At 37.7% G+C, this 72,089-nt stretch overlaps 1 protein-coding gene, 1 non-coding gene and 1 pseudogene across 4 annotated transcripts; all 3 read right to left on the bottom strand.

Annotated features, from left to right (window-relative positions):
- Window positions 1–791: 791 nt before the first annotated feature.
- On the bottom strand, window positions 792–9,837 carry LOC112719373 (UDP-glucose 4-epimerase GEPI48-like). Of its 3 annotated transcripts, XR_011872880.1 has the most exons (5): window positions 9,710–9,837; window positions 9,270–9,497; window positions 8,966–9,116; window positions 6,030–8,356; window positions 792–1,236 (listed from the first exon to the last, which is right to left on the bottom strand). XR_011872880.1 is itself a non-coding variant. In XM_072218027.1 (4 exons), exons 2-4 carry the CDS (start codon window positions 9,492–9,494, stop codon window positions 8,199–8,201), a joined length of 534 nt encoding a protein of 177 aa, XP_072074128.1. In that variant the 5' UTR covers window positions 9,495–9,497; window positions 9,710–9,837; the 3' UTR covers window positions 5,333–8,198. The 3 variants fall into 3 exon arrangements, 1 of the variants encoding a protein (XP_072074128.1); XM_072218027.1 differs by lacking the exon at window positions 792–1,236 and having other exon boundaries at window positions 5,333–8,356; XR_003161681.3 differs by lacking the exons at window positions 792–1,236; window positions 6,030–8,356; window positions 9,710–9,837 and having other exon boundaries at window positions 9,040–9,116; window positions 9,196–9,306.
- A 3,807-nt stretch (window positions 9,838–13,644) lies between these two features.
- On the bottom strand, window positions 13,645–61,337 carry LOC112725710 (fibrillin protein 5 homolog; annotated as a pseudogene).
- LOC112764658 (small nucleolar RNA R71) lies at window positions 23,849–23,956 on the bottom strand. Its single transcript, XR_003183276.1, has one exon. It is a non-coding gene; the product is annotated as a small nucleolar RNA R71 (small nucleolar RNA).
- Window positions 61,338–72,089: the final 10,752 nt, after the last annotated feature.

The following is a 72,089-nucleotide window of genomic DNA, read 5'->3' as shown; positions in this document are numbered from 1 at the left end:
TTTTTGGCATTGTTTTTAGGTAGTTTTTAGTAAGTTCAAGCTACTTTTAGGGATGTTTTCATTAGTTTTTATGTTAAATTCACATTTCTGGACTTTACTATGAGTTTGTGTGTTTTTTTGTGATTTCAGGTAATTTCTGGCTGAAATTGAGGGACTTGAGCAAAACTCTGATAGGAGGCTGACAAAGGACTGCTGATGCTGTTGGAATCTGACCTCCCTGCACTCGAAATGGATTTTCCGGAGCTACAGAACTCCAACTGGCGCGCTCTTAACGGCGTTGGAAAGTTGACATTCATAGATTTCCAGCAATATATAATAGTCCATACTTTATTCGAGAATTGACGACGTAAACTGGCGCTCAACGCCAGTTCCATGCTGCTGTCTGGAGTAAAACGCCAGAAACACGTCACGACCCGGAGTTGAACGCCCAAAACACGTTACAACTTGGCGTTCATCTCCAAAAGAAGCCCCAGCTATTGGATAGATCAAGCTCAGCCCAAACACACACCAAGTGGGCCCCGGAAGTGGATTTATGCATCAATTACTTACTCATGTAAACCCTAGTAGCTAGTCTAGTATAAATAGGATAATTTACTATTGTATTAGACATCTTTGGTCTCAGTTTTGTTTTATTCTTCATCTTAGGAGACTATTGATCACGTTTTGGGGGCTGGCCATTCGGCCATGCCTGAACCTTTCACTTATGTATTTTCAACGGTGGAGTTTCTACACACCATAGATTAAGGGTGTGGAGCTCTGCTGTACCTCAAGTTTTAATGCAATTACTACTATTTTCTATTCAATTCTCTTTATTCCTGTTCTAAGATATTCGTTGCACTTCAACTTGATGAATGTGATGATCCGTGACACTCATCATCATTCTCACCTATGAACGCGCGTGACTGACAACCACTTCCGTTCTACCTTAGACCGGGCGCATATCTCTTGGATTTCTTGATCAGAATCTTCGTGGTATAAGTTAGAATTGATGGCGGCATTCATGGAAATCCGGAAAGCCTAACCTTGTCTGTGGTATTCCGAGTAGGATTCTGGGATTGAATGACTGTGACGAGCTTCAAACTCCTGAAGGCTGGGCGTTAGTGACAGACGCAAAAGAATCAAGGGATTCTATTCCAACCTGATTGAGAACCGACAGATGATTAGCCGTGCTGTGACAGAGCATTTGGACCTTTTTCACTGAGAGGATGGGATGTAGCCATTGACAACGGTGATGCCCTACATACAGCTTGCCATGGAAAGGAGTAAGAAGGATTAAAGGAAGAAGTAGGAAAGTAGAAAAAGAAAGGGCACAGTATCTCCATATGCTTATCTGAAATTCCCACCATTAATTTACAAAAGTATTTCCATCCTATGTTATTTATCTTTATTTTCTGCTTATTATTTATTATTATTCAAAAATCCATAATCAATTATAATCCGCCTGACTGAGATTTACAAGATGACCATAGCTTGCTTCATACCAACAATCTCTGTGGGATCGATCCTTACTCATGTAAGGTTTATTACTTGGACGACCCAGTACACTTGCTGGTTAGTTGAACGGAGTTGTGTCCACACATAGCAAAGAGCCATTATAATTATTCCATACAACAACAAAGAATACAACATTGATGATCACAATTTCGTCTACCAATTATTGTGGTGGATGATGCTTGTTGGGAATTATTGGTGTTGATGAGTATTGATGGTGGGTTGGATTAAGTATAAGGTAAGTGAATTGGGATGAATATTTTATGAATTGTATGTATTGGTGTGTAATTATGATGTTGTTGAGGAAATTGATTATTGGTGTTGTTGATGAGAATTGATAGATAAAGTGGTGGTGTTGTGTGGAATGAATCCGAATGATAATAATGATAATTATATGTTTTGATGATGATTGATGATAATTGGGTATATAGCTTGTATATGGAATAATGTCATTGTAATTGGGATTAGTGAATGATTGAGGAATGGAAGTAATTTGGGTATTTTGGAAGTGATATGTATTGGAATCGTGATAGGAAAAGTTGGAAGAGAATGAGTGATTAAGGGTGGAAATGTTTGGGATATGGTTGAAAAATAATAGTACATGTGTAGTAGTGTTTTGGTGATGAATTATGGTTGTAAATGCTTGGTTTTGAATTGAGAGTTGGTTAAAGTTGAGGTTTTGAGGTTTTTGGGTAAAAACTGGTTTTTAGTGAACTTTGAAGGGTCATAACTTGTGCCTCAGTTTTCCAAAATTGTTAAAATTTGTTTATAATTAAAGTTCATCGAAAAATCTTCAAATTGATATAAAGTTTGTAAAACTTGGATTTTTGTAGAGGAAGTTATGATCATTCAAAGTTTGGTGTCAAAATCTGAAATTCTGCAAAGTTGCTGAATTTTGTGATTTTGGTATGTGCGCACACACAATCTTGTGTGCATGCACAACCCTGTAAATTTTTAAACCTATGCGCACACACAGCCTTGTGCGTACGCACAAGCAGGGAAAGGCCTGCTGGTGAGAGCGTTAGCACGACCTATGCATGCACATATCCAATGAAGTTTTACAATCTATGCGGACACACATCCTTATGCGCACGCATAAGTTGGAAATGTCAGTCTGTTGGGGCGCTAGCACGCCTTGTGTGAGTGAACAAAATTGTGAAAATTGGTACCTGTGTGTACACCCCTATGCGTACGCACACTTTCTAAAAATCTCTTTGGGCGTGCGCACGCACATCCCTGTGCATACGCACATGCCCTGTTTTTCAAATTAAGTTTTTGTTTTCAACTATTTCACCTTCCCAACAAGCTTGTAAACTTCTGTGACACCATTTAAAACTCTTGGGCTTATTTTTGGGCATCAAACAAGGGAAAGGTCCTAGGAGGTTTTGAGTTGGTAGTATTTGGAAAGTTAGAGAACGGAGGCTTAGATTTCTGGTATAATGAGAATGCGTTTGGTGGAGTAATAAGGAAGTAGGGTATATGAATTGAGAAACTGAAGAACCAATGAGTTCGGAATGGAATTAAAGACTGATGATGGTTATTTATAAACTTGATGGATATTGAAGGAAAGTGTGCCAGGCACTATATCCTTGGAATGTTGAGAATTGATAATTAAAAGTGATCTGAGATGTGGAATGGTGATGACTGGTGATGATTTGGGGTCAATGGACAGTGGTTGAGATGAGTGGAAGACTCGGAGATGTTGTTGAGAGTGTGCAGGGCATATATCCCTAGCGGAGCAGATTCCTCTGCTGCATGAGTAGATGTTGTTGAGAGTATGCAGGGCCTATATCCCTGACGTAGCAGATTTCTCTGCTGCATGAGTAGATATTGTTGAGAGTATGCAGGGCCTACATCCCTGGCGTAGCAGATTTTTTTGTTGCATGAACAGTTGTCGTTGTTTCCTTCTCTGCTGCATGAAGTGTGTGGGACCTATATCCCTGGCGTAGTAGACTCCCTACTACATGAGTGTGCAGGGCACTATATCTCTGGCGTAGCAGATTCACTGCTGCATGAGTGTGCAGGACACTATATCTCTGGCGTGGCAGAAAAGGCTACATCTGGGAGGATGTGTCGGGTTGGCATTTACAGACCGACAAGTGATATCACGAGCCAATAGGACAGGCATTCATCATATGCATCTTTTATATGCTTGTTTGCTTTGATTACTTGAGTTTGCCTAATTGTATAATATGCCTACTTGCTTCTTGAATTAATTGTGATATATGATTATTACATGTGTATTACTTGTTTGCATTAATTGTGATTGTCTGGTGCTGAAGAGGTTAGGCAGGTGGTGGCGATGGGATCGCACGGAGGTTAGGTTGGCGAAGGCTGTGGGATACAACGGTGTGATTAGTATTAGTTAGAATTCCCCCTAAGTTTAGATAACCCGGTTATGATTTAAGTGTTTTGTTTGTTTATTTTCGATGTGAAGTTCTAGGATTGCCTTCGGCGTCCTGGAGCCTTACATCTTACATATTGGGCACTGTTACCATACTGAGAACCTCCGATTCTCATTACATACTTTGTTGTTGTTTTTCAGACGCAGGTTACAAATCCACTTCGGTGAGATTGCGGATATGGTGACAGAGCGGAGGATGGTTCCTCCTTGGTTTATTTCTATTTTACTTTGCTATAGTTACTCTCACATCTCTTTGTATGTTTATCTTTATGGCGAGGCTTACTTGAGAGATAAGTTGTATAAGTTGTTTTAACTCCAAAACTCTGTATTTTTCTAATTGTAACTAGTCGACTTAAACTCCGGGAGCTGCGGCTAGTTCTCCATGATTATTATACTCTTATATCTATATATGTTCTTTTCTCTTGTATCTATATCTTGTATCTTGTGCGTTAGCTTCGTGTGAACGTTTCGCGCTTTTTGTAATTCTATTTTTTGAGCTTAATCCTTCATCGGGCTTCTAAAATATATTATTTCCTTCTATATAAATATGTATAAGCCTTAGAATTGTCGTAACCTTTGATTAACCTTTGCTTTACGGCTAGAGGTAAGGTTTAGTGTAATTAGGGTGTTACATAAAACATGCGAATTATATGAATAAGTGTGAGAATAATGAAAAAAATCCACTCAATTCAACATAAAATATACCACGAAATAGTGGTGCATCAAATCTTCCCATACTTAAACATTAGCATGTCCTCATGCTAAGCTCAAGAGAACCAAAAGAGTGAACATGAATGGTACAAATTATGAAATGCAACCTATCTATATGAATGCAACTAATGCAAAATGCTTTTACCTACTTGGTTAAAAATAAATAAAATTCTCCTAGAACAAATATGAACGGGATTCCACTAATTCAAATCATAAAATGAAGTATAAAAAGACTTGCAAGAAGAAATCTCGTGAAAGACGGGAACAAAGAATCGAGCATCGAACTCTCACCGGAAGTGTATACACTCTAATCACGTAAGTGTTTAAGGTTCGATTCTCTCAATTCTCTACTAATCTTGATTTCTAAGACTTGAACTTCTTCTACCAATCAACAAAAATTTAATGCACAAATACACATATCAAGAGGTATTTTAAGGATTGTAATGGGGTTAGGGCCAAGGTAGGATTGTATTTGGTCAAGTGGACTAAAATCTGAATCCTGATTAACCTAAACTTCCCACCTAACTTAAGACAATCCATGTAATCAACATACAAAATCTAACTACCCATTAACTATGTTTACCACAGATTCATGCATCCCAATTTTAAGTACAGTACACATGCAATGCTATCACCATTTACTTTGGGGTATTTTGTCACCTTTTATTATTTGCTCCTTTCTTTTTTTTCTTTTTCTCTTTATTTTTTCTTTATTTTTTTCTTTTCTTTTGTTTTTCTCAATGCATATGATTAAGGTATTGAATGCATGAACATATCCTCAACATTTTTTTTCACATTTTAATAAAAATACACAACACCCAATTTCCAAACCAAACGTTTCCAAACCCAATTTTTTCACACTTAATTCATGAGCACTCTCAGTAGTCTAAGTTAACTAAGGATTCAAATTAAGGATATGATTATTTTTCACTTAAAGTTAAAGTAAAGAACAAATAGGGTTAAAAGGCTCAACATTGGTTTGCAAAGGATAATGAAAAGGATAAGGCCATATGGGTATGTGAGTTATAGTGAAACAAGGCCTCAATCACATAAGTGCATGCATACATCAAACAATAGAAATATAGAATCAAGCAAGACAAAGATCACAATTTTAGAGAGAACAACACACACCAAAATAAAACATTGGTTGATAAAATACAACCAGTCAAATAGGTTCAAAATCTCACTGGTCTTGTATGTTCGAGCTCTAAACCATGTTCCAAAATAAAATTCTTCAAGCAAGTTCAAAAAGTTTTCATTCAAATTAGTGAAATGCTATAAAATAGTTTCTTGGAAAAGATTTATCACTTCAACCAAGTAGTACGTACATGCAAACAATTACTACGCATGCAATCTATTATGTAATGCAACAATTAACTAACAAAGAAAATTAAGAATTGGTGTTGAAAAGAAAGTAACTAACCCATGGAAGTCGGTATTGACCTCCCTACACTTAAAGATTGCACCATCATCAGTGCATGCAAAGATATGCAAGTGGACAGGTTGCTACAACTGATGCGCTTTCCTCAAAAGATGGTGCGGAGGACTTGTTTATTGCCTCCATTTAGAAGTTTTCTGTTTCCCTTCTTGATGGCCATCCTGAAAGAAGAGAAAAAGGAAGAAGAGTAACCCACAAATAAAGATATGTAAACAAATAAAATTTGGATGGGCTAATGCCAAATAATAATGAGGTTCTCAACTACATGGTAGCTACAACATGCAAGTGAGAAAGTAATATAGGCAAATGGCATATCAATAATTCAAAAATTGTAACAATGAGGGAGAAGGAGTGGGTCATGAAAGACAATATAAGGTCATATCAATGCGCAAAGAATACAAATGTCATAAAAGATTAGTACTGACCGATAAATAATATCACCCAACAATAGAAAATAAGTCACTAAGCGCCAAAACAATGGAAGAAAAATTCAACAGGTGATTAAGAAAATGCAACGCCAATAGAAAAATAGTAACTAAAAAAAGAAAATAAAAACATGCATAAAATTAAAATGCAATGAATTAAAGTATGCAAATGCAATAAGTAAAAGAAAATGAAAGAGAATAAGGATGAGAAGGGAGGAGAAATGAAGAAGAAGAAAATAAGAAAAGAAGAAGAAAGAATAAGAAAGTAGAGAAGAAAGAAGAAGAATGGAAAATAGAAAGCGACGCGTAAAAAATCACTTTTTCTTTTTCGTGTGGGAGAGAGAAGAGTGTATCTCCCAATGATGTGAGAAGAGAAGTGTTTAACTTTGCTATGGGAGCTACAAATCGGAGGCTCCGATTTGTTTTATTTTTTTCCCAAACAAACACAAATCGGACGGTCCGATCTGTGATTTCGAAAATAAAAAAAATTAATGTTGAAATCGGACCGTCCGATTTTTATTTTAAAAAATAAAAAAATAAAAAAATACAAAACGGACCATGCGATTTGTAGTTTTTTTTCAAACAAATCGGACCCTCCAATTTGTAGTTTATTTTTTTTCTTCAAACAAATCGGACCGTCCGATTTGAATAAAACACCATATAAAAAAACACCAAATTTTCTAATAACAATACATTACACATATATTTTACCAATATAAAAAAAATTAGCCGTAAAAAATTACTAAAAAAATTTAATGAGAAATTACCAAAAAAAAATTAATGAGAATATTAATGTTGTAGTTAGATTGAGGACAATAGACATTGCTCAGACAATATCTTTATACTTCATAACTACGTCCAAATGGTAACATCCCATGATAACATCGCTACTGTGACTATATACTTCTAAACTGATTTATATTGTACAAAGTGTTATGTATATATATAAAAATTTTTTAACGATACATTTTTCAAAAATTTTTCCCATGAATTCAATTACAAGCTAGCTCTGTAGAGACTGAATTTGAAAGAGATAATAAATGTGATTGAATTTAATATATTATCTATTGATCCATAGCTTTACTTTGTAAAATTTTCGATTCACCTTCATCCCATTATATTCTCGTCCTTCTCCATAAAATCTATAAGTTTTCTCTTCTTTTATTTTTATCATTTCAAATTTTTTCTGAGATTTCACTTGCCCTCCTCCTCACAGATCTTGAGATCCTTCTTCCCTTCCCACAATGTGAAAAAGCTAAAGATGTGTTGTCGAATCATTTAGTGAGCTTTATCAACGGAAGAATTAAGAAATGGTGAGAAAGAAAGATTTATTAGAGCACAATGAAAGATAAAGAGAAAAGAATAAGGGAGAAGAGGGAAATTGAGCTAAAGCTTAGAGTAGAATATTGACGCAATGAAAAAGGAAATTCACATTATCTGCACTATGTGTGTTAGTATTATATACAAGTGTTAACTAATTATAGTCTTACTGACAACCTGCCAGCTCATTGCCATCGTCATTACCTTTCTGAAAGGTATCACAAGCTGCAGCGTTATTCACAGGTTTTTCATTTATTTCAACAATGCATCAAGGATATTGGATATATATGCATGACAAGGCAATCAATGAAGCTACCAAGTTGCAGCGTTATTCACAGGTTTTTCATTTCCTGCATCTTATGAATGTGCCTTGTTTTTTGAGAGCCCAAACACCGAAGGGAGAAAATGATTAAATAAATGAGCATGCACCGCTCAGTGGCACCAAATTCAAGTTGAAAATTTCACAAGACAAAGAGAGTAACAAATTAACAACAGCATTTTCAAAAGCTTTGACCATCTCCAAAACCGATATCCCCTTTCCAGTTCCCAAGTTATAAATTTCACAACCTGTGAAAGCACGGTAAAAAATCTAACCAAAATCTACGATATCATTTCATTCATAAAAGGGGTAAGCACTGTTTTGGCAGGTTGAAAATCAAAACCGTCCCTCATTTAATTTTTTATTTAAAATCGTGCTTAACGTTTTTTTCATATTAAAATCGTCTTTTTATTTAAATTTTTAATTTTATTCCTAAACTACTCCTACTTTAAAAAAATTTTATAAAATTAAAAAAAAAATAAAACAACGCGTGTGTAGGGTGGAGGGAAAGGGGACGCAGGGTGGGGGAAAGGGGAGACGGGTGGGGGTGGGTGGGGGTGGGGGATGACGGCGGCGTTGGTGGTGGTGCTAGTGGTGGTGTTGGTGGTGCTGGTGGTGCTGGTGGAGGTAATTGTGTTAGTAGTGGTGAGCGTATTTTTGTCCAAAAAAAATAGAAATGACGATTTTAATAAAAAAAATGTTAATGACGATTCTAAATAAAAAATTAAATGAGGGACGGTTTCAATTTTCAGCCTCAACTTTAGGGACCAAAATAGTATTTACCTTTTCATAAAATAAAAATAAAATAGATAAATAAATAAAACTGGATTCTAGTAAATCGAAGATCAGTTCCCAACCATTGCTACTGGCAGAGTTTAACAAAGCCAATACACTTAATATAGAACCAGATGATGAACCACGAAAAGTAACTATTTTAGGATCCTCTAGTTTATTCAATGCGGCTATGTGGCCATCTGCTAAATCAACAACATGAATGTAATCGCGAACCTGAGAAAAAGATACGATCAATATGTAAGATCCTAGGAAGAAATCAATGGGCAGGAATGGAAATGCATGCCTAACAGACCTCAAGCAATGAGCTCTGCTCGCAATTTTCAAGGGAGAAGATTAGTAAAACAAGCCAAAGATAGTGAGACATACTCCAGTGCCATCGCTTGTTTTATAGTCAGTTCCAAAAATTGTCAGTGCAGGGCGTCTGCCGACAGCTACTAGCTGAACAAATGGCATGAGATTGTTTGGAATTCCACGAGGATCCTCACCAACATTTCCACTAGGATGTGCACCAACTGGGTTGAAGTGTCTCAACAATATTATTTTCCATCCATGATCTGATTGGTAGAGATCAAGGCAAATTTCTTCTATCATAAGCTGAAAGACAGAACTCTTATCAGATATCATTGCTCAATTCCAAGCCAACACTGCTATCAGTAATGTAAAGCAAATTACAAACATGTTTTGTACAAGACTCTAGCATAAGAGTTAAATTTAAATCAAAATCAATTTTTTTTCCCCAAGCTTCCCATATTTCCAGTATCACTACTAACAAATGCCTTAACACTTTCTGGGCCAGTTAGCTATACCTTGGTTCATCCGTATGGATTCGCTACTGACAAAGGGAACTCTTCTGTACATGGGACCTGCTTTGGCCAACCATATATAGTGGCTGAAGATGAGAACACAAGCCTGAACCATTTATGTTGGGTTGATTAAGAAATTAAGATACATGTATGAGTATATATATACAGGGAAGTGTAGGCAAGGATGGTGAGTTAGTTACTAACAGCCTCTGCCACCTCAGCACAACAGAAATGGAAGGTAATAACAAAAAAAGAAAATGTGCACAACTGATTTCACTAACTGACCAACTGAATTCTGAGCTCTTATCTTTTCTGCATAAGCTTCACGTGTCTTCATTGTTTCCTCTATCTGCCATCTGAATTGAGCTGGGAACATGACTCACTTGAATGGCTCTGCTTGTGACATAATCCCCGATGAAATGCAAGTCAATTTCAAAGTATTTTGTCTTTGAATGCAGGATAAGATTTACTGCTAAGAGCACAGCACTTTGATTATCCCAATATGCCATGGAGCTTCCTGAACAAGCGTCTGCCAACACTATATATTATGCTTCTGTACTCGATCTAGCTACTACTCCTTGTTTCTTTGAGTGCCAGGAGACCAGATTTCTTCCTACATATACACAGAATCCACCAATTGATTTCATAGATGGATCTTTGTGAAGCGGTGGCAGTCACTTGAGGCATATCCTGGCGCCAGCGCCGTCGCAATACCATGTCATAATACCATTCATTCCAAAAGCTTTAACTGATGGAAAAATGTAACATTAATGATTATATCTCTAATACTCCATAAACTTCCATTATACAAATTGTATAAATATTTCATTGGTTTCTCATACTTTCCCTAAAATTTAACAAAAGGTATTTTTATTTGTTAATTCATCAATGAGTTTAGGTAAATACTCTAATTAAGAATTTTATTTCTCTAAATTTTTTTTATATTTTCAAAACCGTGACTCTAACTAAGTATTATATGATCATTAGTTTTAAGCTTATTTCAATAAAATAGTTAATATAATTTTATGTTTTAAATTTGGTAATATGTATGCTTTCCATATACATTTAGTTTGTCGATGTACTAAACTATTTGTTTCACCATTTCTCTTGTAGTGCTAGCTATTTCAGCAGTATGACTCCAAAACTGTAAATACTCAAGGTAATAAAGCTTATTGTTAGTAGTTATTCAAAGTTATTTAATATTTTTGAAGTTATAATTTTAACCTATATTGCAATTTTCACAAGTTTTTTTTTTTATTTTTCTCTTAATAGTATTTTAAAATTGACAAATTTTTATAGAGTTTTTATTTTGTTCTTAATATTCTTATTTTATACAGAACATTGATTGGAAGACTGAGAAAGTGTCAGAAGAAATAAGAGATCAAAAAAATGTGGTAAAAATTTATGTTTAATCAAAGTAAATTTAATATTTAATAGAATATGTAACTAATGATAATTATATTAAAAAATTTAAATAAATTTTAAAAAATTATATTAAAATTATTGATATTTTTATTTTATTAGTTATATAATTGTTAAGACACATTACAATATAAAATTTTTTATTTTTATCTAATAACTCTTTACTATTTTAATTTTTTAAATTTTAAAATAAAAAATAAAAAATTAGTTTAATTGATTTATATTGTAATTGGTTCTCTAAATTTTTTTTACATACTTTTTCAGAGTCAGTTATTTTTATGAATAAGTTTGATTAGGTAACTATTTATTTTTTAGTGTGTGATTAATGTAATCAGATTTTTTTTTTTTCGTCATGGGTAAAAAACTAAAACCCTCGCCAAATCACCAATGACGTTATTATTACTATTGTTAATGTTAGCTATAGCTACATACCACAAACGTCTTCGGATTCTCTCTTCTTATTTCCCTTCCAATCAACCTACTATAAATTATTATCTCTAATTTTTTTTTTGTATGTTTTATGTTTGTTATCCTTTAACTCATGTACATGGATTTCAATTTGACGGGATCCCAATTAATTTTTTTTCCAATTTTTATATATACAATACCATTCGTTTCGGCTATCTCGGTGATATACTGGTTCTTGTCCCGTAGTGGAAAAAGAAGGTCGTTCATCTTCAATTTTTTTCTGAAAATTTTTTAAAATTTTTTTTATGTTTAAAGAATCTTTGAATGATCAAGAGATTAAGAATAAATTTAATGCGGGGAATGCTCCCACAAAGTTAGAAACGTGTCGTCATATTATTGGATGTGTTTAGTGAACCGATTTTTTATAAATTTTTTAATTAACCAAAATAAAACTAATTTTAATATTTAAAAATTCGGTCAGACGACTGGTCTAACCGGTTTAATCGAAAACTGACTTAAAAAATAGTCGAATCCACTTTCCAAACACATCCCTTCTCCCCTAACACCCACCCATTTCCCCTAGCACCCACCCCACCCCCCAATACGTGAATCATATATCACTATCACCTGAAGTCTGAACCCATAGCACCTTCCCAACTCACCCTATCAAAATCCTAAGTTCACCCTGCAACGGGTCTGCCGCGGTGCCGCCGCCGTCCGTGCTATCGGCGCCTCTGCTTCCTCTATTGTAGTTTGGCGTCCTCCTTCCCCCTGTCGCCGTCCTCTCTGGATTCTCTCGAACTTGGAGCAGCTCGCCGCTGTGTCACCACTCGCTGTCGTCTCGCCGGGCGCCGTCCATGTCGCCGTCGAAGGTTAGCGGCACTGCCTTCACTTCTTCGGTTCTTCTCTTCCTTTTATGTCCTGTTGTTGATTTTTGAATGTGGCCTTGTTGATTTTTGAATGTGAAACTATGACTGGGTTAATGGAAAATCAAATAATTGATTTTGTGCTGTTGCTCTTTTTTTAATTCCTGAAGCTTTTGTTGAAATTTTCTTGCTGCTGCTAAAAATAGAAATCAAATCATTACTGAAATTTTTGTTTAGCTTTATTGATTTAAGGTTTAGTGTGATTAGGGATTACTTGTTACTGATTTGTGACGATTGTTGCTGAATGCTAAAAATAAAAATCAAATCAAGTGTTGTTTGCCTGAATCTCTTGGTCTCAGTTTGTATGTCCATGAAGGGCTTCTTCTCCATGTTTTCCTTTTCGCATTCCAACATCCTTTGCCTCCTCACCGTCGCCATCGCTGCCACCTTGTCCTTTGGTTCTTGGTGTTTCGCCTCTTCCTGCACGAAACCTCTATATAAGTTAAGAATGTTCCGCAATGTAGACTCCAAATTTTAACTTTGTAGGGAGTACAAGGCTGTCCAAAAGATTTTACTCAGGGACCACTTATTCAAAACGCAGTTGAAGCATAAAAAAGTAAATAACTAAACAAAGCATGAAGCAAAGATCATAATAAACCACACTCAAAAGCCTTCAAATATAGGGAAAAAACAACACAGGAAAAAGAAAATCTATGAATAAACTATAACAACCAAGTCTTGTCCAGTAGATGTCTAAATGAGTCAGTTATGGCCCGATTTGATAAAACTTTAACTTTTCAAGATTTGTATTAGCTATGTTTGGTAAATTAAATAAAAGTAACTTTTAATATGCATAAGCTAAAAAAAATGCATTTGGTAAAATTACTTTACCATTAGTGAGTACTAATACTCGCAATGCAACAGTAATTATAATTAATATATCACAAATTTTCACCACTAGTTTCTATAAAAAAAAAAGGGGACAAAACACTTAAAAATGGATTAATAAAAATATACATGTCTAACTCAAACCTATCGAGTTATGTTAAGACGACATAACCTTTTTAAACTCATCTTTAACTCCTTATTCATTCACTAAAGGATGGATGAAGAGTGAACCCACCATCAAAGCAAGTTCCACACTCTATCTTATGATGATGTAGTGATGAGTCAAAGTATGAGTTTTTAAAAATTGTCACCCCAACATTTATCGTAAATAAGATACTACTTAACCTTAAGGATTACGACTTCTATCTTCAATTTTTTCCAGCACAAAGATATTACCCTTGTTGTCCCTTCCAATCCTCATGGTGTCATCAACATATCTATGAGAAAGATTGAAATAAGAAACAACAAGAATTTTTATCAATGATAGAATAAAAGACAGAGAAAAACAGCAAGTTTCACAGCCCTTTAGTTTGTCCATGATATGATCTTAGGATATGTGATTTCCAACCATCCCTCTGGATTGAAGATGCCCAATAGAAGATTATAGTTTTTCCGGAATACATGCATCAACTGTGAATGCAAGGAAGAAAGTAATTTGAACTTGGAAAAATCAGACAAATATTCAAATACAATTAATTAGGCTAGAGAAAAAAATGCAGTATCTAATAGCATTACCTGATCAGGAGTAATGGTGGAGCTTTCAAAGTTAATGTCAACCCTCTGTGAATTTCAAGTATTATCTAGGTAGTTACTCAGCAGCAATAGTTATAGATTACAGAGAGATAAATTAAGATTGGTCAAACAAGAAGGTAGAGCTTTAACTGTTGCTGAAGCAATCTTGAAAGAAGCCTCAATACTAAGCTGTCCTGACAACAAACTCAACCCCTTTGCACTGAACTCGACCACGTTAACTGCTTTGCTCTCCATTTTAGAATCAAATGACCAATGCTCAAACTCAGTAGATAAAAGTTACAAAGATGAAATACTGGAAACACAGTTTGCATCTTCTAATGTCAAAAGTTATATACAATCTCTCTACTCAAAATTTTGTAGTTTGTACCTTGGCTATGTTAATGGTTCAAAAAAACTCATCCAATGAGATAAAGTCTCTGAGGCCTAACTTGGTTCTCTTTGATCTCAGAATTGTGATTGTGCTATAAACAAGCCTCCAACACCCAGCCACCTTCCATGTAATAGAAATTATTGATAGGGATAGATCATAAATTGCAATCACAATCAGATATCAGATAATTTAGGCAGAGTTGAAGTTACCTTGTCTAGTTCTAGAGTTGGCTCTGGAGTTGGATTCTGAGATTCTAGATGCTGCACCAAACTCTCAATTTCAAATTTCTTGGCAGATGGGAATCCAAAAATCCCCCTGTTGATTCCTTGAAACATATTTTTTAGTGCAATTGATTTCAAACATATCACATACCCTTTCTTCATGGTTAAACAATGCTAAAATCTTATAATGAAAAAGAAAATGAAAAAGTAGATTCAATATTGTTGAAATGGGATACCTTCCGCTGCCTGGTAAAGCTCCCTTTTCAATACAGCAAGTGTGTCATTGATGCAGCGAAAATTGGTGAATTAAAAATTATGAAAATGTGTACGTTGTTAGTATAGTTCTTAATTCACCGGAAATCCACTTATCAATTTAAAAATATGTTACAGAAATTCAAATTTTAAATAGTGAGAGTATGAATCCTAGGTCGTCTCCCAACGAGTTGCAGAAAGGTGTGCTATTTTATTAATCAGATGTTTTCAAAAAGGTTTGAGTTGAATGACAGGAAATTAAATTGATGAGTTTGAACAATGTAAATAAAAGCCTTGACTGGGAGTTGATTAGTTGAAGTCCCTATTATAGTTGGAATGCTCTCAAGATTAATTGATAATTAAAGGTTATTCTGTTTGGTTATCCTTTACTAGGCAAAGGAAAGTCAAACACGTTGGAATGCTATGTCTGTTCACAAATTGCAACCCACTTAATTAAAAGGGATTGGTGTTAGTGACTAGAAGGCAATCCAACAGTAAACCCAATTACAATCTTTCTTTCAAGCCTTCCAACTCAATTGGTTCCTTTCAATCAACTCCCCATCAAGTTAGGGAACTACTCACTCATTGTAAATAATAAATCCATAACATATGAAAGGGAATCAAAAGAAGACATGATTATTGGAAGGTAAAATGGATTAAAATGAAAGAAACAATTCTTGTATTAAATAATCATAAAAGTATTCCAATGACAAAATTGAACAAGGCAAAGAATATGGAAGAAATAAACCAAGTTAAGAGAACGAACTAGAATGACAAAATCTTGATGAGGAAATAACTCTTCTCAATATCCCAATGCAAAAGTAGTAGAAATATAATATCCTAAAAGTATAAATTGTGTAGAGAGAAAACCTATAGAAGGAGTAAAAAAAAAACTAGATCTCAAAACTTAAAACTGTGTAGAATGAATGTTATTTTTTGTTTCTGCATGTTCTCTGGCTCTAGTCTGCTGTTCTGGGCCGAGAACTGGGTCAAAACAGGGCCCAAAACCGCTCCTAGCAAAATCTGCAGATTATGCAGATCGCGCATGTCACGCGATCGCATCGTCCACGCGGACGCGTCATTCGCGTTTTTCCGTGCCACGCGTTCGCGTCGTCCACGCCTCCACGTCACTTGTGCTTTTCCTTTCCGCGCAATCGCATGAGCCATGTGGCCGCGTCACTGCGATTTCTCCTCTTCCGCGCGAACGCGTGAGCCATACGGCCGCGTCACCTCTCGCTGGTTGTCTCTTCAATTTCTTGTGTTCCTTCCATTGTTGCTGGCTTCCCTTCCAATCTCCAACTCATCCATGCCCTATAAAGCCTGAAACACTTAACACACAGATCACGGCATCGAATGGGATAAAGGAAAACTAAAATGCATAATAAAAAGTCTCTAGGAAGCAGTTTTCAACCATGTAATAATTTCAGGAAGGAAATATAAATGCATGCTAAATTAATGAATAAGTGGGTAAGGATCATGATAAAACCACATAATTATACACAATGTAAACCATAAAATAGTGGTTTATCAACCTCCCCACACTTAAACATTAGCATGTCCTCATGCTTAATTGAAGGAGATAAGACAATGAGTATGAACATGTAGAAATTCATGCAATGCAATACAACCTATATATATACAAATGCAACTATATGATTCTTGCCCACTTGATCAAAAGTAAACAAGCTCTTCAAAACAATTACAAATCAAATTCCATTAATTCTATCACTATACAGTAAAACAGATAAAAGTGCAAGAAGATAACTCGTGAAAGCAGGGAACATAAAAATTTAAGTATAGAACCCTCACTGATGATGTATGTACGCTCTAATCTCTCTAGTGTATAGGGTGATCACTCTATCCTTCTCTAATCATGCTTTCTAATTTTTGTTTTTCTCCTAACCAATCAACAACAGTTAATATGCTAATGCAAACATCATGAGGTCTTTTTAAGGTTGTAATGGGGCCAAGGTAAGGATAGGGATATATATATATGGTTAAGTGAGCTTATAAATTGAATCTTTAATTAACCCAGCTTTAACCCAACCTATATATTTTATACAACTTTAGAATTCATACCTAGCTACCCAGAATTCCCTTTTACCTTCCATACTCATGTATCAAATATTTTTTTATGTGTGCATTGATCCTTGAATTTTTAATTTCACATTGGGGTAATTTTGTCCCCTTATTCATTAAACATAGCTTATCAATGCACATAGATTTGCAATTCTTATAGCTTCACATGAGTAGGTACCCAAATTCCCATTATATTATCATGATACATTCCCTTTATAATTTTTTTGTTCCCACATATTCCCATACTTAACTAGCATACACAATTCTATCTTAAGCTAACCAAAGATTCAATTTGGGATATACAGTTGTTTTTCCGCTTAAGGCTAGTAATGTGGTAATATACAGAACAAATGGGATTTTAAGGCTCAAAGTGGTTAACAAAGGTAATTAAAAAGGGTAGGCTTAATTTGGATAAGTGAGTTTAAACAAATAATGGCCTCAATCACATGCAAGCATATAAACATAATAACTATTGGACATATAGGATGAGACAAAATATAGATTACAATCATAGAGAAGTAAACACAAAAGAATAAAATAATCATGGTTAAATAATGTAACCATGCATAAAGGCTCAAATTTTCACAGGTTGTGTGTTCTTTAGCTCAAAAATTATGTTTCAAATACAACTTCAAACAGATTTATCCTAAAAAAATTAGGATAAGAATTAGTGAAATTTGTTCTAAAGATATTTTTTTAGAAGAAACTTATTGTCTTTTCAATCAAGTAGAACATGCATGCAACTAACCTATTCTAAGAAAAAGAAAATCTAACTAAAATATTCTAATTTATTGGTGCTAGGGAAGAGAATTTACCTCCAGAAGTCAGGTACTGACAGACCTCCCCACACTTAAGGCTTTGCACCGTTGATAAACCCCATTTTTAGGGTTTATCTTGTATTGAATTTAGAGTATTTTGATAATCTTTTATCACATTTAGCCTATGAATTAGCATGGTTTTGTTATCTCTCCCATATTTATGCTTAAGTATAAAAACATGCTTTTTAAGCCTTATTTTGATGAATTCTAATTTCTCCTTGATTCCATAAGATGCCTTGATGTGTTTGCTAGTAATTCCAGGATTGAAATAGGCTAGGCATGGATCAAAGGAAGCAAGGAAGGAAGCATACAAGTGGAGAGAAGCATAAAAAGTCAAAGAAGCAAAGTCAGCCAAGCACGCGCCCGCGCACAAGGCGCCCGCGCGCAGATTACAGAATCGACCAGGGACGCGCACGCGTATCGTGCGCGCACGCGTCGATGACCGCACATGACTTCATTAATGCAACACGTGCCTGGCGATTTGAGATGGTTTCTGAACCCATTTTTGGCGCCAATTGCTAAGGGAAAGGAATAAAAGGAAGAAGGATTAAGGGGAAGGCAACAATGAATCAATCTAGCATATAGCATAATTAGGATTAGTTTAGAGTTAGCTTTAGAGAGAGAAGCTCTCACTTCTCTCTAGAATTAGGATTAGGATTAGGTTTAGGTTAATCTCTCCTCTTAGATCTAGGTTTAATTCATGTTTTGATTCACTTTTCCTTTATCAATTCTTAATCTTCTCCTCTTCCTCTTTCTAGTTATGTGCTTTAATAATTGTAATTCTTCATTTTGTTGTGGATAGATTGTTATTCCTTTGTTCTCTTTCAATAATGCAATTTGAGGTAATTCATGATAATTGTGATTTCCTTGATTGTTGTTGTTAATTCCTTGCAATAATTGTTGTTAGATTCTATTCTTGTTGTCAATTTTCTTTGCTTTTCTTTTGTACCTTCCAAGTGTTTGATGAAATGCTTGGTTGGATTTTAGTGTAGGTTTTGTTCCTCTTGGCCTAGGTAGAGTAATTAGTGACTCTTGAGTTATCTAATTTCTTTGTTGATTGATAATTAGAAGTTGCTAATTAATTTGAATGCCTCTAAAGCTAGTCTTTCCTTTAGGAGTTGATTAGGACTTGAGGAATCAAATTGATTCATCCACTTGACTTTCCTCCATGGTTAGAGGTTAACTAAGTGGGAGCAATGGACAATTTGCCATCACAATTGAGGAGGACAACTAGGATAGGACTTCTAGTTTTCATATCTTGCCAAGAGCTTTGCTAGTTGTTAATTTATTTTCTTTGCCATTTATATTTCTTGTCTAAAATCTTAAAAACCCCAAATATAACTCACAACCAATAACAAGACACTTCATTACAATTCCTAGGGAGAACGACCCGAGGTCCAATACTTCGGTTTATAAATTTTAGGGGTTTGTACTAGTGACAAACAACTTTTTGTATGAAAGGATTATTGTTTAGTTTAGAAACTATACTTTACAACGAGATTTCATTAGTGAAATTCTAAACCACTAATGCACTATGAAGAAGAGACATTCTATGATGCATATTACTCCAATGGTTATGGTGAATCACCTTATGACTTTCAAGAACCACCACCATATGCCTATGAACCATACCCTCAACATAAACCTCAACCATACTCACAAGCCTTTCCACACCAAGCACCTTCCTATAATCCATATCCATCATATGACCAATCATCCATACCATACTTTTATGACCATTTTGAGCAAGAGCCCTTAGAACCACCACAACCCTATCAAGATTACTCCCAAGAACCACCTCAATACACACAACCTCCACAACCTTACCAAGAAGAACCACCTTCCCATTATGAACCCTCTCTCCAAAATAATGAACCTTCCTACTCACCCCAAGCCCCAATGGACGATCCTCTCACTTTGTTACTTCAAGGACAAGAGGCCATGAAGCGGGATACACTTGAGTTTGTGACCAATTTGACCAAGGTGGTGCACACTTTAGCTCACCAATGTTTGAATACTCAAGATACTTCCATGACCACATGTAAAAAGTCAAAAGAAGAGCAACGCACGAAGGAGAAATTGGAAAATTCGGTGGAGAAGGAGGAGTCGAATTTTGTGTTAGAACAATTGGAGGAGCCTATGATCATTGAAGAAAAGGAAGAAGTGGTTGAAGATTTAGGAGATGTTGAAAGTCCATGGGAATCTAGCATCATGGAGAACTCTTCCAAGAAGCTTGATGATGAGCGGATAATCTGTACACTTTTTGGCATTGTTTTTAGTATGTTTTTAGTATGTTTTACTTAGTTTTTAGTATATTTTAATTAGTTTTTAGTTAAAATTCACTTTTCTAGACTTTACTATGAGTTTGTGTGTTTTTCTATGATTTTAGGTATTTTCTGGCTGACATTGAGGGACCTGAGCAAAAATCTGATTCAGAGGCTGAAAAGGACTGCAGATGCTGTTAGATTCTGACCTCCCTGCACTCGAAGTGGATTTTCTGGAGCTACAGAAGCCCAATTGGCGCGCTCTCAACGGCGTTGAAAATTAGACATCCTGGGCTTTCCAGCAATATATAATAGTCCATACTTTGCCCGTGATTTGGTGGCCCAAACCGGCGTTCCAAATCAGCTCAAAATTGCCCGGCGTTAAACGCCGGAACTGGCACAAGAATGGGAGTTAAACGCCCAAACTGGCACAAAAGCTGGCGTTTAACTCCAAGAGAAGTCTCTATACGAAAATGCTTCAATTCTCAGCCCAAGCACACACCAAGTGGGCCCGGAAGTGGATTTTTATGTCATTTACTCATCTTTGTAAACCTTAGGCTACTAGTTCTTTATAAATAAGACCTTTTGCTATTGTATTCTCATCTTGGTAGCTATCTTTATTCTTATGCTATCTTAGATCATTGGGAGGCTGGCCTCACGGCCATGCCTAGACCTTGTTCTTATGTATTTTCAATGGTGGAGTTTCTACACACCATAGATTAAGGTGTGGAGCTCTGCTGTACCTCGAGTATTAATGCAATTACTATTGTTCTTCTATTCAATTCAGCCTATTCTTGTTCTAAGATATGCATTTGCACCCAAGAACATGATGAATGTGATGATTATGTGACACTCATCATCATTCTCACTTATGAACGAGTGCCTGACAACCACTTCTGTTCTACAAACAAATAAGGCTTGAATGTTTATCTCTTGGATCCCTTAATTGGAATCTTCGTGGTATAAGCTAGAATTGATGGCGGCATTCAAGAGAATCCGGAAGGTCTAAACCTTGTCTGTGGTATTCTGAGTAGGATTCAATGATTGAATGACTGTGACGAGCTTCAAACTCGCGATTGTGGGCGTTAGTGACAGACGCAAAAGAATCACTGGATTCTATTCCGACATGATCGAGAACCGACAGCTGAATAGTCGTGCCGTGACAGGGTGCGTTGAACATTTTCACTGAGAGGATGGGAGGTAGCCACTGACAACGGTGAAACCCTACATACAGCTTGCCATGGAAAGGAGTAAGAAGGATTGGATAAAGACAGTAGAAAAGCAAAGAGACGGAAGGGACAAAGCATCTCCATACGCTTATCTGAAATTCTCACCAATGAATTACATAAGTATCTCTATCTTTATCTTCATGTTTTATTCATACATTATCCATAACCATTTGAGTTTGCCTGACTAAGATTTACAAGGTGACCATAGCTTGCTTCATACCAACAATCTCTGTGGGATCGACCCTTACTCGCGTAAGGTTTATTACTTGGACGACCCAGTACACTTGTTGGTTAGTTGTGCAAAGTTGTGATAAAAGAGTTGAGATTACAATTGTGCGTACCATGTTGATGGCGCCATTGATGATCACAATTTCGTGCACCAAGTTTTTGGCGCCGTTGCCGGGGATTGTTCGAGTTTTCGGCAAGCTTTTGGTCCGGTAACATCAGTGCCAAATTTCTGATCCGGCAACAGCACCAAGTTTTTGGCGCCGTTGCTGGGGATTGTTCGAGTTTGGACAACTGACGGTTCATCTTGTTGCTTAGATTAGGCATTTTTCTTCAGAGTTCTTAAGAATGAATTCTAGTGTTTCAAGGTGATGTTCTTATCATCACCAAAGCTGATTGATCTTCATCAATTTAGCTCTTGAATGTAATGTCCTGCTGAAGCTTGACTAGCCATGTCTAATTCCTTTAGACTGAAGCTTTAGACTAACATTGCATGATTCCTGGAATTCTCATTAAGAATTTTGATATCTTTATTTTCTTTTTCCACTTAATTTTCGAAAAATCCAAAAAAAAATTTACAAAATCATAAAAAAAACCAAAAATATTTTATGTTTCTTTTTTAGTCTAGTGTTTCATTTTAAGTTTGGTGTCAATTGCATGTTTTTGTTCTTCTTGCATTCATTCATGTGTCTTAAGTGATCTTCAAGATGTTCTTGATGATTTCATTACTCTGATCTTTAAATTCTCTTGACTTGAGTGTTTGTGTTTCTCATATGCATTCTCATTTTTTTAGTGTCAGTAGTATACAAACTGCTAAGTTTGGTGTCTTGCATGCATTGTTATTTGATTTTAGTTGCATTTTGATTATTCCTCATTATTAAAAAATCCAAAAATATTTTTAATTTGTGTCTTTTCAAGTCAAAAATACAGAGAATTGAAGATTCAGAACCTGCAACAGAGAAATTACACAGAAAAAGCTGGGCGTTCAAAACGCCCAGTGAGGAAGACAAACTGGCGTTTAAACGCCAGCCAGGGTGCCTGGCTGGGCGTTTAACGTCCAAAAGGGTAGTGCTCTGGGTGTTAAATGCCAAAATGTGCACCATTCTAGGCGTTTAACGCCAGGATGGCACAAGAGGGAAGATTCTGTTTTCAATGCAAATTTTTTCAAGTTTTCAAAATTTTTCAAAATCAAATCTTTTTCAAATCAAATCTTTTCAATCAAATCTTTTTCAAAATCAATTTCTTTCCATTTTCAAAAATACTTGCTATCAATTAATGATTTGATTCAACATTTCAAGTATGTTGCCTTTTCTGTTGAGAAAGGTTTAAATGTTTGAATCATATCTTTTCTTGTTAGCCAAGTCATTAATTTTTCAAATCAAATCTTTTTAAATTGTTTTTCAAATCATATTTTCTCAATCACATCTTTTTAAAACCATAACTTTTCAATCATATCTTCCTAATCACATCTTTTTCAAAATAGTTTTCAATCATATCTTTTTAATTTCTAATTTCAAAATCTTTTTTCAAAAATCACTTGATTTCTTTTCCACCCTTGGTTTTCGAAAATCAATTAGTATTTTTCAAAATGTTTTTCATTTATTTTCGAAAATTTCTTCCCCTCTTCTCACATCCTTCTATTTATGGACTAACACTCATCCTCAATGCATAATTCGAACTCCATCTTTCATTGATAAGTTCGAATTTTCTACCTCTTCCTTCCATTTTTCTTTTCCTCTGACACCTTAAGGAATCTCTATACTGTGACATAGAGGATTCCATATTTTCTTGTTTTCTTCTCTTTCATATGAGAAGGAGCAAGGACAAAAGCATTCTTGTTGAGGTTGACCCTGAACCTGAAAGGACCTTGAAGCAAAAGCTAAGAGAAGCAAAGGCACAACTCTCTGTAGAGGACCTAACAGAAATCTTCAAAGAAGAAGACATGGCAGCCGAAAACAACAACAATGCCAACAATGCAAGGAAGGTGCTGGGTGACTTTACTGCACCTACTCTCGACTTCTATGGGAGAAGCATCTCTATCCCTGCCATTGGAGCAAACAACTTTGAGCTTAAGCCTCAATTAGTTTCTCTAATGCAACAGAATTGCAAGTTCCATAGACTTCCATTGGAAGATCCTCATCAGTTTTTAGCTGAATTCTTGCAAATCTGTGACACTGTCAAGACTAACGGGGTTGACCCTGAGGTCTACAGAGTTATGCTATTCCCTTTTGCTGTAAGAGACAGAGCTAGGATATGGCTGGACTCACAACCTAAAGAAAGCCTGAACTCTTGGGAAAAGCTAGTCAATGCCTTCTTGGCAAAGTTCTTTCCACCTCAAAAATTGAGTAAGCTTAGAGTGGAAGTCCAAACCTTCAGACAGAAGGAAGGAGAATCCCTCTATGAAGCTTGGGAAAGATACAAACAATTAATCAGAAAGTGTCCTTCTGACATGCTTTCTGAATGGAGCATCATAGGTATCTTCTATGATGGTCTGTCTGAACTATCCAAGATGTCCTTGGATAGCTCTGCTGGAGGATCTCTTCATCTGAAGAAGACGCCTGCAGAAGCTCAAGAGCTGATTGAAATGGTTGCAAATAACCAATTCATGTACACTTTTGAAAAGAATCCTGTGAACAATGGGACGAATCAGAAGAAAGGAGTTCTTGAGATTGATACTCTGAATGGCATATTGGCTCAGAACAAAATATTGACCCAGCAAGTCAATATGATTTCTCAAAGTCTGTCTGGAATGCAAAATGCACCAGGCAGTACTAAGGAAGCTTCATCTGAAGAAGAAGCTTATGATCCTGAGAACCCTTCAATGGAAGAGGTGAATTACATGGGAGAACCCTATGGAAACACCTATAATCCTTCATGGAGAAATCACCCAAATCTCTCATGGAAGGATCAACAGAGACCTCAACAAGGTTTCAACAACAATAATGGTGGAAGAAACAGGTTTAGCAATAGCAAGCCTTTTCCATCATCTTCTCAGCAACAGACAGAGAATTCTAAGCAGAACCACTCTGACTTAGCAACCATGGTCTCTGATCTAATCAAAACCACTCAAAGTTTCATGACTGAAACAAGGTCCTCCATTAGAAATTTGGAGGCACAAGTGGGACAGCTGAGTAAGAAAATTACTGAATTCCCTCCTAGTACTCTTCCAAGCAATACAGAAGAAAATCCGAAAGGAGAGTGCAAGGCCATCAACATGGCCGAATTTGGAGAGGAGGGAGAGGCAGTGAACGCCACTGAGGAAGACCTCGATGGACGTCCACTGGCCTCCAATGAGTTTCCTAATGAGGAACCATGGGAATCTGAGGCTCATAATGAGACCATAGAGATTCCATTGGATTTACTTCTACCATTCATGAGCTCTGATGAGTATTCTTCCTCTGAAGAGGATGAGTATGTCACTGAAGAACAAGTTGCTAAATACCTTGGAGCAATCATGAAGCTAAATGACAAGTTATTTGGTAATGAGACTTGGGAGGATGAACCCCCTTTGCTCACCAAAGAACTGGATGACTTGTCTAGGCAGAGATTACCTCAAAAGAGACAAGATCCTGGGAAGTTTTCAATACCTTGTACCATATGCACCATGACCTTCAAGAAGGCCTTGTGTGACCTGTAACACCCTACCATACAGAGTCTTATGCTTAAGTCATAATTCAGAGATGGCAAGGTATTATGACCTCTAAAATAAAAATTTAGTACATATAGTAGTATGAATGATTGATTATAACTAGGAGCCTTTGTAGAAAAAGGGGTAAACAAAAAATCCATCGCAACTCTAGAGCGCAACACTCCGATCGACAACATAACGAATAAGGATAAACCAACGCGAGATTATATATATACAACGGAGTGTCAAAAACAGGAATATCAAGACTCAAGATCCGGCTGCGAAGATAACCGGTCCGAGCATAGCAATATATACATATGATAAAATAAGGAAAACCCCAAAGGAAACCCAAAGGGACACAAATACATAAAACATATTCTCCAAAATTCTCCCATAAGAGGAGTCATCACGGTTTGTATTATTTAATGGAGATAAAAGTATCTAAACAAAACATAGCCCCGAGAACAAAGGATCTTCGCAAATCTAGAAGTCTCCAGCATGCATCAGCGAGACACCTCACGTCCTGCATCTGAAAACCATAAAATCCGCATGGGTGAGAACCAGAGGTCCCCAGCATGGTAACAGCTTCCACATATATAATACATAATAATGGAGGAAAGCCGAAGGCAATCCTAGAACTTCCTCCAAATAATATCAAAGCTTATAAACAAACTAAACCATAAGGGCATCTGACTAACGATACTTCAGTCTAACTAATACTTCCCTTTCCAATTCCTTCAGACCTCCCAACCACCAGCAGGAGTATAATATAGCAAACACAGTTATATCAAGCAAGAAATATACAACTAGGAACAAGTAAGGCATTTAGACAATTAGCAAGTAATATGCAGTCAAATAGGCAATCTCAAACAATTCATATAGTATGCATATGATGAATGCCTGTCCCTAGTGGCTGATGATATCATCTGTCGGTTATAGAGCCAACCCGACAAGTCCTGGTAGCTAACCATTGGACTGTCCCTCTGTCACGCATCCCCAACTCGAGTTATACTCATCATAAACTTGATCATAATCATGATCTATATCCATCACCTTCACTGGTGAATATTTACGGGGGCGAGCTCATCCGGGTCTTTCACAGTGCCCGGCCACACTTATGACATAGGGTCAAAAGAGTATCAAGTCTCAACCTGGAGCACGTGGTGGCTAGCCACTGCTACTACCCAGGGAAACTCGTATCTCCGATAGTGGAAGTGCAAATCACAATTATCAATAATTCAGCATAAACATGCATGAATTCTCATCCATGGATCAACATCCATATCAGCCATTCCGGCTCACGGTTAAATCCATAACCGGCCAATATTCATAGCATACACAGCTATTCCGGCTCACGGTTCAATCCAGAATCAGCCAATATATAAACAATTACGGCCCTTCGGCCAATGGCATAACCAGCACTTCCACCACCATCCTCCGCATCTCACATAATCATGCTTGATCCTCAATGATCATTCATTTTTCCCTTGCTTCACTCACAAGTTACCTCATTTTCTAGCCCCTTTTTAATAGCTAGGCATGTCATATTGATTTAAGATATGAGTGGTGAGATCGGAGGCTTAGAAGTATGAAATTTGGCTTTTAAAACTCAAAAATCAACTTTGGGATGAAAACAGGTCCACGCGTACGCGCACTCCACGCGCACGCGCGGATGGCCTCAAAAACTTCCTCGACGCGCAAGCGTCATGCACGCTAACGCGTGGATTAAAAATTTTCCAATCGACACGCACGCGTCAACCACGCGTACGCGTGGGTGTTCTCGTGCCCCAGGCACAACACTAGCACAGTTCGGGCATAACTCTCTGGAAAATGGCTGGGTATTGGGTGCAGCACCATCGGCGCGCCCGCGCACATCACGCGCACGCATGGATGGCATTTTCGGGAAGAACGGCGCGCACGCGCCAAGTGCGCCCACGCGCAAGGGGTCATTCTGCTAAAAATTTTCTAAGTTAAAAGCTGCAGAATTCACCAATTTGAACCCCAATCTTCCAACGGACATAACTTTCTCATTTTAAATCGTTTTTCACCCGTTCTTCGAACGGCATGAACATCCCGGATCCAATTTCATTTCTAAATAGGTTTGGCACAAAACAGAGATTCGTAGTCCAAGTTATGTCCCACCAAAGTATGCCCAAAAACCATATTTTTTCATAAAAACCACAAAGTGCCATTTGCAAACAAGCCATTTCCAACTCTTTTCAAAATCAATCAAAACATGCCATTTTCATCCCTTTTCTTTTGAAATCAATCAAAATATATCAATTTCAATATCAAGCCTCCTCAACTCACACATTGGGATTTTACCACAATACACAAAATCACTATCTCATCATTCTAACCCACTTCACCCAAGTGGCTCAAACTCAAATATATTGACATATCATATACTCTTACTCATGCCAATTCTCAACAACACCAATTCCAATAAATCATCATTGTACACAACCAATATCATACTCACCATCAACATGGTTCAACCCACAATTCAACCATAACCAATCATCAAGCATATATCACAACATGCATATTTCTCATACATCATACTACCAAGGCATCAATAATCATCATCACATATATGACCACATCATATATCTCAATCATTCAACAACATCAACCATTCAATTCCTATCTTAGGGCCTCTAGCCTAAGTATTTCCTACCACATTACATATTAGATATGGAAAACCGAAACCATACCTTAGCTGTTTTTCCCAAGCTCTACCGGAGCACTTCCAAATCACTTATCCAAAAACTCTCAAGGCCTCAACACCTCCAAGAACAGATTTTTCACCATCAAATCCCTTATTCAAGCTTTTCAAAATCACCAATCAAGCTCCAATATCCACACATACACAACCTAAGCCACAACCATCATACCCATACACAACATCTCAAAACCCAAACATCATAAAACAACAAAATTACACTAGGATTGAGAATCTTACCACACCCAAGGTCCAAGGAGACAAGATTAACCTTCTCCTTCAAGAGAGTTGGGTCCTATAACATCAAAGAACCCAAAATCTCAACATTTCACCCATGAAACTCGAAAATAAGGGCTGGAATTTCGAACAGCAACATGTGGCTTACCTCAAGATTAATTGTATGGGTTTTGTAGAGCTCTCCGTGGTGAACGCGTGGCCGCAAACGGAGCGGCAATCGGAGCTCTAGATCAAAAGTTATGGTGGTTTGAAGATCAAGTGAGAGATAGAAGTTTGAGAGAGTGTTCTTCCCCCATTCCCTTTACTTTCAGCGTGTTTTTGAGTGTTGTGAGGAGAGAGAGTGCTGAAAACTAGGATTTTGGTCTAGTTATGTTGGGCCAAGGGCCCACTTTGGGTCTAATTGGCCCGATTTGGCCCGTTCGGTCCAATCTTGGTCCGAATTCTATGAAATTGGTACCAAAATTCTTGTCTCGGCCTCCTCTATCACATTTAGCCATAAAAATCACATTTTGGGCTTTCTAGAATAAATTCTCATTTATGGGTTAAGTAGCCGTTAATTAACCGGGTTTTACATGACCTAGGCTCAAGCATAAACCTCATGCCTCTCTCTGTAATGGAGAAGTTAGGGATCTTTGAGGTGCAAGCTGCAAAAATCTCACTAGAGATGGCAGACAATTCAAGAAAACAAGCTTATGGACTTGTAGAGGATGTTCTGGTAAAAGTTGAAGACCATTACATCCCTGCTGATTTCATAGTCCTAGAGACTGGGAAGTGCATGGATGAATCCATCATCCTTGGCAGACCCTTCCTAGCCACAGCAAAGGCTGAGATTGATGTGGACAGAGGAGAATTGATCATTCAAGTGAATGAAGAATCCCTTGTGTTTAAAGCTCAAGGATATCCTTCTGTAACCATGGAGTGGAAGCATGAAGAGCTTCTCTCAAAACAGAGCCAGACAGAGCCCCCACAGTCAAACTCTAAGTTTGGTGTTGGGAGGCCACAACCAACTTCTAAGTTTGGTGTTGAACCCCCACATTCAAACTCTAAGTTTGGTGTTGGGAGGTGCCAACATTGCTCTGAGCATTTGTGAGGCTCCATGAGAGCCCTCTGTCAAGCTACTGACATTAAAGAAGCGCTTGTTAGGAGGCAACCCAATGTTATATTTTTATTTTCCTTTGTTATTTTATGTTTTCTGTAGGTTGATGATCATGAGAAGTCACAAAATCAATTTAAAAAGCAAAGACAGAAAGAAAAACAGGAAGAAAAATAGCACACCCTGGAGGAGAACTTGCTGGCATTTAAACACCAGTGAAGCTAGCAAATGGGCGTTTAACGCGCAGTCTGGCACCATTCTGGGCGTTTAACGCCAGAAAGGGGCACCAGACTGGCGTTAAACGCCAGTAAGGGGTAAGAAGTTGGCGTTAAACGCCAGAAATGGGCACCAGCCCGGCGTTTAACGCCAGAATTGGCACAAAGGGCATTTTTTCTTGCCACTTGGTGCACGGATGACTTTTCCTTGACACCTCAGGATCTGTGGACCCCACAGGATCCCCACCTACCCCACCACCCTCTCTCTTCTTCTTCACCCATTCACCAATCACCTCAAACACCTCTTCCCCAAAAAACCCCTCACCTATCAAATCCCATCTTTCTCTTCACCACTCACATCCATCCTTCATAAAACCCCACCTACCTCACCATTCAAATTCAAACCACTTTCCCTCCCAAACCCACCCATACATGACCGAACCCTACCCCTCTCTCCACTCTTATATAAACCCATCTTCAATCCTTCATTTTCACACAACCTAAACACTACTTCTCCCCCTTTGGCCGAACCACAAAGCCATCTCCTTCTCCTTCATTTCTTCTTCTTCTACTCTCTTCTTTCTTCTTTTGCTCGAGGACGAGCAAACCTTTTAAGTTTGATGTGGTAAAAGCATTGCTTTTTGTTTTTCCATAACCATTTATGGCATCCAAGGCCGGAGAAACCTCTAGAAAGAGAAAAGGGAAGGCAAAAGCTTCCACATCCGAGTCATGGGAGATGGAAAGATTCATCTCAAGGGTGCATCAAGACCACTTCTATGGAGTTGTGGCCTTGAAGAAGGTGATCCCCGAGGTCCCTTTTAAACTCAAAAAGAGTGAATATCCGGAGATACGACATGAGATTCGAAGAAGAGGTTGGGAAGTTCTTACCAACCCCATTCAACAAGTCGGAATCTTAATGGTTCAAGAGTTCTATGCCAATACATGGATCACCAAGAACCATGATCAAAGTGTGAACCCGGACCCAAAGAATTGGCTTACAATGGTTCGGGGGAAATACTTAGATTTTAGTCCGGAAAATGTAAGATTGGCATTCAACTTGCCCATAATGCAAGGAGATGAACACCCTTACACTAGAAGGGTCAACTTTGATCAAAGGTTGGACCAAGTCCTCACAGTCATTTGTGAAGAGGGCGCCCAATAGAAGAGAGATTCAAGAGAAAAGCCGGTTCAATTGAGAAGGCATGACCTCAAGCATGTGGCTAGGGGATGGTTGGAGTTTATCCAACGCTCAATCATTCCCACTAGCAACCGGTCCGAAGTTACTATAGACCGGGCTATCATGATTCATAGCATCATGATTGGAGAAGAAATAGAAGTTCATGAGGTTATATCCCAAGAACTTTATAAGGTGGCGGACAAGTCCTCTACCTTGGCAAGGTTAGCCTTTCCTCATCTCATTTGTCACCTCTGTTATTCAGTTGGAATTGACATAGAGGGAGACATCCCCATTGATGAGGACAAGCCCATCACTAAGAAAAGGATGGAGCAAACAAGGGACCCCTCTCATCATGAAATCCCTGAGATGCCTCAAGGGATGCACTTTCCTCCACAAAACTATTGGGAGCAAATCAATACCTCCCTAGGAGAGTTAAGTTCCAACATGGGACAACTAAAGGTGGAGCACCAAGAACATTCCATCCTCCTCCATGAAATTAGAGAAGATCAAAGAATCATGAGAGAGGAGCAACAAAGGCAAGGAAGAGACATTGAGGAGCTCAAGCACTCCATAAGATCTTCAAGAGGAAGAACAAGCCGCCATCACTAAGGTGGACCCGTTCTTTAATCTCCTTGTTCTTTATTTTTCTGTTTTTTTCGAAAATTATGCTTATGTTTATCTATGTTTGTGTCTTGTGATCATTAGTGTCTTAGTGACTATGCCTTAAAGTTATGAATGTCCTATGAATCCATCACCTTTCTTAAATGAAAAATGTTCTTAATTGAAAAAGAGAAGAATTGCATGAATTCTGAATTTTATAACAGATTAATTATTGTGGTGGCAATACTTTTGTTTTCTGAATGTATGCTTGAATAGTGCATATGTCTTTTGAATTTGTGGTTCATAAATGTTGGCTCTTGAAAGAATGATGAAAAAGGAGACATGTTACTGAGGATCTGAAAAATCATAAAAATGATTCTTGAAGCAAGAAAAAGCAGTGACTATTCCATAAAAAAAACGAAAAAAAAGAGAGAAAAAGGATGAAATAAAGTTGTGATCCAAGGCAAAAAGAGTGTGCTTAAGAACCCTGGACACCTCTAATTGGGGACTCTAGCAAAGCTAAGTCACAATCTGAAAAGGTTCACCCAGTTATGTGTCTGTGGCATGTATGTATCCGGTGGTAATACTGGAAGACAAAGTGCTTTGGGCCACGGCCAAGACTCAATAAGTAGCTGTGTTCAAGAATTATCATACTTAACTAGGAGAATCAATAACACTATCTGGATTCTGAGTTCCTATAGAAGCCAATCATTCTGAATTCCAAAGGATAGAGTGAGATGCCAAAACTGTTCAGAGGTAAAAAGCTAAAAGCCCCGCTCATCTAATTAATACTAATCTTCATAGATGTTTTTGGAATTCATTGTATATTCTCTTCTTTTATCTTATTTGATTTTCAGTTGCTTGAGGACAAGCAACAATTTAAGTTTGGTGTTGTGATGAGCGGATAATTTGTACGCTTTTTGGCATTGTTTTTAGTATGTTTTAGTTAGTTTTTAGTATATTTTTATTAGTTTTTAGTTAAAATTTATTTTTCTGGACTTTACTATGAGTTCGTGTATTTTTCTGTGATTTCAGGTATTTTCTAGCTGAAATTGAGGGACCTGAGCAAAAATCTGATTCAGAGGCTGAAAAGGACTACAGATGCTGTTGGATTCTGACCTCCCTGCACTCGAAGTGGATTTCTGGAGCTACAGAAGCCCAAATGGCGCGCTCTCAACGGCGTTGGAAAGTAGACATCCTGGGCTTTTCGGCAATATATAATAGTTCATACTTTGCTCGAGATTTGATTGCCCAAACCGGTGTTCCAAATCAGCTCAAAACTGCCCAGCGTTAAACGCCGGAACTGGCACAAGAATGGGAGTTAAACGCCCAAACTGGCACAAAAGCTGGCGTTTAACTCCAAGAGAAGTCTCTACACGAAAATGCTTCAATGCTCAGCCCAAGCACACACCAAGTGGGCCCGGAAGTGGATTTTTATGTCATTTACTCATCTTTGTAAACCTTAGGCTACTAGTTCTTTATAAATAAGACCTTTTGCTATTGTATTCTCATCTTGGTAGCTATCTTTATTCTTATGCTATCTTAGATCATTGGGAGGCTGGCCTCACGGCCATGCCTAGACCTTGTTCTTATGTATTTTCAATGGTGGAGTTTCTACACACCATAGATTAAGGTGTGGAGCTCTGCTGTACCTCGAGTATTAATGCAATTACTATTGTTCTTCTATTCAATTCAGCCTATTCTTGTTCTAAGATATTCATTTGCACCCAAGAACATGATGAATGTGATGATCACAATTTCGTGCACCACTTGATATTGGTGTTGAGGAGGGTGCGCAACCTCCAAAGCATATCACCGTTGGAGACTTGGAAGAAACTTATCAAGAAATGGATCCAATCATGGATGAATTTCTCTCTACAATGGAATCCTCTCCCATTGGACATGAAGTTGAAATTATAAGCGAGTGTGCACAACCTCCCGAGGAAAACGTTGGCATGGTGTACATTGAAATTGAAGAATATGAAGAGGTTGATCAAGAGATGGATTCATTCATCAATGAATTCCTATCGAAAATTGAATCACCTCCCATTAGGCAAGAAATCAAAGTTCTTGAAGACAACACCAAGCCAAGTGAAAAAAGGGAAACGGTTGAAATTGAAGAAGCTCGCAAAGAGGTGGAAATACACAAAGAAGAGCACAAGGAAGTAGACCTTGCATTGTCTAAGTGTGGGGAGGTCACCCTTCCCAAGTCACCATCCAACACAACATTCAAGTGGGTTAAACTCTCATCCTTAAGCTTCACTTTCTCACTTGAATATGGTTTAATTGAATATGATGGTCAACTTAGAGCTCTTTGTGGAGTTAGGAATAGGAGAGAGTTGTGTAGTGGTTAGAATTTTGGTATAAAAATCATAAAGGCCAAGACTCTAAGGTATAGGAATGACGATGGAACGGAAATCACCGTATATGGGTCTAGAAGGAAGCATTGGTGGAATAAAGAGAATTCTATGTGTCAATCACCCTTATGTCAACCACCCGTACGACAAAATCATGAAACTCAACTAACGGATGAGTGTGAAGATAAGATATGGGATCCCGGTTCGCTATGTGAAGACCAATTATGGGGACTCATATCTTGGGTAGAACTTTGCCCAAGCTTGATGAAAATGGTTGGAAATTCTGTCAACCAATTGAGGAGCAAAGATCCTTGGAGATTCAAGGATGAGTACAAACATAAGCCACCATGACAATAAGCTCCTCAAAATGTCCAACTTAAGGACTTAAACTAAAAGTGCTAGGTGGAAGACACCCCACCATAGTAAACTCTTTCCACTCTCTTTTAAATTTGCTTAATAAGTGATTGAGTTACCATTATAGGTAGATGTTTCACATAAATTTGTTTGTACAACTTAATTGTTAGCTTAGTCACATGTATGTTGTGTTTAGTAGTAGATGAATAATATCAAATTGCATTTTTGTGAATTGTATGATGGTTGATTGAATAAAGAGTTGTGAGCAGTATGGGGAGCACCCAGCATAATTTTTCTGAAAGAAAGAAAGAAAAAAAAAGGGGTGGACGCGCGCGCACGATGTACGCGCACGCGTCCATGAGCGGATGCATCATCACCCACATCCCCGAGAGTTGGGCCTCTCTTGGGCAAACACTATGCCCTGAGCCCAACACAACCCACGCTGACGCGCACTACGTGCGTGCGCGCAGATTATGAGAACATGAAAGTTCACGCGGACGCGCACCTGCCGCGCCCGCGTCGATCTGCTGCTGCAAATTTTTTGAGCCAAGCCCCAGCGAGTTATGCCGGATCTAGGCCAACTTTAAGCCCCCAGCCCAACTCGATTTGCGCAGACGCACACTTGCCGCGTGCGCGCCCATATGCCCAGAGAGGAATAGATGTGAGCGCACGCATCACGCTAGCACGCCTTAGCAAAAAAATATCAATGTACGCGGACGCGCACTGGCCACGCGCGCGTCCTTTACATGCTGCCGCCACTCTAGGCTTTTGCCCCGAGAGTTGGGCGCGCGTCATGCCCACTCTAAGCCTCAGGCCCAACCCCGTGTACGCGTGCGTGCTTTGTACGCGCACGCGCCCTTGCATAGTTGCCCATCCACGCTTGAGCGCACTGCACGCTCACGCGTGAATCCCCAATTTTCATCAATATACGCGGACGCGCAAGGTGCGCGCTCGCGTTGATTCAAAAAAGGGGATAACCCTAATACGCGAAGAGCGTTGCGCAGTCATGCACTCTCTTCTCCTTCCTAACTTCCATTCTTCTTCTTCTCCCCCATAACCGCCGCGGCAGCAGCGTCGCCACCGCACGACCAACCGCCGCCCTTCACCATCAATTCTCTCTCTCTTCTCCACTCACTCTCTCCTCTTCCCTTCGGTCAAACACCCAACCACCGTAGCCACCATCTCCACCTCCATTCCATCATCACCGCTGGCGACGAAGCACTCGGCGGTCCCTCCCTCTCTTCCCTTATTTCACATTCCCCTCTCACTCTCCTTCTCTCACCATCGCCGGACTTCTTTTACTCAGTCTCTCATTCTTCCGAACGCCACCTCCGCCGCTGCTCTTCTGCCATAACCGCCACCATCCACGACGGCGCAAATCCCTGATTCTGCTGCCCCTGCCCCTATCCTAGTTCCCCTTACCATTATCAGTTCTTCCCAGCTCCCAGGTTCCTGCTCAATTTCTGTTTTTCTTTTTAATTGTTTATTTCTGTTAGTTACTGTAATTGTCTGTTAGTTAGTTTGAATTCAAATGTTGCATGTTAGGATTAGTTAGAAATAATTGCGGTTAGGTAGCTAGGACTGGATAGAGGATTCTAGGCCTGATAAGTGCTCCGTTTGTGTTCATATTCTGTTTGCTGACTTGTGTGATAAGTGCCAATTTTGAGTTGCCCTGTGTGCCATCTGTGTTGCCTGGATGCTACATTATCGCTGCTGTGATTAATTGATATTGTAATCATGTTGTTTGTGCCATTTTGCTATCCGGGAACGTCCAATTTTAAGCTGAAATGCTGCCCAATTTTCAAGGAATCTAATTTCATTTTGGTCTCTATTACGAATTTGGGCTACCTTTCGTTATTTTCAACTTCCGGAATTTGCATTATACATTGTGACCATGATTTGTATGTGTGCAATGTTCATCTCTCATCTTACTACTAATTTTCAACTCCATTTTTTCTAACTCATTGACTTCCTTACTTCCCAACTTGCATTTTAACCCTTTTAACCATTCTTTTGAGTCTTGATGATGAACATGCTTATTCTTTAGGACTTGTGCTCGTTGTTTGAAACTTTGAATTATTGGATTATGGCTATGTTTTATGTTCTTAATTGTTGGCCATATTTCAAGTTCAACTCACATCATGTTTGCTTGTCATCTATTTTACATCCTGAATATGCTTTCCTCGCTTTGTGCTACATGCTTTATTGCTTATATTCTATCATATTTTTCAAGATGTCGGATAAAGGAAAAGCCATAGCCACTGCCTCCAAGAAAAGAAAACACTCTACACCCTCTATTCCCTCCATCTACAAGAATTATGCTAAGAATCCGTTAAATGACGAAGAAAAAAAATCAGTTGCTACCTTCTACTGACCCAACCAAGTTTCCCAATCTTTACTGTGAACTTCGCTTCCAAAAATATCGAACAACGAAGCTGAATACTGAGAAGAAATTGCTCCTACCCAATGATGTGAGACGAGCCATTACTAGTCGCATCCTAGAGTTGGGTATGGACTTTGTTGACAAAGATTTAGGGGATATTAACATCTCTTGGGTGAAGGAATTTTATTGCAACTTCTTCCGTCCCACTTTGGATTCGGTTCAGTTGAGGGGTAGAGAGGTTATGATCACTGAGACTGTGATAGAAGAGGCATTACAGTGTCGGCACATTACTGATGACATGTGTGCCCATCAGCAGGCCGAGTTGGCCATACACAGCATGCCCTTTGATTATGAGGCGCTTAGGCGCGTGATTGGGTTACCGGATGCTACTTGGGTCATGGATGCAACCAACACCAAGCCTAAGGGGATGTTATTTGCTCAGTTGACTAGAGAGGCCAAGACTTGGCAGATGATCTTTACCCACTATGTCTTGCCTACCACTCACTTCTCTGAGATCCCCATGGAGATGCTTCTGCTGATTGGGTGTGTCATGGAGGGGAAGGATGTCTATTTTCCTCGCCTTATCCGACAGTGCATGTGGCGGGCGCATATTCGTGGCCTACTTCCATTTCCTACTTTGGTCACGAGTATGGCGGCCCTAGCTGAGGTCCCCTGGCTAGATGATGATGTGATACCACCACCCCCTGATACAGATGACAGGGAGGTTACTATTCCTTAGGGTGGTTGGGTGCACGAGAGGCCCTCAGCTAGACGCCGTTCTAGGGCTAGAGCAGTAGTGGGGACACCTTCACCATCAGCCCCTACAGCAGCCCCATCTTCCTCTACAGCAGCAGCTCCATCTTCATCTACAATTCCTCCTTCAGCACCTGAGCCTACTTACCTACTGGTCCAACGTCTATTTCGGTTTTTCGAGCGTGAGAGACTCCATGTCAGACGCCGACTGGATCGGATGGACCAAGCGCTCACTTCTCTAGGTGTTGTGTTACCTCCACTTCCCGACTCTCCGGCCTCCGATGAGCCGGATCATCAGGAGGAGGATGCGGAGGTACCGACTCAGCAGGATGCCCCAGACACCACAGAGACACCACAGCCACAGCCACAGCCAGAGCCTACCGTTGTACCTTCCACTGATCCTCCGGTTTAGCATCGAGGACGATGCTTGATCTTAAGTGTGGGGAGGGAACCGGTGAACATTTTGGCCACTTTCCTAGTTATCTTATTTTGCATATCTTTTGTATATATTTTGATGCATTTTGAGTTTATTTTAGATACCTTTACTGCTTATTTTGGATTTTAGACATTTTGATGCTTTTGGATATTTTTAGATGTTTTGGATGATAGATTCCATACTTTTAGTTGGATTTTTCTTTATACATTTTGCATATTTTTCTTTTTAGTTTGTGGTTGTGATTAGAAATCATACTTTGAATTGCAAACACTTAGTCACCCTTTTTGCATAAGAAATTGGTTTTAAGCGGAAAAGGAAAGGGTAAACTAAGGAAATTTTTGCATTTTTCAATCACAACAATGCCTAGTCAAATATTGAGATTTTTCAAAAAATTTAAATATAGGGCATTAACCCAATTGATTGAAAGAAAATTTTTGGTGAAACTTGCTTGAATTCATACTTTGTGAAGCATGTATTGAATTAAGAACACAAGCTTGTGAGACTTGAGCCTATTGATGTGGTTACATTTTATAACCACTTATTTTCCATTCTTGTGTGAAATTGTTCTCTATTCATGATTGTGATCCTTGATTTGTTTGATTCTATATGTCCATTTATTTCTTGTATTCATGCATTTGTATGATTGAGGCCATCATTTCATTAGCCCACTTACCCAAATAGCCTACCTTTTACTCTCCATTGTTAGCCAATTTTGAGCCTACGCTTAACCAACTTATTCTCAATTTAGCACATTACAAGCCCAAGGCGGAAAACCAATGAAAGTCCCTTGTTTGGATCCTTGATTAGCCTAGGCTAGTGAGAGTGTTTATTATTCAAAGTTGGTGAGGCTTGGGAACATTGGATGGCATAAAAAGGGTAGTGCACTTTCATGTTTAGGAATTGGGTACATACTCATGTATTGATTAAATGTATAGACCTTATGCATTGATGTTCTTGTATATAGTTTGAAAGAAAAAGAGAAATGAAAAGAAAAAGAAATAAAAGTGAAAATGAGAAAAACAAAAGAAACGAAAAGAAAAGAAAAAAATGTATATAGAAAGAAAAAAAGAAAAATGAAAAGAAAAGAAAAATAATAAAAGGGGACAAAATGCCCCAAAGTGAAGTTCAACAAAAGGGAATCAATGCATAGGTGTTATGAATCAAGAAATAGAATGCATGAATATGTAAGAAGGAAAAAAAGTGAAGAATGGGTAGTTAGAATAGTTTGAATTTGTATAGGTCACTATATAGTAAGGTGGGAAAGTCTATACTAATCAAAGATCTAAACTCTAGTCCACTTAACCATAAATGATCCTACCTTGACCCTAACCCCATTACAACCTAAATGAAAGACCTCATGATGAATGTATGCATGCATTGAATAAGTGTTGATTGTTAGAAGAAAATCAAATTTTGGAAAACATGATTAGAAGAGAATTGAGTGAATTAACCCTTAAACACTTGAGTGAATAGAGCGGATACACATCCGGTAAAGGTTCAAAAGTTCAATTACATGTATTCACCCGTATTATCTATATTCTTGCAAGCTTGAATTTCTTTTTGATAATTCAATACAATTGTGGTTTGGACTTAACTCCTATTGCCCTAACTATTGTGCTTACACATGTTCTCTTGGGAATTGATTTGTTTGAACTAAGCATTTGTATTTACTTTAAGTAGTTGCATTTAGATAGGACTCATATAGTTTAGTTGCATTCAATAAATGTCACACCCCTTAGTTCCTTCTTATTTTAGCATGAGGACATGCTAAGGTCTAAGTGTGGGGAGGTTGATAAACCCCATTTTTAGGGTTTATCTTGTATTGAATTTAGAGTATTTTGATAACCTTTTGTCACATTTAGCCTATGAATTAGCATGGTTTTGTTATCTCTCCCATATTTATGCTTAAGTGTAAAAACATGCTTTTTAAGCCTTATTTTGATGAATTCTAATTTCTCCTTGATTCCATAAGATGCCTTGATGTGTTTGCTAGTAATTCCATGATTGAAATAGGCTAAGCATGGATCAAAGGAAGCAAGGAAGGAAGCATACAAGTGGAGAGAAGCATAAAAAGTCAAAGAAGCAAAGTCAGCCAAGCACGCGCACGCACACAAGGCGCCCGCGCGCACATTGCAGAATCGACCAGGGACGCGCACGCGTACCGTGCGCGCACGCGTCGATGACCGCGCATGACTTCATTAATGCAACACGTGCCTGGCGATTTGAGAGGGTTTCTGAACCCATTTTTGGCGCCAATTGCTAAGGGAAAGGAATAAAAGGAAGAAGGATTAAGGGGAAGGCAACAATGAATCAATCTAGCATATAGCATAACTAGGATTAGTTTAGAGTTAGCTTTAGAGAGAGAAGCTCTCACTTCTCTCTAGAATTAGGATTAGGATTAGGTTTAGGTTAATCTCTCTTCTTAGATCTAGGTTTAATTCATGTTTTGATTCACTTTTCCTTTACCAATTCTTAATCTTCTCCTCTTCCTCTTTCTAGTTATGTGCTTTAATAATTGTAATTCTTCATTTTGTTGTGGATAGATTGTTGTTCCTTTGTTCTCTTTCAATAATGCAATTTGAGGTAATTCATGATAATTGTGATTTCCTTGATTGTTGTTGTTAATTCCTTGTAATAATTGTTATTAGATTCTATTCTTGTTGTCAATTTTCTTTGCTTTTCTTTTGTACCTTCCAAGTGTTTGATGAAATGCTTGGTTGGATTTTAGTGTAGGTTTTGTTCCTCTTGGCCTAGGTAGAGTAATTAGTGACTCTTGAGTTATCTAATTTCTTTGTTGATTGATAATTAGAAGTTGCTAATTGATTTGAATGCCTCTAAAGCTAGTCTTTCCTTTAGGAGTTGATTAGGACTTGAGGAATCAAATTGATTCATCCACTTGACTTTCCTCCATGGTTAGAGGTTAACTAAGTGGGAGCAATGGACAATTTGCCATCACAATTGAGGAGGACAACTAGGATAGGACTTCTAGTTTCCATATCTTGCCAAGAGCTTTGCTAGTTGTTAGTTTATTTTCTTTGCCATTTATATTTCTTGTCTAAAATCTTAAAAACCCCAAATATAACTCACAACCAATAACAAGACACTTCATTACAATTCCTAGGGAGAACGACCGGAGGTCCAATACTTCGGTTTATAAATTTTAGGGGTTTGTACTAGTGACAAACAACTTTTTGTATGAAAGGATTATTGTTTGGTTTAGAAACTATACTTTACAACGAGATTTCATTAGTGAAATTCTAAACCGTCAAAAATCCAATCATCAACCGTCCTCGGTGCCATCTGTCAGGAATAATGGTGGGCTGGTGGCAGTGTCTCCACAGTCGGGGCTGTCAAGGCTCCCTGTGCTGGTGAAGGACGTGGAGTCCGGGGTGACGGAGCCTCTGTAATCTCCTCGAAGCAGCTCCCTGAGGTGTTTGAATCGGCGTTGGTTGCGGCGCTCACGGAGCTTTGCTTTCTTTTCATGTTGGTCCAACCGCTTCAGAATCCGATGTAGCAGTTGACTGGTAGATGGTGGAGGAGCTGCAGCATCCTCTGTGGACTGGCTAGTAGTGGCAAGTTGTAGCCTGAGATATCTCCTGTGAGAAACATATTGATCATCCCGTGGGAGAATGGCTTTGGTGTCCCCAGCTCTATAGGATACTCCGGCTGCTGAGATGAGATCAGAGACCAATGCGGGAAAAGGTAGGTTACCCGCAATCTGCACATGTTCCATAGCATTCCAGATATGTCGCGGTAAATTAAGAGGCTGGTCTGTGAGGATACACCATAGTAGAACGGCCATGTCTGCGGTAAAGGAGGACTCATGAGTACTCGGAAAGACGTAATGGGACATGATCTATGCCCATACGTGAGCCTCTAAAGTAAGAGCGGAAGCCGAGATTCCCTTAGGACGGGAACGATGGTATCCGAAGATCCATTTACTTCCAGGGCGAGCAATAACTCTGAGAACAGCGTCCCAGTCAAAAGTGTATGTCTGGCGCTTGGTTGCGGCTTTCTAAAAAGCGTCCAATCCTTCTGGAGCAGGTGGGAGATCTAAGGCTTGCTGTATGGCTTCTTCTGTAATGGGGACTTGCTTCTGGCGTAAATAGATGGACTACAAAGTTGGCAGGTGGAAGTTGGAGTAGAACTCAACAACCTAAGAAAGGTTAACCTATCGTGGCTGTCTCAGTAAAAATCCCCAATGTCGATGTGCAATTTGTGGCTCAACAAATTCAGCAATATGAGGCGGAAGGAGAAGAAGGTGTTCGTTGTTGTAATTTCGAGCTGCCAGAATAGGAAACATCTGCTCACAGTAGCGATTTGGGAATCGTGCAGTGTCCTTGGCTGGGAAGGCTCGTTCCTTTTCATCAACCTTGATAATCCTTTTAATTCTCTTTGTTGAGGGCTTGACTGTAGTTGAAGAAGGTTCTGCCACTAATGCTCTATTCGTTCCTTTCCTTGCTGTGGGTTTAGGGGTAGCTTTCTCTTTGCCTTTCTTGGTGGCCATTCTGAAAAAGGGAAGAGAAAGTAAGTTAGATCCAAAGAAACAAAGCAAGAAAGGAGATGGAGTGGGTAATAAACAGTGCACGGTGAAGATGAATGAAATAAACACATGGTCTAGACAACATGTGAAAAGATCAAGAAAGGAAATAGGATAGGTGCACAAAAAGGGAAGTAGATGCAAGATGCTTATTGGCATGCCGGCAAGGGCATGAGTAGCATAGATCAAGCATCACTTCGTAACAAATTAACAATTTGTATTGGCAATTAAAATGGATTAATAAAATAGTAAGGGAGTTTTGTGAAAAACATGCATGGAGTAGTAGAATAGGATAATGTAGAAAAGTGCATGATGCCATATGGGCCTTTTCAGAAACACATAGCATGGATGGTAAATAAGGCATAGAAAGTATTAAAGTAAACATGCAAGCAATCCTGTTTTGAGAATAAGATATAAGTGCCAAACAAATTACAATAATCCACAAGTAAATAATGAGGAATAATGGCTCAAATAAATATGCTAGCACCATGTAAAAAGGAAATAAGAAGAAAGAAAATAATGATACAGAAAAGAAAAAGAAAAGAAAAGAAAATAACATCTAAAATAAGAATAATGATAAAAATGGAAGAAGGGAAGAAAGAAAAGAAAACCTTGTTAATGGAGGTGAGAGAAAGAGAGAGTGAGGGGTGGGGTAGAAGGGAGAAGGGAGAAGGGGTAAATAAGGAGGGAAAAGAAAAATTAGGATTTGGAGGAGAGAAAGATAAGATAATTTGGCATTTTTGGTGAAGCTGTGCGGCACAAACGACGCGGCTGTGTGGGGCACGCGTTCGCGTGATTGTGCTGTAAGGTAGGTGACGCGGTCGCGTCAGTCACGCGGTCGCGTGACCCATATTGTGCTTCTAGCACGAGTACAGCCTCGCGGCTGCACAACTCTCTGTTCAAATAGATAAATTTGCCAAAATTGGGGTGACGCGATCGCGTGGGGCATGCGATCATGTGAGTGGGCTTTTTAGAGGAATGTGACGCGGTCGCGTGGGTCACGCAGCCGCGTGGGTAGAATTGTGCATTCAGCACCAATCCAGCACCACTCCAGCACAATAATTGGTTGTGCACCCTTTTACGTCGAAATCCAGGGCACGTGGCGCGTGGTGCATGCGATCGCATGGAAGGCCAGGAATCCCATGTGACACGGACGCGTCAGTGACGCGGTCGCGTGGGATGATTTGTGCCATTGGCACGCCTCCAGCCACGCTCCGGCGTGACTCTCTGTACGCTTTTTATTTTCTCACCTCTTCCTGCGACGCGGACGCGTCGCTGATGCAGTCGCGTCGCGCAGCTCTCTTTTTTTTTATAAAATGCAAATGCAGATGCATGAAGGTGCTAATAAAGAGAAGAGTTATTGACTAGGAAAAACTAAAGATAGAAAGAAAAGAACGATCATACCATGGTGGGTTGTCTCCCACCTAGCACTTTGCTTTAACGTCCGTAAGTTGGACGCTCCAATAGCTCAATCTTCTGGCCTGTGGGGATCTTCCAAGAGGAAGATCTCAAGCTCCTTATTTTTCTGCAGCTTATCTCCATGGTACAGCTTCAGACGCTGTCCATTAACTTTAATAAGTTCAGAGTGTGAAGGGTGGCTTAGCTGATAAACTCCGTATGGTTTGGCCTTCTCTACCCTGTATGGACCTTCCCATCTCGATCTAAACTTGCCTGGCATGAGTCTTAGTCGAGATTTGTAAAGGAGGACTAAATCCCCAGGTTGGAACTCTTTCCTCCTAATGTGCTGATCATGCACAGCCTTCATCTTTTCCTTGTATATTCTTGAGTTCTCATAAGCTTCTAGGCGAAGGCTCTCCAGTTCTTGCAGTTGCAACTTCCTTTCAGCTCCAGCTTGCTCAATTCCCATGTTGCACTCCTTGACTGCCTAAAAGGCTCTGTGCTCTACTTCAATTGGGAGATGACAAGCTTTTCCATAAACTAAGCGGAAAGGGCTCATTCCAATGGGTGTTTTGTATGATGTCCTGTATGCCCATAGTGCATCTTGCAGTCTGGTGCTCCAGTCTTTTCTGTGAGGTTTGACTATCTTCTGCAAGATATGCTTTATCTCTCTGTTTGACACCTCGGCTTGTCCATTGGTCTGAGGATGGTATGCTGTTGCGATCTTATGAATTATCACATACTTCTTCATCAATCCTGTTAGTCTCCTGTTACAGAAATGGGTGCCTTGATCGCTCACGATTGCTCGTGGTGATCCAAAGCGGCAAATAATATGGTTTCTCACAAAGAAAACAACAGTGTTAGCATCATCAGTGCGGGTGGGAATTGCTTCCACCCACTTGGAAACATAATCCACAGCTAATAATATATAAAATTGACCATTAGAATTTGGGAACGGACCCATGAAGTCAATGCTCCAAACATCAAAAATTTCACAAAAAAGCATAAATTGTTGAGGCATCTCATCCTTCCTGGATATATTACCAAATTTTTGGCATGGAAGACAATATCTACAAAACTCAGCAGCGTCTCTAAAAAGAGTAGGCCACCAGAATCCACAGTCTAAGATCTTTCTAGCTGTTCTTTGAGGGCCAAAATGTCCTCCACTCTCAGATGAGTGACAGGCCTCTAAAATGGACTGGAATTCTGATTGAGGTACACAACGTCTAATTACCTGATCAGCACCACATCTTCACAAATATGGGCCATCCCATATATAATATTTAGACTCGCTTTTCAGCTTGTCCCTTTGATGCTTAGAAAAATGTGGAGGAAATGTGCGGCTAACTAGATAATTAGCTACAGGTGCATACCAAGGTGCTACCTCAAATACTGCTTGCAGGTTATCAAATGGAAAATTATCATCTATAGGAGTAGAATCATCCTTAATGTGCTCAAGCCGACTTAAGTGGTCTGCCACTAGATTCTGATTACCACTCCTATCCTTTATTTCTAAATCAAATTATTGTAAAAGCAATATCCAATGTATGAGCTGTGGTTTGGACTCCTTTTTAGCTAATAGGTACTTCAAAGCTGCATGGTCCGAATACACTACTACTCTAGTACCAAGTAGATAAGCTCAGAATTTATCCAGAGCAAAAATAATAGCAAGAAGCTCTTTCTCATTAGTAGTATAATTAGACTGGGCAGCGTCTAAAGTTTTAGATGCATAAGCAATAACAAAAGGATCCGTACCTTCACGCTGGGCCAGCGCTGCTCCTACTGCATAGTTGGAAGCATCGCACATGATTTCAAATGGCTGGCTCCAGTTTGGTCCTCTCACAATGGGAGCTTGAGTCAGGTTGGTCTTCAGCTTATCGAACACTTGTTTACAATTCTCACTAAACTCGAATTCAATATCCTTCTGCAGCAATCTGGATAAGGGAAGTGCTACCTTACTGAAGTCCTTAATAAATCTCCTGTAAAAACCTGCATGGCCAAGGAACGAACGGACTTCCCTCACAGAGGAGGGTAAGGTAAACTGGAAATAACATTCACCTTTGCTGGGTCTATAGAAATACCAGTATTAGATATAACATGTCCTAATACAATCCCTTGTTTAACCATAAAATGACATTTTTTTAAATTTAATACAAGGTTTGTGTTGACACATCTATCTAGTACTCTAGATAATCCATCTAAGCAAAGGCTAAAAGAATCACCATAAACGCTAAAATCATCCATAAAAACTTCCATACAGTCCTCAATGAGATCAGAAAAAAGACTCATCATGCATCTCTGAAAAGTAGCTGGTGCATTGCACAAGCCAAAGGGCATTCTCTTGTAAGCATAAGTCCCAAAAGGACATGTAAAAGTAGTCTTTTCCTGATCCTCAGGAGCTATGTGAATCTGAAAATAACCTGTGTAACCATCTAAAAAGCAATAATGTGATTTACCTGACAGGCGATCCAGCACTTGATCAATGAATGGAAGAGGGTAGTGATCCTTGCGAGTAGCTTGGTTGAGACGCCTGTAATCAATGCAGACTCTCCACGCATTCTGTACTCTGGTCGCTATGAGCTCTCCATGCTCGTTCTTCATTATAGTGACTCCAGACTTCTTGGGCACCACTTGTACTGGGCTAACCCATTCACTGTCTGAAATATGATAAATGATACCTGCTTCCAATAGTCTGGTCACTTCCTTTTTGACAACTTCCAAAATAGTGGGATTCAGTCTTCTCTGAGGTTGGCGGACAGGTCTTGCTCCTTCCTCTAAAAATATTCTGTGCTCACATACCTGAGGGTTGATGCCTACGATGTCTGCCAAACTCCACCCAATTGCTTTCTTGTGCTTCCTCAGCACATTAAGTAGCTGCTCTTCCTGTTCAGGAGTAAGATCCTGTGCAATAATAACTGGAAACTTCTGCCCTTCTTCAAGATAAGCGTATTTGAGATGTGGAGGAAGAGGTTTCAACTCAATCTTCTGGTCATGGACAGGCTCTGGATTGTCTGAAGCTTGTGAAAGTTCAGAAGTGTCCGTATTGTTAGTTAATAGGGTCCCCACACCTGGACTTTGTTCTGTGTACTTTTCTTCCAGCTCTTCCTGGTGAATTTCAGCTACAGCTTCATCTATGACATCACACTAGAAGATGGAATGATCTTTTGGAGGGTTGTTTATGACTCCATTCAAATTGAAGATTGCTATTCTGCCATCTATTTCAAAAGAATATGTTCTTGAAAAAGCATCTAATTTGAATCTTGATGTCTTCAGGAATGGTCTGCCAAGTAGAATTGATGATGGCTTATCTGAGTCATTATTGGGCATCTCCAAGATATAGAAATCAGTGGGAAATGTGAGCCCTTTAATATTTACTAAAACATCTTCAGCAACTCCAGCTACTGTAATAATGTTTTTATCTGCCAACACAAAATAAGCTGCCGACCTTTTTAAGGGAGGAAGCCTTAAAACATCATATACAGATAAAGGCATAATACTAACACATGCTCACAAATCACACATGCAATCATAAATTACTACACCATCAATAGTACAACTAACTATACAAGGACCTGGGTCACTACATTTTTTAGGTAAACTTCCCATTAAAGCAGATATGGAACTACCTAAAGGAATAGTTTCTAATTCATTAATTTTGTTCTTATGTATACATAAATCTTTTAGAAACTTTGCATATTTAGGTACCTGTTTGAAGATTTCTACCATCTTGGGGTCACACTACTAGAAAACTAGTTATTACAGACAGATATTTTCGACGGATTTTATCCCACTGAAATACAGAGGGAATTTCAGAGGGATTTTTTGTTGAAAAATAAAAAAAATGAATTAGCATAAATTACAGACGAAAAAGAGAATCCGTCGATAATTCCGTCGGAAAAATTAATTTTTTTTATGAAAAATAATTACAGACGAAAAAATCTGTCTGTAATTAAATAAAAAAATAATATATTTTATTAAATTATTACAGACAAAAAATCTGTCTGTAATTTAAAATTTTTCGTCGGAAAATATTAAAATAAGGGTGGGGACTGAAAAGCTCACCGTTTCAATCACGATACTTCTACAAATCTACACACTCATCCCTTCTAAATCCTCCATCAGTGGCGCATCTCAGCTTTGGTTCAGTCGCACAGAAGCTCCGTCACACCCGTTCCCGGATCTTCTCGGGGTGTTGCTCGCCTCTCTCCTTTCAAATCCAAATCTGTAATTCGCTAATTTAGCCAAAGTTTGGAGGTTAGATTTTCAATTTCACGCAATTAATTCCTCCTTTTCCAATGGATCTTCTCCGTCATGCTCTCTTTCGTTCCTCCTCATCCCCCGCCACCGCCTCTGCTACCATTGTTCGGTTGTTCCTCTGAGTTATCGGAAGCTTTCACCGCTGCCGCGACTGCTCGCGTCGCACGATCTCTCTCTATCATCCATTGCGTCGCACGAGCCCCCTCCTTGTGATTCTGTAGCTTAGGGTTCAATTTTTCTATGCCAATTTTAGATTTATCAATTTTTCTTCGCAGTTTCTATCTTCTTGTTGTTGATGATGCTGATTGAGCTTCTTGTTTCTGTTGCCGTTTCTATCACATGCTGGTATCTCGAAACAGATGGTAATTTTGCCCTTTCCATTCTCTTTCTTCTGTTTAAATGTTTTTAATTTCCAGCTTAGGGATTCGATCACCTGTTCTGAGCTTGTTCCACGATTCTACTCTATTTGTGTTTTTTTTTGTGTGTGGATAAATGCATTGCTTTCAATCATTCATCTTGGTTAATTATTTTTGGAACCCTAGAATTGCACATTCTTAATTAATCAGTGTTCTAGCAATACAGTGAAATTCGTTGAACTCTTATAAATATAGAATGGAATTGAACTTCTAGATTATGGCTTCTCTTAATCACTTATTGCAGCAGATAAATTTATCTATGCAGAAATTATAGTATTAGGACACAACTTATGTATTTCATGTTATTGAAAACTTAAACTCTTATGTTTATCATTAAAAAGTTCCCTCTTTTATATCATGAATGAGTACCCTTAGCAGAACCTCCAAAGGAAAGAGCTGCTTTTTAATACAATTTAGTTGCTTGTTGTAGGTTAGTGCAGTGAAATGTGGAAGGGTTCAAGTTGATGGTGAGAGGGTACCAGTTTCATACATAGTTAAATCATCACAGAAGATTAGCCATTTTGTACACAGGTTTGTCTTTGTACTGAAAGCTTTGCATTTTTACTTTTGTGGTTTAGAAGTGATTGAGCTTGAAACTGATGCCGCAAAGATTTTAGGCATGAACCGTCTGTGATGGCTTGTGAGGTTTTGATTCTCCAAAAAGAACTAGACGTGCTAACTGTTTGTAAACCTGCATCTGTCCCTGTAAGTATGCATTAACAAGTGAACTATATTTGCTAGTCCCTGTGATTGCTTTTTCTTTTCCTGTGGGAAATTTTATACTTTCTTGTTTTCCTTGTCCTTATTATTTGAGTTAATGTGGTGTTGTTGCTTGTTAGTTTGGTTGTCCTATTAAGGGGCAATGTTAGGGAACAAACAGTTTGAAAAAAATGTTGATTTAGAATCTTTGCATAACTCAAAATAAAGGATATCCTTTGCTTAGGAGGTGGTTCTTTTGTTCATTCCTCAGTTTTCTAACTTTGGTTCTGTTGCCTCTTTCTTCTTTTTGCCTGTATTTTGGTTACAAATCATATTGATCATTTCAGAAGCATCACATTCGAACTGGTTGTGGTTCTGTGTCTGTTATAGTGTATGGGGATCCTGAGAAACCAGCTCCGATCACTTATCCAGACCTAGCACTAAATTGTGAGTGCATATGTGTATTCTTTAATCCATTCTTTTTATTTTATTCGGAAGGCTGAATTAATTGTTCATTTATCTGTTTGTGCATATATGTCATGTTTCCAAGGATTATTTTTCTGTCCAGAGGCAGCTTCTTTGCTGCTTCACAACTTCTGCATATATCATATCAGTCCTCCTGGACACGAGGTCTGTAAGAGATTGATTTCAATATACATTTTCTTTTCTATTTAGAAAGTGAACTTTATAATTCACATAGTTTCTCCTCTTAGAACTTCCACAAGAGTTGTTGCAGTTGGGAGTTGGTGCAATTTGTCCTGATGACCCTATACCTTCTGTTGAAGACTTAGCAGATCAAATAGTTGAGATTCTCAACTATTTTGGGTAAATTACATTATAATCACACTGTTGATAACTTATTTTTAAGGGTGGTTAGGTTTCACTGTGTAGAATATACCATTACACCTTATAGTTAAAGTGATGTACATAAAGAATTATTGATTGTACTTTACTGTATTTATTACCATGAAGTTATGAAATATAATTAATCTGATTTTGTGAATTGAAGTTTTCTGTTTTGTACTTGCATGTTAGTCTTTTCTATTTTCTGAACTGCAGAGTTATTAGCCAACTATCATTACTTATGTATATCTAAAAAGTGGAGCAATTTTTAAACAATGCAAGAAGATTGCTATCTTTGACAATAAAGATTAATGAAGTTTAAATTCTAAGCCATTCAACTAACAATGCGATGCATATCATATATAGATACTAATTAGATCTTAGTAATTTTTATTGAATAATTTTTTAATATGTGTTGCAATAATCAGAGCTGGTACCAGGAGGTATCAAAGCTAAAGGCAAAGTAGGAGTCTCTACAAAGGACTCAGAGGTATTATTCACTTATTTCCCTTCTAATAATAATGATAATTACAATAAACACTTAAAGTTAATTACATACCTTTCAATAATAAATTAATAATATGGATATGTATGTTATAATATTAAATGATTGCTTCCACGAAGATATTTTTATATTCAAAAATTGTTAAATTGATTTTATATAGTAATAATAATTGAATTTATTAGCAAAAATCATAATATATAATGGAATATATATAAATTATATTACAAAATTTACTTGGCAATGTAAAACACATGCACTTGCTTGGGGAAGATCTTGGACCATTGAGCATAAAGGAGCTGCAGAATCTTGAGAAACAGCTTGAAGGTTCTTTAGCACAGGCCAGGCAGAGGAAGGTTAGTGCAAACACCTATCTATTATCTTTCATTTGCTTCTTTCTTTTTGTTCAAATTTGTTCTTTGATTGCTTTCCTTTATCTTTTTTTTATATATATAATTATTTGGTTACTTTTCTTTGATTGTATATATAACATGCCTGATAATAAAGGATCTAAAATTAAATCAGTGGGTTAATTAGGGTACAACCTATTTTAACTTGATTCAACAAAGTTTTGACTGTTAAATTAAACATCATATAAAGTTGAAAAGTGAAAGTAAGGGAAAGACATAAAAGTAAAGAGGAGGGGAAATGCTTAATTACTTGGTAATGAAACATTATCATGCAAAAAATTTAAACTGCTTTTTTTTAAATTTCTTCTCACAGCACTAAGTTGATCAACACAAGCAATAAATTGTTAGAAAAATAATTGAGAAATTTCTAGCAGTTCAGAAAATAGAAAAGTATCCCGTTTAGTTTCAATTGACAATCATGTAACCTATACTAAAAGACAGGGATGCTTGTATAACGTAATTGTCAACTGTTGGCTCGAAAGTGTAAGTACATTTTCAAAATTTTGGTGAGGCTTGCTTCCGTAGCAAAGGGGAAGAAATGAAACAAACATGAACAATCAAAGTCTCAGGCAAGTTCTCAAGTTCTACTCATATCATCTGTTGATTTTATCCGTAAATAAGTAAACGATGTTCTGTTGGTTAAGATTGTGATACTCTTCTCTTCACTTGACTAACTTTTTACTTTTTAGCTAGTTGTTGATGCCAATATAGACTATAATGCTCGGGAAGGGAAGAGCATAGCGGAGGTGAGCACCTTAATCTCTATAGCTGACAGAGGGTTTTGGTAGCTAGTGGATATTACTCAACCTATTTGAGTTATAGGTTTTTTCATCTAATTTATGATATCTTGTTTCTTGTGGTGAACATTTAGGCTTCTTGCACTGGCTACTTCCTTTGCTAAGGGTATTAATAGTCCATATACTGTGTCTATAAAGATTAATATAAAAAAGGCTTCTTGCTAAGTGTATTCTTAATTGTTTGCTTCAAGAGAAGGAGAAAGATCAATGGGTTGTTGCTTTTTATTTTGGAGCATATATACGACTATATATTGCTTCTACTACAACTTTCTTTTCATCTCGTATCTTTCTTTCTTACTTGATTTCTACATGCATCCATCATCCGTGTATTTGCTTCTCTGCTGATCTCTCATTTCTCTCTGACCTTTTTTAAAAGAAAAGAATACACCTTTATTTTTATTTTTTTCCTATTGGGGGTTATGCTTTAAATTAATTTTTTTATTCACAATCATCGAGTACAGGAGTATACTTTCTAATTATTAAGAAGCACCACCAGTTATTAAGGAGACTCCTGTTCTAGTTCAAGATTCTGCAAAGATTAAAGAAGCACCACCAGGTTCTTTCTCTTTTTCTCCTATTAAATTTGCAGCCCCAAATCGAAAGTTATTGGAACTAGATCAGATATTGAGGTGAGTTTCACTTGTGAATTTGTTACTTGAGATGAATACACTGTATATAGATTATGTTGTCACTATTTTTTTATTTTTGTTAGAATTTGATACTCGGAAAACAGATGAAAAATGGAAAAATATAAGGAGGCAGAGAAGCCTGAGGCAGAGGATCAATTCATGACCCCACTGTTTGAATCAATGGACACAATAATGATGAATGGTTTCTATACAGATGAAGTTCCAATTTTAGAACCTGATTAAGCAACTTTATTGTATATTGACTTAATTAAAGGACAATAGTATATAGTTGATGTATCAATGTACTTTGTTGATGTATGGTTGTTACTTGTTATTATAATTGATGTATCAACACTTTGTTTATATTTTGAAATATATTGACTTGTTTGTTTATAGTATTTTTTTTTAGTTTGATAATACGATGAATTTATTTATTGTTTGAAATATTATAAATATTTGAATACAAATTAGATAAAAATTTATATTAAATTTATATTTATTTGTATGAAAACAAGTTTATTTTGTAATTGAAAAAATAAAAAAATTATTTTACCTTACTGACGGATTTACAGACGGATTTTCTGTCTGTAATCAGAGTGTGAAATGATTTTTCAAGGTTCAAATTACAGACGGAAAATTTGTCGAAAAATCCTTCTGTAATTACAGACGGAAAATCCGTCTGTAATTACAGAAGAAAAATCCGTCAGAAAATTCGTCGAAAAATCCGTCTATAATTACAGACGGAAAATTCGTCTGAAAATATGTCTGTAATTACAGACGGAAAATCCATCGAAAAATCTGTCTGTAATTACAGACGGAAAATCCGTCGGAAAGTTTGTCGCCTTTGGGAAATAGATAGAAAATTTACAGAGGGAAAATCCGTTGTTAACTGGTAAAAATCCGTCTGTAATTTTCCGACGGAAAGAAAATCCGTCGGTAAATAATTTCCGACGAGGCTTTTACAGAGGGACAAAATTCGTCGGTATTTTTGTCGGTAACAAAAAATCTGTTTGTAATAAAGACTAAATCTGTCTGTAAATCTGTATGTATTAATCCATTTTCTAGTTGTGTCAGGTTCCAACTGCTTCCTGGGCTTCCTTGCAAGTTGTGGAAATGGAATGGGAGTGGTGTTGTCTGCAGTGTCTGTGCCTTTTGGTGCTTTCTCCTGTGATTGAGCTTCTTCTCTCTCTGTAATGTCCTGTATGTCCTCTTCCTCTTTAACATCTTCTAATTCCACAACCTCTTCAGCTGAGGCGTGTTCTGGTGGGCTTGGCTCCTCCTGAATTCTCTCCTACAGTGTGGTTCTAGACCTTAGGGTAATGGCATTAATACCACCCTTTGGGTTGGGGAATGGTTGAGAGGGGAGTCCAGCAGAGCTTGAGGACTGGTTACTGGAATTTTGCGTTGATCCCATCTGTGAGACAAGAGTTTGTAAAGTAGAAGCGAAAGTATTCAGAGTTGCTTTAATATTTTCTTCCATAGCCTGATGTCTCTGATCAATGGCTTGTAGTAAGTCAGTATTAGGGGATGAAGAGATGCTAGTGGTCTGAGAGGTTTGCTGAGGGGCTTGAGGTTGTCTTAAATGAGGTGCTCTATAAGGTTGATTCTGCTGCCTGTTGTTATTGTTATTCCACCTCTGATTTCCATTGTTATCTCTGCCTCCTCTGTTAAAATTGTCCCTCCAACCCAAGTTAGAATTGTCTCTCCAGCCTTGGTTGGAATTATCCTGCCATCCTTGGTTATAATTGCCACCTTGATTGTACCCTTGATTGGGGCGGTCATAAAAGTTGTGAGTGGCTGCTACAGTATTGTCTTCTGGTTGGCGCTGTAGACACTCATCGATATAGTGACTATAGTCTGCACAGATGCCGCACACTCTTTGTGGGACTAACTGCTGGCTGTGCTGTAGTGGAGAAGGCTGAACTTGCTGAGATTGTTGTTGATTCAGTTGCATCTGCTTCAGTAAGTTAGTAATTTCACATAGATTCTAGGCTATAGCGGTAGTCTCTGTATTAGTGGATACCTCCGCAACAGCTCTTGACCGACTTTGTCTCTGCCTATGATTCCTAGTAGAGTCAGCTAAGTCTCTGATCAATTGCCATGCTTCGTCCTTAGTCTTGTGCTTTTTCATAGAACCATTGCAAGCACCTTCCAGTGTGGTCCTATCATGAGGTCTCAGACCCTGTGTAAAGTAACCGAGTAAGACTATCTTGTCAATCATATGATGGGGACATGCATTTCAAAGTGTATTGAAGCGTTCCAAGTATTCATAGAGGGTTTCAGATTCGTCCTGGACGACCATAGACATGTCCTTCCTTAGCTTATCAGCAATTTCAGCTGAAAAAAATTTATCTAGAAATTCGCTCCTAAGTGTATCCCAGTTGGAAATAGTTTCTCTGGGCTGAGTGTAGTACCACTCTCTTGCCTTTCCTTCCAGAGAAAACGGGAAGGCTTTTAGTAGAATAGAGATTTCATCAGCTCCATCACGCTTAACAGTAGAACAAGCGGTCTGGAAATCCCTGAGATGCTTGATAGGCTCTTGAGCAGGTAAGCCATGAAATTTGGGCATCAAGTTGAGTAGTGAAGATTTTATTTCAAAATCTACAGCTACTGCTGGGTGGTGCGCCTGGAATGGTTGGAGCGTAAAATCAGGGGCTCCTTCCTCCTGGATGGTGACTCTTCTGGGTGCTGCCATGTCACCTGTACGTGAATGAACTAGATCAGTAGAAAAGGGGGTTGTTTTTTCCTTAAATGACAGTTCAGGTTCGTCCTCAAAGAGGAGTCACCTACGCCTAGCTCGTCTTATATGCGAAAGAGTTCTTTCAATTTCAGGGTCAAATGCTGGCAAGCTTGGATCAGGAAGCGAACACCTCATTTAACGAAAGAAACATGCAGTTCATATTGATAGAATGAAAAGAGAAAATAAAATAAAAAAAATTGCAATAAAAATAAATACCAATCAATAAATTAACACACTGTTGCAACTCCCCGGCAACGGCGCCAAAAATTGATGCAGCGAAAATTGGTGAATTAAAAATTATGAAAATGTGTACGTTGTTAGTATAGTTCTTAATTCACCGGAAATCCACTTATCAATTTAAAAAAATGTCACAGAAATTCAAATTTTAAATACTGGGAGTATGAATCCCAGGTCGTCTCCCAATGAGTTGCACAGTGTCTCCACAGTCGGGGCTGTCAAGGCTCCCTGTGCTGGTGAAGGACGTGGAGTCCGGGGTGGCAGAGCCTCTGCAATCTCCTCGAAGCAGCTCCCTGAGGTGTTTGAATCGGCGTTGGTTGCGGCGCTCACGGAGCTTTGCTTTCTTTTCATGTTGGTCCAACCGCTTCAGAATCCGATGTAGCAGTTGACTGGTAGATGGTGGAGGAGCTTCAGCATCCTCTGTGGACTGGCTAGTAGTGGCAAGTTGTGTCCTGAGATATCTCCCGTGAGGAACATATTGATCATCCCATGGGAGAATGGCTTTGGTGTCCCCATCTCTGTAGGATACTCCGGCTGCTGAGATGAGATCAGAGACCAATGCGGAAAAAGGTAGGTTGCCCGCGATCTGCACATGTTCCATAGCATTCCGGATATGTCGCGGTAAATTGAGAGGCTGGTCTGTGAGGATACACCATAGTAGAACGGCCATGTCTGCGGTGAAGGAGGACGCATGAGTACTCAGGAAGACGTAATGGCACATGATTTGTGCCCATATGTGAGCCTCTAAGGTAAGGGCAGAAGCCGAGATTCCCTTAGGACAGGAACAATGGTATCCGAAGATCCATTTGCTGCCAGGGCGAGCAATAACTCTGAGAACAGCGTCCCAGTTAAAAGTGTATGCCTGGCGCTTGGTTGCGGCTTTCTGAAAAGCGTCCAATCCTTCTGGAGCAGGTGGGAGATCTAAGGCTTGTTGTATGGCCTCTTCTGTAATGGGGACTTGCTTCTCGCGTAAATAGATGGACTGCAAAGTTGGCAGGTGGAAGTTGGAGTAGAACTCAACAACCCAAGAAAGGTTAACCTGTCATGGCTGTCTCAGTAAAAATCCCCAATGTCGATGTGTAATTTGTGGCTCAACAAATTCAGCAATATGAGGCGGAAGGAGAAGAAGGTGTTCGTTGTTGTAATTTTGAGCTACCAGAATAGGAAACATCTGCTCACAGTAGCGATTTGGGAATCGTGCAGTGTCCTTGGTTGGGAAGGCTCGTTTCTTTTCATCAACCTTGATAATCCTTTTAATTATCTTTGTTGAGGGCTTGACTGCAGTTGAAGAAGGTTCTGCCACTAATGCTCTCTTCGTTCCTTTCCTTGCTGTGGGTTTAGGGGTAGCTTTCTCTTTGCCTTTCTTGGTGGCCATTCTGAAAAAGGGAAGAGAAAGTAAGTTAGATCCAAAGAAACAAAGCAAGAAAGGAAATGAAGTGGGTAATAAACAGCACACGGTGAAGATGAATGAAATAAACACATGGTCTAGACAACATGTGAAAAGATCAAGAAAGGAAATAGGATAGGTGCACAAAAAGGGAAGTAGATGCAAGATGCTTATTGGCATGCCGGCAAGGGCATGAGTAGCATAGATCAAGCATCACTTCGTAACAAATTAACAATTTGTATTGGCAATTAAAATGGATTAATAAAATAGTAAGGGAGTTTTGTGAAAAACATGCATGGAGTAGTAGAATAGGATAATGTAGAAAAGTGCATGATGCCATATGGGCCTTTTCACAAACACATAGCATGCATGGTAAATAAGGCATAGAAAGTATTAAAGTAAACATGCAAGTAATCCTTTTTTGAGAATAAGATATAAGTGCCAAACAAATTACAATAATCCACAAGCAAATAATGAGGAATGATGGCTCAAATAAATATGCTAGCACCATGTAAAAAGGAAATAAGAAGAAAGAAAATAATGATAAAGAAAAGAAAAAGAAAAGAAAAGAAAATAACATCTAAAATAAGAATAATGATAAAAATGGAAGAAGGGAAGAAAGAAAAGAAAACCTGTTAATGGAGGTGAGAGAAAGAGAGAGTGAGGGGTAGGGTAGAAGGGAGAAGGGGTAAATAAGGAGGGAAAAGAAAAATTAGGATTTGGAGGAGAGAAAGATAAGATAATTTGGCAGTTTTGGTGGAGCTGTGCGGCGCAAACGACGCGGCCGCGTGGGGCACGCGTTCCCGTGATTGCACTGTAAGGTAGGTGACACGGTCGCATCAGTCACGCGGTCGCGTGACCCATATTGTGCTTCTAGCGCAAGTACAGCCTCGCGGCTGCATAACTCTCTGTTCAAATAGATAAATTTGCCAAAATTGGGGTGACGCATCGCGTGAGGCATGCGATCGCGTGAGTGGGCTTTTTAGAGGAATTTGATGCGGTCGCATGGGTCACGCGGCCGCGTGGGTAGAATTGTGCATTCAGCACCACTCCAGCACAATAATTGGTGTGCACCCTTTTACGTCGAAATCCAGGGCACGCGGTCGCGTGGGGCATGCGATCGCGTGGAAGGCCAGGAAAATTCCATGTGACGCGGACGCGTCAATGACGCGGACGCATCAATGACGCGGTCACGTGGGATGATTTGTGCCATTGGCACGCCTCCAGCCACGCTCCAGCGTGACTCTCTGTACGCTTTTTATTTTCTCACCTCTTCCTGCGACGCGGACGCGTCGCTGATGTGGTCGCGTCGCGCAGCTCTCTCTTTTTTTTATAAAATGCAAATTCAGATGCATGAAGGTGCTAATAAAGAGAAGAGTTATTGATTAGGAAAAACTAAAGATAGAAAGAAAAGAACGATCATACCATGGTGGGTTGTCTCCCACCTAGCACTTTGCTTTAACATCCGTAAGTTGGACGCTCCAATAGCTCAATCTTCTGGCCTGTGGGGATCTTCCAAGAGAAAGATCTCAAGCTCCTTATTTTTCTGCAGCTTCTCTCCATGGTACAGCTTCAGACATTGTCTATTAACTTTAATAAGTTCAGAGTGTGAAGGGTGGCTTAGCTGATAAACTCCGTATGGTTCGGCCTTCTCTACCCTGTATGGACCTTCCCATCTCGATCTCAATTTGCCTGGTATGAGTCTTAGTCGAGATTTGTAAAGGAGGACTAAATCTCTAGGTTGGAACTATTTCCTCCTAATGTGCTGATCATGCACAGCCTTCATCTTTTCCTTGTATATTCTTGAGTTCTCATAAGCTTCTAGGCGAAGGCTCTCCAGTTCTTGCAGTTGCAACTTCCTTTCAGCTCCAGCTTGCTCAATTCCCATGTTGCACTCCTTGATTGCCCAAAAGGCTCTGTGCTCTACTTCAACTGGGAGATGACAAGCTTTTCCATAAACTAAGCGGAAAGGGCTCATTCCAATGGGTGTTTTGTATGTTGTCTAGTATGCCCATAGTGCATCTTGCAGTCTGGTGCTCCGGTCTTTTCTGTGAGGTTTGACTATCTTCTGCAAGATACGCTTTATCTCTCTGTTTGACACCTCGGCTTGTCCATTGGTCTGAGGATGGTATGCTGTTGTGATCTTATGAATTATCCCATGCTTCTTCATCAATCCTGTTAGTCTCCTATTACAGAAATAGGTGCCTTGATCGCTCACAATTGCTCGTGGTGATCCAAAGCGACAAATAATATGGTTTCTCACAAAGGAAACAATAGTGTTAGCATCATCAGTGCGGGTGGGAATTGCTTCCACCCACTTGGAAACATAATCCACAGCTAATAATATATAAAATTGACCATTAGAATTTGGGAACGGACCCATGAAGTCAATGCCCCAAACATCAAAAATTTCACAAAAAAGCATAAATTGTTGAGGCATCTCATCCCTCCTGGATATATTACCAAATTTTTGGCATGGAAGACAAGATCTACAAAACTCAGCAGCGTCTCTAAAAAGAGTAGGCCACCAGAATCCACAGTCTAAGATCTTTCTAGCTGTTCTTTGAGGGCCAAAATGTTCTCCACTCTCAGATGAGTGACAGGCCTCCAAAATAGACTGGAATTTATTTATTTTTTGAAATATTATAAATATTTGAATACAAATTAGATAAAAATTTATATTAAATTTATATTTATTTGTATGAAAACAAGTTTATTTTGTAATTGAAAAAATAAAAAAATTATTTTACCTTACTGACGGATTTACAGACGGATTTTCTGTCTGTAATCAGAGTGTGAAATGATTTTCCAAAGTTCAAATTACAGACGGAAAATTTGTCGAAAAATCCTTCTGTAATTACAGACGGAAAATCCGTCGGAAAATCTGTCTGTAATTACAAACGGAAAATCCGTCGAAAAATTTGTCGGAAAATTCGTCTATAATTACAGACGGAAAATCCGTCTGAAAATCTGTCTGTAATTACAGACGAAAAATCCGTCAGAAAATCTGTCTATAATTACAGACGGAAAATTCGTCAGAAAGTTTGTCGCCTTTGGGAAATAGATAGAAAATTTACAGAGGAAAAATCCGTCGGTAACTGGTAAAAATCCGTCTGTAATTTTCCGACGGAAAAAAATTCGTCGGTAAATAATTTTCGACGAGGCTTTTACAGAGGGACAAAATCCGTCAGTAATTTCGTCGGTAACAAAAAATTCGTCTGTAATAAAGACTAAATCTGTCTGTATTAATCCATTTTCTAGTTGTGTCAGGTTCCAACTGCTTCCTGGGCTTCCTTGCAAGTTGTGGAAATGGAATGGGAGTGGTGTTGTCTGCAGTGTCTGCGCCTTTTGGTGCTTTCTCCTGTGATTGAGCTTCTTCTCTCTCTGATTGAGCTTCTCTCTCCGTTAGTATAGTTCTTAATTTACCGAAAATCCACTTATCAATTTAAAAATATGTCATAGAAATTCAAATTTTAAATACTGGGAGTATGAATCCCAGGTCGTCTCCCAACGAGTTGCAGAATGGTGTGCTATTTTATTAATCAGATGTTTTCAAAAAGGTTTGAGTTGAATGATAGGAAATTAAATTGATGAATTTGAACAATGTAAATAAAAGCCTTGACTGGGAGTTGATTAGTTAAAGTCCCTATTATAGTTGGAATGCTCTCAAGAATAATTGATAATTAAAGGTTATTCTGTTTGGTTATCCTTTACTAGGCAAAGGAAAGTCAAACACGTTGGAATGCTACGTCTGTTCACAAATTGCAACCCACTTAATTAAAAGGGATTGGTGTTAGTGACTAGAAGGCAATCCAACAGTAAACCCAATTACAATCTTTCTTTCAAGCCTTCCAACTCAATTGGTTCCTTTCAATCAACTCCCCATCAAGTTAGGGAACTACTCACTCATTGTAAATAATAAATCCATAACATATGAAGGGAATCAAAAGAAAACATTATTATTGGAAGGTAAAATGGATTAAAATGAAAGAAACAATTCTTGTATTAAATAATCATAAAAGTATTCCGATGACAAAATTGAACAAGGCAAAGAATATGGAAGAAATAAACCAACTTAAGAGAACAAACTAGAATGACGAAATCTTGATGAGAAAATAACTCTTCTCAATATCCCAATGCAAAAGTAGTAGAAATATAATATCCTAAAAGTATCAATTGTGTAGAGAGAAAACCTAGAGGAGGAGTAAAAAAATAGATCTCAAAACTTAAAACTGTGTAGAATGAATGTTATTTTTCGTTTCTGCATGTTCTCTGGCTCTAGTCTGCTGTTCTACACCGATAACTGGGTCAAAACAGGGCCCAAAACCGCTCCCAGCAAAATCTGCAGATTATGCAGATCGCGCATGTCACGCGATCGCATCGTCCACGCGGACGCGTCATTTGCGTTTTTCCGTGCCACGCGTTCGCGTCGTCCACGCCTCCGCGTCACTTGTGCTTTTTCTTTCCGCGCGGTCGCATGAGCCATGCGGCCGCGTCACTGCGATTTCTCCTCTTCCGCACGAATGCGTGAGCCATGCGGCCACGTCACCTCTCGCTGGTTGTCTCCTCAATTTCTTGTGTTCCTTCCATTGTTGCTGGCTTCCCTTCCAATCTCCAACTCATCCATGTCCTATAAAGGCTGAAACACTTAACACACAGATCACGGCATCAAATGGGATAAAGGAGAACTAAAATGCATAATAAAAAGTCTCTAGGAAGCGGTTTTCAACCATGTAATAATTCCAGGAAGGAAATATAAATGCATGCTAAATTAATGAATAAGTGGGTAAGGATCATGATAAAACCACATAATTATACACAATGTAAACCATAAAATAGTGGTTTATCAGTCATCCTTAACCAAGCTTGAGCCAAAGTTTTGTACCCCAACTTTAACTATGGTGAAGGGTCTAAACCAGAGAGGTCTGTCACCAATTCTCATGGTGTCCATCCTTGAAAGATTTTCAGGCGCCTCTATCTTGTTTTTGTTGATAAAGACCGTGGTTCCTATTATTAGTGCCATCATTTTTGCTCTATCAAAACAGTGAACATGCATTTAGAGCAAGGTTGCGGTTTGTGGGTAGGCTCTTGAGACATGTGGTTCAGAAATCAGAATCATTATGCAGCATTATGTGGTCCAGGAGATACCTTATGCTTTGGTCTCTCACTTGCCGAACTCATTAAACTCCTTATCCTAACAGTGACGGCATGTTGGGACACATTTCTCTCTCTCAAAACAAAAGTGCAAGTGTTGCAAAAATAACAAAACTCAAACCAGGAAAAACTTTCGAGTAAAAATGTAAAATTGTAAAATTTAACTATTTAAGTTAATAAGTTTTTATGCAGATTAAGTTCAATGGAAGAAGATTGCATCAGTATTCCTAGATTACTTTTAAGATTGCCTCCACCTTTTAACAATTTTCATCATCTAAACCAAGCATCCTCAAGTCAAAAACGAAATTAAAAACATGAATCATTATTGAAATATTTGTTTAGCTTTATTGATTTCAGGTTTAGTGTGAATAGAGATTACTTGTAATTATAACAACGAGCATTAGTCAGTCACTTTCAAAGGTTTTAATTAATTAATACTAATAGCATTTAATTGAAAATTGTTATTCATTGCCCTTTGATTATTTCATCTCATTAGGGTGCAATGGATGTTGACTCGGAACCACTCAGTTCACAAGACAACGTCGAAGATCCCATGATGACTAGTGTGGAAGAAAATGTTAAATGCACTTGTGATTGTGGTGGCAGCAGTAGTAAGTGTGTGTCTGTGACAGCCGATGATATTATAAACCAGACCTTTGAAACATCAGATGCAGCTTATAACTTGTATGTACGTTATGCGAAGTGTCTCGGGTTTCAAGTTCGCAAGGGTGATACAGCACGTGGAAAAGATGGAACACAATGCAGAAGGAGGTTTTTTTGCAGCAAGGAAGGAAAGAGAGCCGAGAAATACATATCTAGTTTGAGTAGGAAGCGGGAGCATAGAGCACTGACTCGCACTGGTTGTGAAGCCATGCTTGCGGTGTATCTTGACACTAAAACTTCGACTTGGAGGGTTAAAAAATTAGTCGAGAAGCACAACCACGATCTTGTCCCACAATGCTTGGTACACCTAATTCCAAACCACCGAGGGTTGACTGAGCCACAAAAAGCTCAGGCGAATACCATGCATGATCATGGTCTTCCAACCTCTAAAATAATGGGACTAATGGTAGGCCAAGCCGGTGGTTATGCCAATGTCGAGTTCACAAAGAAGGACCTAGATAATCACTTTCAAAGAGCTCGTCGTGCAATGCTCATTGGTGGGGATTCCAATGCGACGATTAGCTATCTACTTGGGAAAGCAGATGTCGACCCGATGGCCATGACAAGGTACAGTGCTACTGATGAAGGTCGGCTGGCAAATTTATTTTGGGCAGATGGCATTTGTAGGTCCGATTATCAGTGCTTTGGAGATGTGCTTGCATTCAATACAACCTACCGGAAGAATAAGTACAGAAGGCCCTTGGTAATCTTCTCAGGTTGTAACCATCACCGCCAAACATGTATATTTGGTTTTGCCTTGGTAGAGGACGAACAGACTGCAACATATACGTGGTTGTTGCAAAACTTTCTAGAAGTCATGCTGAACAAGTCTCCTAGTGTTGTGGTCACAGACGGTGACGAAGCAATGAAGGCAGCAATTCGAGAAATCTTCCCGGATGCAACTTACCGATTATGTGGTTAGCACATTCAGAAGAATGTAATGGCAAACATAAAAAACAAAAATTTTTCCAACGACTTCAGAAGATGTTTGTATGCTCCATGGCATCCGGAAGAATTTGAAGAATATTGGGAGAATATGATAAAAAAATATGGGTTGGAGGAAAATGAATGGGTTCTGAATGAATATGAGAAGAGGAAAAGTTGGCAAGCGCTTACTTGAGGGATAAATTTTGTGCTGGATTTAGAACAACATCAAGGTGTGAGGCGATAAATAACTTCATTAAGAGGTTTATTGGCATTCGCCAAAGTCTTCTAGAGTTGGTCCAAAATCTTGAACATGCTCTTAGGGACTATAGAAACAATGAATTAGTTTCTCAATTTAAGACGCTGTATGGGGAGCCCGTTCTAACTACTGGGCTAGAAGCGTTGGAGCTTTCTGCTGCCAATTTTTACACTAGGGAGATTCTTGGAGAAGTAAAAAGGAGATTCAAGGAGTAGTCGCATTAGATGTAATAAATGAGGAAAACATATCAACCACTGTTGTGTTAAAAGTTAAGGAGTGTAATAGGAGACAACATATTTATAACGTACTTTATGATCGCAATACTGAGCATATGGAGTGTGAATGTAGTCGGTGGAGTAGTGAAGGTATTCCTTGCAGGCACATGTTTTGTGCAATGAAAAGGGTAGGTTTATAGAAGTTGCCAGATAGTCTTCTTTTGAGAAGATGGTTGAAGGATGCCAAGAAGTATCTGGATGAAAGTTCTGTTGGAGGCACTACGCAAGACAGAGAAAGAGAATTTTTAATGCGCTATGGCGCATTGTCAGTGGCAGCTACATGGATGGTATTCTTAGGAGCTCAAGATGGTCCTTCTTTCTATGACACTATGAATGAAGTCTGTCGTTGGACCCAAACACTAGAACAAAAATCTGACTTGAAAAGACAAACAACAGATTCTACCACGCCAAACTTTGTTGGTGACCCTTCGGTGGTCAAGACAAAAGGAGCACCCAAGGGGAAAAAGGAGAGGGGTAAACGGAGGTGCACTAAATGCAACAGTGCTGGTCATGTAAAGAATAAATGTCCTGTGAGGAATGACGGTGATGATTTGGGGGATAAGACTGGTAATGGCGCGCAAGCTAGCTTTGGTACCAAGGAGGTCAGTGAGATACAATATTGCATTAGTTGTTATTTGATTTAAAATAAACTGGTGACCTCTATGTTGTAGTTATACTTGATAGAATTTTTGACTCCATGTATTAATTTTTCATAGGAGCTTCCCAAGGACCCTATGGCTTCTCAAGAGACATTACCAGTGCCAAACACAGAAGTAAATGTACCTGTGTAGCAAGAGTCTGAGCCAGGTAATTCAGGATTGATTAATGGCCATGAGAATTTCATCCCACCGTATGGAAGTCATCAGTGGCTATTACAGGTATAAATTTAAAGAGATGAATAATTGCATTGAGGAAACTTAGTGTTTTGGTAAGTCTTAAACTATTTGAAATCACATTATGATTCGCTGAAGTCATTTTTATTTCTCTCAAATTTATTTGTGATGTGGAGAACAGGTTGTACAACAAGGACATTATTCGAAGTTCAATGGGATGCAGTAGCATGTACTTGTATATACTCATGAGAGTATGGTTTAAGATGTTAGTTAAATTCTTGGATTTCAATAAGACTTTGCTTTGAGGTTGATAAATTTTTAATATTTAAATTTTTAGATATTTATCATAACTTGTCATCGTTACACTCGGCTGAAATGTGCAGAAAGTTTCAATAGTTTTTTATTTATATAACTAAAATCTTATTGATTCTTATTCATGCTAAAATTCAAAAGGGTCTCTTGCTGTTTCTTAGTCATGCTAAAATCCATGCTAAAATTCTGTTTGATTTACGAAATGCATGGAAAAATTATTATAACTGTAATATACCTTCGATGGTTGATGTTCGACAAGTATCAATCTGTGCGCTATGCATTTATTATAAAGTTCATAAGCTTGGCTTTTTCACCCACAGCATTTATTGGTTTGAACTATGATCTTAAGTCTCCAAAGTTTGAGTTCCTATCACTTGCAAAACCTTCACTCTTTGAATACCCAAAGACTTGCGCCCCTGTGAGCCTGAAGTGCTCTCTCTCACAAACACACCCTCATCTACCACGTCAGCTGCTGGTGGTTCAGCAGCAGGGTTGCAGAGTTTTGCATCAGCAATGGCTGTTGACGAGGAACCTCAACCATTTGAGTACACCTCCTAAGTCCGGCACTGATTAGCAAAGCTCAAATTTGCGGTGGTTAGATAATTGGTTATCCGGAGGAAAAGCAACTGCACAAATGGTTCAAGCGACTACACTGTGAACTGGTTCTTACTATATGCAGTTTGATTGTTGGTTGTAATAGCATCTGACTTGGTTTTGTAGTAAAATATGAACAAAGCTAAGAAAATTGAGACTTTGAGAGTGGTTCCTCTTATATGCATACTCTGTTAATTGTTGAATGCAACTTCCAGAGCCGTTTAGTGTTATTTTCACATGGTTTGTCGCTGATCCCCTCCTTGTGTGGTTGGCTCAGTCACTTACAGGTGCTATTATAAAGGATTCTGTGATTCTAGAGGTACAAAAATTTTTGTAACACTGTTTATATTTTGATGTTATACAGATAGATGGGTAGTACGTGAAGATATATATAAGACACACAAATGGGTAGTGACGAATTTTATCAGGTCAGAAAACAGTGGTGATAAATCACTATTATAGTTGCAGCACCACACTATGTATATTCAGCACCACACCTTTACTTAATTATATATATATATATATATATATATATATATATATATATATATATATATATATATATATCCTACTGAGATCAATGCTCAATGTATCTATCAGGCAGAGTCATGGCTCGCCACTGCACCAACACAAACATGCCGGTTAGATACATTGAGCATTGATCTCAGTAGGATCAAACTCAAGCAGCGGGGTTGAGTTCAAACCATATCGCAGCTACTGCTTTGACGTTAACCAATGTTTTTTTTTGTGTGTATTTTATTATTTTTTATCTAAAATATCACCTTATATTAGCCAAGTTATACCACATTACTTCGATATATATTATTCTACTTTTATCAATGAATCTGCCAATAATGAGATGTATACACCTTTGGTTGCTCTGTGTTCAGGTAAATGTCACTAACATACCAAAGTGAACTATTCCATGAATCGTAAATTATACACTATAAATATCATCTCACGCACCAAATTTTTCAAGATAATAACAAGAATAAAAAAAATCCTAAGTGCAAGATATAAATCATTATAAATAATAAAAAATTCATATATTTAAAAAGTCAAAAAAATAAGTGCAAGATATAAAGTTAGCTTGTATTTTAAAAAAAAAATAAAATAGTCTAATTCAATCCATAATTTCTAATAAAAAAAATTTTAACGTCTTAAGTTTGCATGACAGACTGCTGTATCTTTTTATTCCAGTCAGTGACAGCAAGCTTCTCTATGATATCCCGCTTTGAGTTATTTTAGTCATTCACCAAATCCACAGCTAGACGCATCCTTGTGTAATCAGAAATAACCTAACAGACAATAACAATGATATTACAAAATGGAACAAACATAACTTCATTAATAATGTTATTTTTCTTACCCATGTCTTATTATTGAGGCTCCAATAGCGAGTGAGTTACATCCATTGAGCGACCCAAATACCACAGTTATTCCTTTGCCACAATTCAATGCACATATAAACAAAAGAAAAATAACAAAATAACAAACCGCCAGAAAATTGAATTTTTACTTTGATAAATGGTAAATTTAAACGTACAATTTGGCAGATTGTTGCGGGACAGCTGGTTCTCTGACTTTATACTTTGAAAATTGAATGTTTCTAAAGGAAGGTGTTTCACCAAAATTCTTTTCGGACAAAAATTCCTCTAGGTAATTTAACAAAGTGTTAATGGCACTCATACGCTCTGTCACCAAGTGCCCTTTTTGAAAGAGTCCAGATATCTCACGACCTCGTTAAGTAAATCAACCACTATGAGAAACCGATGGCTATTGAGGTGAACTGGCACAAAAATCTACAACATCCGGAAATAACCTTAACTAAAAACAGTCATGAAATATTATTATATGAATTAATTAAAAGTTCAATAAAATTAACGAACCTGATGTAAAGTGGCAAGGTCTCCCATGAAGTTATCCTTGATGTATTTCATTGTGCGAACACAGTTTTGTTTCGGGCTTAACACAATTTGCTGCCATGAATATTAAACTAAGTTAGGAATCTTATTATGTTAATTTCTAGTCTAACTGGGAAGATATATTAAATTTGAAGACTAAATTTCGATATGCCAAGGGACTTACAGAAAATGTCGGTGACAGAAACTATTGGTTAGCATATTTGTTTCCTTTTGGCCCAAAATATCCTTTGGTGAGCATCGAACAAACTAAGGTAAGGACCTATGGAGTACAAAAAATCAGAGTTATTCTGCACCAATCCAAATTTGATATTTTTACAAGGATAATAAATAAATAAATATTACAAAACTAATTCTTACATCACCAATTATTGGCTTGCCGGGCATTATAGTCAGAAGAGTCTTGCGTGTGCCACTACAATGATCGTTTGGAACAAGCACTTCCCTAAATTCATAAAATTAGAATATTATACTATAGTGGTATAGTAGATTATAAAAAAATTATATGACAAATTAAATATTAATTAAAAAATAAGTTAATTTTACTTACTCTGGATCCATATTGTTTCCAAATATGTAGGCAGCAATGGCCAATTCTTTATTAAAAAATTTCATCTCTTTAGTTGGCCGAAATAAAAGGTCCAAACACTAAAAAAAATAGCAACAAAAAAAAATTTTAGTACTCATTTATTTTGATCAACAAAAAGTAAAAAAAATACAATTATAAAATAATATAAATAATTTATAAGTTCAATCTTTTTTTATTACCAACTATGATTACTAACCGTCTTTACATGTCATTTGTTTAATCTTCCTTATGTTTTAAAAAGTTTGACTATGTCTATATACTCAAAGTATACACACAAAATCGGCCAAATATTTTTTTGCGTATTAAAAATGAAAAATTTTTTATAGACTAACGGTTTTTAAATAGTTAAGTACTCATACGTGGCATGTCATCCCCGTCCATATTTGGATCGTGGTTGTCGTAGTAAATCCATGGAGACCCCGGAGGATGCTTTTCCGCAAATTGTAATTCTTTCTGCAACTCCAAAAAATATGATAATTATTTTAGACGCTGTTACTTATTTGTCAATAATATCATCTCAAATGCCACGACATCAATAAAATCATTATAAATATCAGCAAATAAAATTTAGCTCCCTAATATTAACCAGGGTTCTAATCAACCTTCTAATGTCACTAACAGGCACAATTTGATGACCATAGAAAAAATCGGTACTCACGAGCCTAAAATACTCAACAATGAAACTAGACATCATGTCTAATGAAAAGGAGATAAGTTGAGGAAGAGATTGTATTTAATGACTTAACATTAATATAGCAATATGTGAGAATACTAAAAAGTTCTTCACCCCTAAATGGTATTTAATGGTTGTTATTTAAAAATAAAAAGATAAAACCTTAACTGCGTTGACCGGTAATCCACGCTTTTTTCCCTTGCACCTCCAAGTACTCTTCTTTGTGACTGGTTCGTCACCCAAATACATTGAGAAATTGGCATCAAGTATTTCTTTCAAAGGATCTGACAGCGGAGTAACAGGAGCAGTATTCGAAAGCTTTCTGCGTTTCGAAGTGTCCGATGGCGATTTAACAATTGGAGTAGTAATTGAAAGCTTTGCACTGTCACTCCCACTTTTTGGTGAAGAACTAACCATTTTCACAATTTCTGGGAGAACTCCTGTTATCCCTTACACAACAGCTTCGCGAATCATCGTCGACAGTGCCTCGGCAACACCCTTTCCAAGCTACAAGATGCCATAAAATAAGACGCGTTACTTGTATACTAAGGTTACAATACAGCAACTATAAACATCACAAAAGATAATTAAAGACATGTTAAATAGAGTATGCCAAGAAAGTAATGCATATTCGAGTATTGTAGCCCAAAAAATGGATTACCTTCTCATCCAAGGCGGATAAGTCCATGTCTTGATTCTTCCTTATAAGTTACAGAGGCATCCAGTGAGAGCTGCTCAAGCCAAATAAATTTCAGTATTTTTATTAGACTAAAAAAACTACTAAACAGAATTTACAAAAGACTAGTAATTCTATCATTTAACAAAAATAAGCGTGATTACTTTACTCATGTTCTCTACTGCTCTGATCTACAGTGATTGAAAAAAAAAAGTGTTAGATTTAAAATTTCACGATAAACACTGTTATTTATAGAGATAACTAACAAAGATAACGAAAAATCTTTTTTTTTGGAAATAAGGATATCCTAATAAATGCGAAAAGATATCTAATTTTCAAATTAAATCCAATTTTTTGTTAAGATATTGTAACAAATAACTAAGATATTTAATTTTTTTTATTTGATATTCAAATTTAAATTTAAATTCAAACTATCATTTTTTCAAATTGTTTATTCTTATAAGTAAAAAACATATGGAAATTTACTCCTTTTTATTTTTTTAGTAAATGACTAAAAAATAAAAAGTTTGTCTTAGCATTATTCTTGGAGTATATGATTATATTATTAGGAAAAAGTAAATATTCTCATTTATTATTATTATACCTTTTTAAATTATACGATAATTTGATAAATTATTTGTTTTTAAATTATAAATTCAAATAATTGTATTATTAATGAATATTTTTTTCTATTAATATAAATATTATGCAATTATTTTATGATAGTTAGTTAAAATTTTTTTACCGAAAACATCTCTATAGAAAAGTTAGCAACTTTGCAAATTTTTGCATAATAAAATCATTGGAGCTTACGATTATACATATACGCTAGATAACACTCATATTTTTTGTTATTTTGAAGAATGTTATTTTTTTGTTTTTAATTTATCCTTTCATTTTTTTTTTGTTAGATTTAATCATATTTATGGCCATTTTTTTATTCTTTTATTTTTATTATATTTAATATTAAATTTTTAATAAAAATTGTTATATACCTTGTTATATTTAATTTTTATATCAAATAGTTACCTCATTATTTTTTTATTTATTCTTTTATTACTTTGACTTTATTTTTTTTAGTACCATATTAAGTTCACATTAATAAATGAGTTCAAATTACAGTTCAGAATCTATCCCAAAGATCATAACCTTAAGTTATTAAACTGTTAACAAACCAAGTTACAAGAACGATTTGTCTTGACTCAGTTACAAATCTATAAACGAATCAAATTCAAGTTGTCACTATTATATAATACTGTATTAAAGTTGCATTAAATCATTAGTATTTTATTTTAGACTTGTTCTTGATAAAAAATATTACCTAAATTTATTTAACACTATAATATTATATCATAAGTAGGCTAACTAATAACATTAAATAAAAAAATAATAAATTAAAAATATTATTTTTTTTTCTGCTACTTGGAATTATAGTTGGTGTAGCAAATTCTTTTGTAAGTATTAATATAGTATTAATATATTTTTTTTCTTCCAAAAAACTTTTTACTTAAATGAAAGTATCTTTACAATATACTATTTATATTTTGAAAAAAAATATATATTATTATAACTATTTATAATATCTTGGTTTTCTTATCTTTATTTTTTTATAACTAGTAATATTTTTGTGTAAGTACACAAACATATCCTTAGTTTTTTTATTTATTTTTTTTCTATAAACATATTACAATTGTTAGTATTCTATCGTAGTCAAGAAGATGGTCTGAATTTGAGTAATTTTTGTACATTCAGTCTGGTCATGGTATTTTTATTACTTGTAGTTACAAACACAATGCTAATGTATAAATATCTAAGGTCTAGAATTCAATACCATAGATATTATTTGAATAACTGAATTCTAATATTAGAATTATATTAGTTTAATCTCCAGAAAACTGTTCTAATTTAATAATAGTTGTACTATACATAAATTATACTAGTTATATTACAATTATACCTAATTATTTGTTCTTAGCCTAAAGAATCAAAGGGTCCTAACTTTTTAATTTTTTGACAAATACATTCCTAACAAAATTTAAATACAAAATTTATTAAAAAATTTTAACATTTTAGTATGATGGTTTCAGTGGCTAAGAGAAGGGGGGTTGAATCTTAGCCCCTTATTTCTTGATTACACTTTTTGGTCTTTGAGGAGACTTTTCTGTTTTTGTCTTGTCCCTAGCCACGAGACTTTTTACTTTTGTCTCGTCACTTGGCACGAGACATTTTTTATTTTAGCTCCTGTGCAGCAGAAACAGAAATGAAGAAGTAGAGAGAGAAGATTACACCCAGATATATTCTGGTTCAGCTGCTAAGTGCAATGCAGCCTACATCCAGTCTCCATCACAACAATGATGGAATTTCACTATAATCATCCAGATTACAAATTGTAAAGTGCTAACCCAACTTACAAGGGAATTCCCACAAAATCATGAAACACAACATAGATGAACAAAGGAACTCTAAGCCATCTATGACTTTTTCTTTTAATTTTGCACTCTCTGCCTTTTTCCACTCTATGGATTTTTCATTAAAAACCTCACTGTTTGCCTTTTTCATGAGACTTAAAACATGACAAAATTAAACAGAAAAATACAAAACAGAATACATTGAAGGAGAAGAAAATCTGTAAGCTTAGGTAGCTCTGAGAATCCTGTGCCTTGCACTCTCAATACTTACTTCTAACTCCTTGCTTCAAACAGTGGTTGTTCACTCTTTTTATAGAAGAGAGAAGCCTCCACACTTGAAGCCAAAACCCAAGCTTAACTTCTTTTCCTTCAAACATAACAGGTTCGGCCACACAGAGAGAAGAGATAATCATGCATAACCCAACATGCAATTACCTCTAGTCCTTCCCTGGTCATCACTCTTCATCAATCCGAGCTCTCCATCCTTGGCTTG

This window comes from Arachis hypogaea, chromosome 2, assembly GCF_003086295.3.
Source record: "Arachis hypogaea cultivar Tifrunner chromosome 2, arahy.Tifrunner.gnm2.J5K5, whole genome shotgun sequence".
In the NCBI taxonomy this organism is placed as follows: Eukaryota; Viridiplantae; Streptophyta; class Magnoliopsida; order Fabales; family Fabaceae; genus Arachis; species Arachis hypogaea.
The sequence above is the reverse complement of the archived record's forward strand: the minus strand, read 5'-3'. Positions and strand labels throughout refer to the sequence as shown.

Coding starts and splice junctions, on each gene's coding strand:
- LOC112719373 (XM_072218027.1), bottom strand. CDS start 9,494: ATGATAGAAGAAATTTGCCTTGATCTCTACCAATCAGATCATGGATGG. Junction 9,117..9,269: donor AAACAAGCGATGGCACTGGA/GTATGTCTCACT, acceptor TCTTTTTCTCAG/GTTCGCGATTACATTCATGT. Junction 8,357..8,965: donor AAACTCTGCCAGTAGCAATG/GTTGGGAACTGA, acceptor GTGCTTTCACAG/GTTGTGAAATTTATAACTTG.